Source organism: Leptodactylus fuscus, chromosome 2 (genome assembly GCF_031893055.1).
Source record: "Leptodactylus fuscus isolate aLepFus1 chromosome 2, aLepFus1.hap2, whole genome shotgun sequence".
Lineage (NCBI taxonomy): Eukaryota > Metazoa > Chordata > Amphibia > Anura > Leptodactylidae > Leptodactylus > Leptodactylus fuscus.
The window spans coordinates 89734875-89806963 of record NC_134266.1 but is presented as its reverse complement, the minus strand read 5'-3'; the positions used below and the strand labels follow the sequence as shown (position 1 = coordinate 89806963).

The window sequence follows — 72089 nt, the reverse complement described above, 5'->3', positions numbered from 1 at the left end:
TGTCACTAATACTCAAAGTGTACCTTTCAGGTCCTTGGGCACATGCGGATTTATATACCACTACAAAGCTGATAATGCAATGAATTCAGCGCAGTCGGCTTTCCCTTTATGTGCTCCGGGGCAAGAGATATTGGTGCCGTTATCAATATCTGCCCACTGTCAGAAGGGTGTTCCTGACAGTCTAGCTAGGCTGTGAGAAACGCCTTCCCCCTCACCCCCAATAATACTCATCCATAGCTCTGTACTGTCAGAAGGGGTGTTCCTTACCACCCTATGAGGAATGCCCGCCAGTACTAGTCTACAGATGACTACTGTTAGGAGGGTGTTCCTCACAGGTTAACGTCATCACTGGGCATTAATGAACGCCCCCTCTGACAGTAATTAGCTATAGACGAGTACTGTCAAGGGGAGTGTTCCTCACAGCCCCGCTAGACACTTAGGAACACCCTTCTGACAGTGGGCAGACATCAGTATTGCCACCGATATCTCTTGCCCTGGGGCAAATAACGGGAAAGCCAACAGTGCGCTGAATTCAGCGCACTGTCAGCTTTCTAGCGGTATATAAAACCACATGTGCCTGAGGACATGAAAGGTCCTCTTTAAAATAGTAGCAATTAAAACTGCACCTCATCCCACTAAAAGTTCTCACACAGCTCCTAATGCCAAGAGGTGCTCTTTACATTTCAAGCTCTGCTGTGTGTCTTATATAGCAGTATGGGGTATTGCTATTTTAAGGAGAAATTTTGTAACAAATATTTGGGTGCTTTTACTTCTTTTATGTTTTGAGGTGAAAGCAATGTAATTTTGGAAAGTATTACATCAATAGTTATAACGTCTATGAAACACCAGCGCATACATTTCTTCAGAGGTACAGTTTACAAAATGAAAGTCTTTAGGGGGCTTCTTTTGTTTCGCCACCTCAAGCCCTTTTACAAACCTGACATGGTGCCTAAAAAAAATCCTAACAAAATCAAGTCCTTAAAATCCATAAGATGCTCCTATATTTCTAAGGTCTGCCTTTCATTCAGTTAGCCACATATGAAATATTTCTACAAACAGCAAAATCATAGCAATAAATATAAAGGTATGCTTTGCTGTTGACCCTCAATGGAACAAAAAAATAGATTAAAATGGAAAATCTTTTTTTTTCTTTAAAAACAAAACACCTAAAACATGGACCGGGGGTCCTAAATATCCCTGTTGTAATGCTGTATTTGACTGCATTGAAAAAAAAAATCCTTAATCTTTTATATTTACCTAGAAATTACTGAATTGGATTCTGATGTTTCAGAGGCCTGTGCCCAGGGTCTTGTACATGCACACTCAAGAACTGCCCATGCATGGAGTACAGGCAGTAGGTGAGTATTAAACTTTTATATTCTGTACACGGTCACACACTGTGTTAGAACAGGGCTATTTAGGACACTAAACCACCCACAGGTCCTTATTGACTGGGGGTTTAGTGTCCCATATCACCCTGACAGGTTCCCTTAGGCCGGGCCCCATGTGGCGTAAACACCGTGATTTGTCTGTGGCTTAAACACGAAAAAAATCTCGGCATTTCACAGTCAGAGCAAAGTAGATGCGATTCTAATGAACCCCATGCCCACTTTGCAGTAAAAACCATGCTACAGACATGTGGCGATTTCCAAAACCGGCACAGTTCTGAGAATAGCAGCATGTCAATCATACATACGGAAATACCAGCAATTTCCCCATAGGTATAATTGAAACAGAAAGTCCACAGAGGAAACCTCCACGAGCTTTCTCTCTAAAGCACTGTGGGAAGAACCGCAATGAGTTGCCGCCACGAATTTTCCTGCTGTGCTTTTTTTGCTGTGGGGCCTTAGTCTGAAAGACCCACTTTGCACGGTACAAGTAGAGCCTACTAGACTAGTACTAACCTATTGTAGATATTGAACTACTGGAGCCCAGCGTAAGCGGTCCCTGACTTGGAAGACAGCTGCAGAAAGTCTGCAGAATTACATACGTGTATTACCACTTACTACAACAATGGCAGTGGCAGTCAGCACATAAAATGCAGCCTCAGGACCATAGATGAGGAGTTTTGGCAGACTGTCCGTCACCCCATCACTGAATTGAGTTATATGAAGTCTCTGTTCGCTCATCAGCAGATCATTCTACTTTCCTTGTTCAGCCACTTGTAACCATTATCAGATCACAAAGGTGCTCAGCGCTCCACATTCTGGGCTGGTTACTCACTAGGTTAATATGGCTTTTTCAGTCAGTATTAGCCGGGTGTGGAACCAGCCGAGCATTGAAATCCCACAGCCACCACCCCTCTGCACGTCCCCACACCCCTGCTAGCTACTCCTCTAGTTTTATTCATTTCAGAATTGATTTGGTGCCGTAAAAAAATGAAATCTTTTTGAAAATTTGCTACTAATTTGATATATCTTCTAACATGCAAAAAATAAAGGAAGAAAGAAAGGATGCCAATATAAAGCAGAGCTATGGTAAATATGAATTATTCACTTGGGTAGTCTGACTATCTCTTACAAGCAGAACACTTGTGAATATTCTTTATTATAATTGTAATTTTTATTTATATTTTGTTTTTAGAAATGTACAAAATACAGTAGAAAGTGGAATGGCAGAAACACAATGAACAATGCAATAAACAACAGTTCTATGCAATAATCAATACAATACAGAGACAAATAGGGGGTTGTCTAAGGACAAAGGGAAGAACAATTAGGGGAGGGGGAGAAGAGGTTCACTGTCATTAACCTTTCCGAATACAATACGTGTTCCAAGGTTCGCAGATAGCCTGGAAACCCTCAACCACATTGTTAAAGGGATTCTATCATTGGGATTTTACATTTTTAACTAAACCTATCTTCATGTAGCCTTTAGAAAGGCTATTGTAGACATACCTATTGTTTTGTGATCCATGCAGCCAATTTCAAGAAAAAACTGTTATCTTCTTATGCAAATCAGTCTACTCAGAGCACAGTGGGCGTTCCCCCAGTTCTGCAAGCAGCCCCAGCGTCATCATCCTGGACCTGCATTGCCGCCCCTTCTTGCTTGTTGTTCACTCTTTCTTTTCTTCTTTCGTCCTTGTCCCGTCAGTGCGAATGAAATCTCATGCATGCACTGTATACTTGACCACTTCAGCTTTGGGCTAGAGTGTACAGTACATGAGCGAGATTTCATTCACACGTGGGTGGGTTGTCCAGTTGTAGTGAAGAATATTTGAGAGTCAGCCCTCCCACTGTTCCTCCCCGCCAACATCACCAACCTAGGGTTACGATGACGCTTGACATTCTAAATGAAATGAAGAATATCCCTTTGAACCTTTCAAAATTTGGAGCACAGGAGAGCCACAGGCAGCATCTCAAAATAATACAGCAGCTTTGGAAGTATGGAAATCTTAAAGGGGCTCTATCAGCAAAATCATGCTGATAGAGCCCCACATATGCGAATAGCCTTTAAAAAGGCTATTCAGGCACCGTAAATGTTATATTAAACTACCCCCCCCCCCCTCCGTTTTAAAATAATACCCTAAAAAAGAATGTGATCTACTTACGCATCGTGCATGCTGGGCGTCTTCTTCATCCACGCCTCCTCTTCCTCCGATGTCCTCGGGTCCCGTCTTCCTCCGGCGCTCGCGAACTGACAGTGATAAAAAAAAAAATGGCCTAGGCACATGCGCAGTAGCATGCGGCTTCTACTACGGCTACTGCGCATGCGCCCAGGCCATTTGCAGAAATGCTGGAGCTTTTTGTATAGGAATAATAGGGGCAGAAAGTTCAGAGAGGAAAACTGCTAAAATGAAATGAAAAACATTATGGGGAAAAAAACATTATTATTGTTAATAACAGAATTAAGTATTTGGATTCTTCATTTTTTCCCCACAAACAGGATGATGCAGACAGAAAAATATGTATTTGGTGTCAAGGAGGCTGTCATGTACAATAGAAACACTGTTTTGGCTGACAAACATCAACTCTTTGCATCACATGAAATATTATTCCACTTGCCCTACAGGCAAAAAAAAAGAAAGCAGACACAAAAAATAAAATTGTTGATCCATGTTGATTATTCTACGATATATATGGGATTAGTTATGATATTATAGGGCAAAAATAATGAATACTTGGCCATTTTTTTAAAATCAAAATCATATCGTGCTGTGATAATTATATATAAGTTACAAATATGTCATATACACACAACCTGACATATTCACATCTTCTAGTTATATCATGCAGTTTAGCTTTTACTTTTGTGCTGCAAAAGTTGTGATAACTGTGATATAACAACACATGAAAACAACCTGCAAGTTACAAAAAAAAGTATTTTATTGAAGAGAAAAAAAATTGTAGAATCTTCACCAGAGCCAAAATTACTGCAAAAGTTTAACATATATATATATATATATATATATATATATATATATATATATATATATATATATATATATATATATTCTATCCTGCATCTGGGGGATGAGTTGAATACACTTACGAGTGAAGCTGGAGCTTACAGCTCAGCTCCTTCTTCACTGCTGCATTCTGGGCCCAGAAGCTATAGGCGCGATGTGATGACTTCACTCACATCGCGCCTACAACTCCGTGGCTGAGACTGCAGACAGAGCTGCGGGGGATCGAGGAAAGGTGAGTATAAGTGATTTTTTTATGTTAAACATTGAGAGGGAACATGATGAAGGGGAGGGACATGAAACTAGGGCAGATGAAGGGGGGGGGACATGAAACTGGGGGAAGAGATGGAGGGGGGACATGAAACTTGGGGCAGAGATGGAGGGGACTTGATACTGGGGGTAGATGAAGGGGGGCACTTAAACTGGGGGGGATATTAAGGGGGACATTAAACTTGGGACAACTGGAGGGGGACAATAAACCCTGGGAGTAGCTGGAGGGGGGTCTGTCTTCCTCTAGTTGTGCCCAGTTTAATGTGACCCTCCAGCTACACCTACAGTTTAATGTTCCCCTCTAGTTGCCCCCAGCTTAATGTCCCACATCAGCTGCCATTAATTTATTGTCCCCCTCCAACTACCCCCACTGTTTAATGTAACCCTCCAGCTGCCCCAGTTTCATATCCCCTTCTAGTTTTCCCCAGGAGAGGGACTTAATACTGTGGGGCAGTTGAAAGGGAACATTATATTGTGAGGACATATAATGTACGGGTGACTATAGGAGAATTATATTGTGTGGGGGCACATAAAAAATGAATGAGAATGGAGGAGTCAACGTAAAAGTGGACGGAGCCAAATTTGCTGCGGCACGCCGCACATTTTCTCCCTCTTTCAAGCCTTCAAAAGTTGGGATATATATAGTAAGCCGATGGCTGGTTAGGTAATGGAGGGGGTGTACATCTCACCCAGACTACTCAGGTGGTTGAGATGAGAAAACTCCAGGAATGTTTGTTCTCAGCAGACAACTTTCGTCTGCTGAGCATTTTGGTAAATGCTCAGTATTGGGCTGGATTTTTAGGAATGACAGGTAGGTTGTTAGTGGGACCTGTCGTTCCACTCCCCCTCCAATCCACACTTTTGTTCCGGCAGCGACTCAGCTGCAGAGAGTCTCCTCATCAAGGAGGTTTAAGAAGTTGCTCCAGCAGCAACACTTTGGCAGAGCTTGGCTGGAGAGCTAACAGAGAGGTCATATTTTTTGGAGCTGTGCCCTGAATGATTTTACTAGCTTTTGGATTACTGTTATTCTAGGTGAGGTAACCTATTCTATGTTTAGTTAGAGCCTAGTCGGGCAGGTATTTATTTTTGTATTGTTTCCTTTTGTTGCTGCACTACCTTTTTGAGTGAAAATAAACTCTACTTTTGTTTTAGACTAGAGAAACTGGACTTGTGTGTCTATGCCACCCCACCTAGCAACCCCAGACCCTGACAACATATATAGTTACATTACATAGTTATATATATAGTTTTAGTATACAGTATATATATACACAAAGACAAACATTTTCCATATATATATATATATATATATATATATTTATTTATTTATTTTCATTAAATTCCAGGCTTATGAGACAAGAACAGCTCTTGGAACTTATTTATCTAGCCATATTTTTGGTCCATACACTGCCTGAGTTTATAGCAGACTGCATACAGACAGCACAATGGCCCACAGTAGTACATGGTGCAAGACACGTACTTGGAAATTATTGAAAACAATTGTCTCCAACTGTCTTCAAGTCTCTCCCCACCATAGACATACAGACTAAGGCTATGTTCACAAATGTTATTACTTACAGTCATTTGCAGTCATTCGTCATAGACAGAGCCCCTCTCCTTCTGCATATGTTCCTATTGACTATAATGTAAAAAAACATGACTGACACTTACTTATGTCATGTTAATATACTTTTGTAATGGAAGGAAAAGTTCTGCATGCAAGGCATTTACATGTATAAAACATGACAAAAGCTTCCTCCCATCACGTTTTTACATGTGGGTGAGTGCAGACGGACACCTGACAGAGGAGGCGCTGTCTGCATCTATTGTGTAATGTCTTCTGCTCTAAGTACCACATGTATAAAAATCGTTCATAGGGTGTGACTTTGTACCAAAATGCTGCACGGTAACGCCTGGGGTCTGCTGTGGTAAATCCTCAATGGTAAAATGAGACAAATTTTGGTCTAATAGTATGTATTTCAGGCTCTGGTCACACTTGCATCATCACATCTGCCCATAATGAAGCAATGACAGCTAATTCAGATCCATTTTCTAATTGATCCCAGCTAATCTAAGCAGATACCATTGACTTATAATGGATTTACTGAGAGAGTTCCAATATTTATGGTTAGCAGGGATGGCAGTTCAGACTATGCTTTTCTTTTGTTCAAAGTTACTTGAACTGCTGACATATACTGTAGAGAATAACACAAAAATGTGAACAGACCTTATGATGTATTTACATCTCAACATATAAATAATCAGAAGAATATAAAATCCTACATGGGAAATAATTTCCTAGTTGGGAAACTGCAACTATTTACCAGTGGATGACTAAAACAAGAGCTATGTCTATATTTGAAAGAAAACTTTCCAGGAAGTGCAGCGCTAATCCAGCACACATAGTAATAGTGACACCATGGCCTAGATTAGATAAGGTATAACATGAAAGCAAAATTATTACAGGGGTTGTCCTGGATTTGGATAATCATATGGGGTGACAAGGGTGGGTATGAGGATATATTCACATAAAAGAGGTGCAAAATTGCTGTGATGCATTTTTCACGATCACCTAGCACCCAAGGGGCACCCACTTTCACAGATCCCCATCAGATCACTATATAGAAGGATGTGTAACAACACATAAAAATAGAACATGATCTATATTTTAAAATAATGGTCATGTGACTAGCCCCCATTCACTGACATTAAAATGAATGCTGCCATGTGACATCTGTAAAAAAAAAAAAAAAAAAGGAAATTACACGGCAATCATTCACTGTTGTGTGCGGCTAAGGTTAAAGCCCCACGTTGCGGAAACATAGCTTTTTCTTTGCAGATTTTGTTGCGTTTTTTTTTTTTAGCCAAAGTCAGGAGTGGATTGAACAAAGGTAGAAGTATAAATACTTCCTATGTATTTCCCATTCTTTTTGAAGCCATTCTTGACTTTCGCTCAAAAAATGCAACAAAATCTTCAACAAAAGAAGCTGCCTTTCCGCAACTTGGGGCCCTGGCCTGAATGTGAACTTAAGGGTCCATTCACACAGAGAAAAATGGGACTTTATTTGGTACAGAATTTTCTGCTAGCGGGAAAAAAAGCTAGCAGCCCCCATTGAAGTCAATGGGAGGCTTTTTTTTCAGCATTGAAAATTTAGCGTCAAATATAGCGCCATTTTCCTCCATGTGAATGGACGCTAAAGGGAAAAAAAGTGCATACTCATCTGTCTCCAGAGTTCTGTTCTCCTATCTCACATCCGTCACCAGTTCCTTAACAGCAATTGCTGAAGCCAATGGTTGGGCTCATGTGAGTCTCACATCTTCTGAATGGAAAGGGAGCTGGGAACGTACAGCGGAGCACTGGAGACAGGAGAGAATACCTTTTCCCTTATATCTCCCCCTGACTGCCCCATGGGCTGCTCCAAATCTGAATTATTCTTTTTAAATCAGAAAGAATATTCAAATATTAAAAACTGGGTAAGAAGTAATAATATTCACTACCTTAGGCTTGACTTATATTATCTACACATACTTGTTCATGGGTTCAGGTGTAATGTTTACACAGGCTACAAATATTTGCCCAAAGGAGTTGTATAATTGACAAGAACACAGGTGGAATAAAAAATCCTCAGGGCTTAACAGACATAAGAGTCACGGCAAGAAAATGGAAACCCTTTCTGCTCTCAGCCTCGTAGATTTATTTTCTATTATAACTGAAATTGTTCGGGTTTTGAATGAGAAACAGAGCTGCAAATAAAAATATATCAAAGACTAAATAAGATAAGAGATTTGAAAGAGTTGTCCAAGACAAACCATTTTTGGCAAGGAGGAAGGAGAACGAGAAAAAAACCCAAAAAACACATACTCACTTTACTCACATACGTCACCTGTGATGTCCTGTGTCCTTTGATCTCAGCAGTCACGTGAGGTGAGAACTTCTGCTCAGAAGAAGCACCAGGACACAGATGTTAAAGGGGCTCTATCACTGGGAAAAGTCTTTTTTAACTAATCACATCCTTGCATAGTTTTTAGTATGTAGATTGCCTCAGTGGTTTTTGAATAAGTCCGTTTTTATTCATATGCTAATTATCTTCCAGCCAAAACAGGAAGTTCCCAGCAGCACTCATCTCTGCTATTCTCTCCTATGGGTGTGTGCAAACAGTAAGCTGAGTCATCATCATCATTATCAGCAGCAACCTGTGCTGTATATACCCATAGGAAACAATAGCAAAGAGGGTGCACGATGCATCGTGCACCCAGTCTAATTAGCATATGAATAAAAACGACTTTTCCCAATGATAGAGCCCCTTTAATGTTATTCATGGTCACTTAATGTCACTTAGTCCATTCCCCCTTTGCGCCATACTATTACGTCACACTGTATACTACAATACTACAACATATACTTCATGCTCAGTCCTTCATGCTCAGTGTTACACAGTCGAGGGCCAGGACCAGCTGCCGGAGGTGGAAGATACTCTGAATTTGGTGGATTAACCCCTTGGATTCTGTGATCAATAGATGCTCCCCCTTGGATGCTATGGTCAATAGATGGAGATGCCATCCCCCTTCCTCCTTGTCACTCCTTAAATCCCCTGCGATAAGATTGTGGTGTTCAAGAGGTTGCCATGACAGCCAGGTGGCCTATGCAGAGTTCCCATATGGAGCCTATGTGTGGTGTCCTGGGGATTTGGGATCGTAGATTCATGTAAAAGGTAAAAAAAAATAAAAATCTAAATGTTTAACTACTTCAGTACCAGGCCAATTTCCCTGATTACCATATATGTATATTTAATATATAAATATACTGTATAAGAACATGTCACATTTTTTGTTGTTGGTTTTTTTTCTTAATAGCTACTAAAATAACTTTTTAAGCCTGAGGCTCCACGTTGCGGAAACACAGCTTTCTTTGTTAGAGATTTTGTTGTGTTTTTTTTTTTTTTAGCCAAAACCAAGAATGGTTACAAAAGTAATGGGAAATATATACAGTAGAAAATTCTTATACTTCTACCTCTTCACTATTGGCTTTAGTTCAAAACCCCACAACAAATACAAACTGCAATTCCGCAACATGGGGCCTTAGCCTTAGGACAAATTAGTTCTCCTTCTCCGTAGTAATCTTGTGTTGCCGAGGTAGGGATAGTACCTGTGATGTGCTTGTGGTAGTGACTTTAAAGGGGCTCTATCAGCAAAATTATGCTAATAGAGCCCCACATATGCGTGAATAGCCTTTAAAAAGGCTATTCAGGCACCGTAAATGTTACATTAAATCTTGGTCCCGTTTTTAAATAAAAGCATTAAAACATATATTCAAATCTTACCTATCATGCACCATGGGCGGGGATAAACGATGCGACGTCAGCTTCGGGCACGCCTGCCTCTTCTGTCTTCTTGTAGTAACGCCCTCTGGTTCCGTATCTTCTTCTGACTTCTTCTCTTCAAATCCCGCACCTGCGTAGTAGTGCTTCCCTCCGAAGTGCTACTGTGCAGGCTCACTCGCGAACTGCCATTAAGTAAAATGGCGAGTGAGCCTGCGCAGTAGAGCTCCGGAGGGAAGCGCAACTACGCAGGCGCGGGATTTGAAGAGAAGAAGCCGGTAGACATGGAACCAGAGGGCGTTACTACAAGAAGACAGAAGAGGCAGGCGTGCCCGAAGCTGACGTTGCATCGTTTATCCCCGCCCATGGTGCACAATAGGTAAGATTTTCATATATGTTTTAATGCTTTTATTTAAAAAAGGGGCCTGGGATTTAATGTAACATGTACGGTGCCTGAATAGCCTTTTTAAAGGCTATTCACGCATATGTGGGGCTCTATTAGCATAATTTTGCTGATAGAGCCCCTTTAATTTTTCTTTTTAACATTTATCATTTATTTATTTTACATTATGTCCCAAAAAGATCATAATAGACCTCAGTGGGCATTTCAACAGTAATTTTTAGGGTTGGAGGGGCTGATTTCCTCTTCAGCTGGGGCTGATTTATTTAGCCTCAGTTACAGGAGGAATACAGCCTTCTGACTATACCTGCTAAGCTGATCTTGGTCAAATAGGACGCAGCAGCTCTAACAGTTTCTGATCCCCAGCAGATCACGTGACCGCTAAGTTAGGGGAGAGCTGCATTATATCACCTCCCATAGCTGTGTATACAACGATTGGGAAGGCAGGGATGGTAATAAACTGTCCCTGCTTTCTCTTGAGGACCTGTACAGCCAGGTCCCCATTTCTGCAGCTGTAGGATTTTGTGCAGCTGCTTAAAACTGCAAAGACATATGGGTAAAAAAATAAAAAAAATAAAAAAATAAAAGTTCAAAAATAGACACCTTTACTTTTAAAAAACATAATGTATACAAAAAATACACAAACATATTAGGTATCTCCACGTGCGTATAAGTCCCCACTACCCAAAAATAGGATTATTTATCCATTATGGTGAAAGACGTTAAAAAAGTATATCACAATGTGCAAATTAATGTATATTGGTCACTTTTAGAGATGAGCGAGTACTGTTCGGATCAGCCGATCCGAACAGCACGCTCCATAGAAATGAATGGATGCACCTTGTACTTCAGCTTTGACGGCGGCCGGCCGCTTAAACCCCCGCGTGCCGGCTACGTCCATTCATTTCTATGCAAGCTTGCTGTTCAGATCGGCTGGTCCAAACAGTACTCGCTCATCTCTAGTGACTTTGCTTTCCTCATAAAAATGCAATAAAAAGTGACCAAAGTCATAGATACTAAACATTGGTACGAATAATAAGTACAACTTGTCCCGCAAATAAAGAGTCCTGACATATCTCCATCAACAAAACAAAAGATATAGGTTTCAGAATACGGTGACCCCTGGAAAACTACCGTATTAATTTTAAAGAACTGACGTTTTATTTGTAAAAGCGGTAAAACATAAATAGCACACAGGTAAATGAGAGATGGTCTTCAGACAAGCCAGGTCATACACTGGAGGTCACAAGGTACAGTCACAGGTAAATGAGAGATGGTCTTCAGACAAGCCAGGTCATACACTGGAGGTCACAAGGTACAGTCACAGGTAAATGAGAGATGGTCTTCAGACAAGCCAGGTCATACACTGGAGGTCATGTAGTTCAGAATCGCAGGACAAGGAAAGGAGGTCTGGAAGGAAAGCAAGGTCATACATGGGAGGCCAAATAGCAGGTACACAGTAGGAGGCAGGAGAGTACGTCAGGGAGAGACAGGAGCGCAAGGTGAGCTGATAACAGGAATATCTGAATATCCATTGGCGAGCCAGAGTCCGAGTCAGGCCTAAATAGCCTCCGGCTTGCCGCTTGACCCCGGAAGTCCAGGTTTCGATCCTAGGAGGAGACTGGCAACCCCCACAGACTATTGCTGAGGTTCTGTTCCTTCCCCTGAAGGATCCGGAAGCAGCGGACCTGGCGCAGTCAGTAGAGCAGGCCGGCAACGTCCATGCATCGCTGTGAAGGCTCCAGCCTGAGACCTGATACTTGGACAAGCAAAGTCAGCCATCTCAATTCCCGCTTGTACTCAAAGTAGAATAGGGTTGAGTATGTAGTGAACAGTTGAAACGTTGTCAGAGAAGTGAGAAATAACAGACTTCCAATCTCCCATCAGCACTATGAATAATCCCTGGTGGTTTAGGGTGATAATAGGGTACATTTGACATTTCTAATGTTCTAAGGCAGTGAAGCAATTAATATTACATTTCCTGGTTGTCTAGGTAGGTAAAGAGGTTAATTATAAATTCTGGTTGTTTCTAGATCTTCCTTCCATATGGGGCCTTAGAGAATATTGGTCCTAGGCAATCCTATTAATATTATAAAGGTGAAAGTTTGTGTGATTGGATGTTTGTTCCTCAATCACAGCCAAACGGCTGAATGGATTTTGGGGAAATTACACACACACACACACACACACACACACACACACACACATTGCCCAGGAAAAGGTAGTAGGCTACTTTAAATGTGGGTCACTCACCCCAAATTGCCACCGTGACCCTCCAAAGAATCCTCCAGCTCAGCTGTAGAAGCTGGCATTCTGCCAGCGCTGGTCTGTGCATGCACCTCCTATTGGTGCATGGCAGGCTGTGGGCGGGCTCTGGAGCCAGGGCTGCGGCACCATAGGTTGGGGGCTGAAGGTGGGTGTGCCGATTCAGCAGGGACACAGTGAGCAAGATGGCAGCAACCCACATGGTACCGGTGCCGCAGCTATCCCAGGCCACCTACACACTTCGTGGACGGCTAAGGAGGAGGCTGCTGCACCCGACACACCACATAACAGGTCAGTGCAGCGAGTACAGGGGGTTGGGGAGGGGGTGTCCCGGGGGGGGAAGGGGAATGTCCCTAGGTCGGTGTCCCCAGGGATCAACCACATTCCCCAGCTTCATGTCTCTCCCCCCCTACATCGTCCCCAGTGTAGTTGGACTCACCTTGCCACGCTCCCCCGCCGCTGTCTCCGCTCGCTCACTGCACATAGGTGTTGGGTGGCTGTCTGCGTATGGCTGGTAGACTGCAATAGAGGCGCCGGTATTCTGTAATGCACTGTATAATACCGGCAACTCTATTTCAGTCTACCTGCCTAGGCTGCAATAGAAGCAAAAGACTGACAGACCAGGGAGGCAGCGCAAGGCTCCCGGCTGTCATAGCAACCTGACGCCAGCCCCTGCTCTGCCTAATATATGCCACATGCAGCCAGCCGCCCAACAACTATGTGCAGTGAGCGAGCGGAGAGAGCGGTGGGGGAGCGTGGCAAGGTGAGACCAACTACACTGGGGCTGATGTAGGGGGGGGGACATGAAGCTGGGAGCAGAGATGGGCGGACAAGAAACTGGGGGCAGAGATGGGGGGACAAGAAACTAGGGGCAGAGATGGGGGGACAAGAAACTGGGGGCAGAGATGGGGGGACAAGAAACTGGGGGCACATGAAGGAGGGGGACAAGAAGCTGGGGGCAGAGATGGGGAGACAAGAAACTGGGGGCATAGATGGGGGGACAAGAAACTGGGGGCAGATGATGGGGGACAAGAAACTGGGGGAGAGATGGGGGACAAGAAACTGGAGGCAGATGGAGGGGGGGGACAAGAAACTGGGGGCAGAGATGGGGGGACAAGAAACTGGGGGCAGAGATGGGGGGACAAGAAACTGGAGGCAGAGATGGGGGGACAAGAAACTGGGGGCATAGATGGGGGACAAGAAACTGGAGGCAGAGATGGGGGGACAAGAAACTGGGGGCAGAGATGGGGGACAAGAAACTGGAGGCAGAGATGGGGGGACAAGAAACTGGGGGCATAGATGGGGGGACAAGAAATATAAGCGGTTCAGCGCCACCGCAAACCCGCAGACGAAGTCGCGTGTAACTGCTAGTATGATATATGGGGCACTGGACAGTGAGTGCTTGTCCCTGATAGAGTCTATCTACATCTCCAGAATGGGTAAGCTGTAATGTCATCGACTTACAAGGCTATTTATGGTATGGGTAATTACATCCCCACCTAGTGAGAGTCCCATGCTGTGTGTTTACTATAGAAGTGGTTACTAAATACTGAATACTTGTAATGTGTGCATAATACATGTTTTGTTGGTTGATACTCAGCCTTGGGCTGATTTGTACACCTTCAGCATTGTATATTTGTTGTTATGTGAGATAAAAGGACTCTATAGGGACAGTTTTCCATCTTTGCACGTCACTCGACCCAGTTTTCTTTGTATATGTAGATTTTTCCTTCTATGTCCAAACTTTTAAATACGGTTTGTAATTTAATAAAATATGATTTAATGTATTTAAATAATATGTGTGAAATAAAAAAAATTTTTTTACATACATATTAGGTGTCATACTTACCTTTTCTTTTTTGCTTGTTGATAGTATGATATATGGTATAGACCAATAAAACAGCTTTCTATTATTTAAATGGTTTTCCAGCACAATAAAATACAATGTTTGAGTAAAGGGGCAAAATGGTCTGAATTAAAAAAAAAATAATAATAAAAAAAAATAATAATAATAATCACCTTACCTATATCCTGTTGCTGCTGATATTACTCATACAGTGTCTCCACTGGTCTCTACTCCCTGATCCGAAATCAACAATGTAGGAAATATTACCCACCTTAGCCATTGATTGACTAACCTGGTATTTTCCAGCATATCAAAAAAGCCCAGGAAATAGACCAATGAGGACACTCTATGTGTTGAAACAACCCAACAACATAACTTGGTTTCAAGGGTTTCCTCACAAAGAACACTTATGCCCCCCATCCACAGGAGGAGGATCCAGTGTTATGACCAGTGGCGTAACTAGGAACAATGGGGCCCGTGGCGAACTTTTGACATGCCCCCCCACCCCAACTGACGCCCGCCGAAGACCCCGAACACCCCCCACACACACACACACATTCCTGCGCTCTCTATTATTCCCCTTAGTGACCCCTGTACACACTATTATGCCCCATAAAGGCCCCTGCACACCAATATTATAACCCAAAGTGGCCCCTGCACACAGTATTATGCCCCATAGTGGCCCCTGCACACAGTCTTATGCCCCATAGTGGCCCCAGCACACAGTATTATGCCCCATAGTGGCCCCTGCACACAGTATTATACCCCATAGTGGCCCCTGCATACAGTCTTATGCCCCATAGTGGCCCCTGCACACTGTATCACAACCCATAGTGGCTGCTGCACAAGGTATTATAACCCATAGTGGCCCCTGCACACAGTATTATGACCCACTGTGGACACCCATGAACAATTATTATACTCTGGGGTCTTTTCAGACCCCAGAGTATAATTATTGGAGACCAAGAGGGGATACAAACATAAAAAACAATGTTACTTACCTATCTCCAGCTCCGCTGCAGTCCTCGGTGGTGTCGGCCTTCTTCAATGACGTCCGGTACGTCACATGACCGGGACCTGCGTTCCCGGTCATGTAATGTCAGGGAGCGTCCAGAAGTAGGCCCAAACCTGCCCGGAGTGTGGAAAGGTAAGTAACATGTTTTTTATGTTATCTTACCTCCCCTGGACCTCCGATCATTATACTCGGGGGTCTGAAAAGACCCCTGAGTATAATAATGATGTTTGTGGGGCCCGTAGCGTCACTTATCGATCCTGGCCATTGCCAGGATCGGTAAGTAAATAGGGCCCCCCCAGTAGAGATGAGCAAGTAGTATTCGATCAAATACCTCCCCTGCATAGTTATTGGTTTAAAAAAGCGCCAGGGAAGGTGGGAGGGGCATTGAAGTTTACCACGTGATATTCAACCAAATACACCAATAACTAAGCAGGGGAGGTATTCGATCGAATACTACTCGCCCATCTCTACCCCCCGGTGATCAGACTATGTTCACACAACTAAGTTTCTTGGCCACATGGTATCCATCAAAATATAGGATACCTATTTCTTCACGGAATGGTAACACAGGTTAATTTTCACTGACTATAATCACCTATTTGTGTGAATAGGTCTATGAAAAAAAAACTAATGCTTTTCCTACACAGCATGCCATTCAGCTGTAAATAAAACATTTGAGAATAGTTATGGCTTATGTGAATATACTGTAGCCTTATCCTCTATTTTGTAAATAAGTGTGTATGTAGCCAGACTATGAGTAAACAGCACAGATGGCACAGGGAAAACATCAGTGTACTGCCTGTGTCTCCATGACCAAAGTCACTGCTGTCAGTGAGCCTGGACCGTAAAATGGACAAGTATAGACCTATCCTGAGATTTATTCCTGGTTACATGATAATACACGGACATGTTTACGTGGCCTTAGAAATTAATGGCTCAGTGTGCTATCTGTGACGATACATTCCCACATGCATTCGGTTTCCATTCGTGGGGTCCGCTTGAGGAACCCATGAACGGAAACCTTATGTGAGGACTTCATAGACTATAATGGGGTCTGCAGGACTTTTCTCTCTGCGTTTTTTAAGCGGAATGATGGATGGAACGAGCGCAGATGTGTATCCAGCCTGACAAAGCACACAGTCATGTGCACGGAGCCTTATTTGTAGAATAACCCATTTTAATCCAGAGACATGTACACATTCATCATGGAGACTTGGGGTGAATTGAATTCACTTTCTGTATAAGTATCTAAATTTAGTTTAGTGTGCCAATCTAAATCTAAATAATTGTAAGGCTGACGACCCCTATACTAAAGTCATATACCACAAAGCATAACACTGAAGTGCTGCCACAAGATGCTTTCTGGATGCATGTGTTTACTATTTACCATGACATACCTGTACCTTCCTATTAGAAGCAATGAAAGTACAGCCCTCAATTAGTGGTAAATGTGTGCGTCCAAGAGCACCGTGTGGCAGAAGCCTTAGGATGGTGACACACTATGTATCTGGCCACTGTGATCACAAAGCTGCGATTGCATGGTGCATTTTTGCACAAAAATGCATGCATTTTTATTGGAAAACTTTTTTGTGCAAAAATACACCATCATACAGAAAAATGTCCCATAGTGGCCCCTCCACACAGTATCATGATCCATATTGGCCCCTTCACACAGTGTAATGTCCAATATTGGCCCTCCACACAGTATTTGGTCTGAACTAAACTGCTGAACGAGTATGTCCCAGTACTGCCTCATCAGTAACTTGGGCTGTCGTGTCAGGGAAATATGCCTCTCTTTTCTCACGTGTTGGGGGTTCCCGATCCTGATCTATATAATATCTGGCTTGACTAGTAGTATAATAGGACAAATGATATGTGTGCAGAGGTGGAAATGGATATTCACACAATAAAAGGATAACTTCACTGACTTGATAACTGAATTTTGAATACGCTATTTCAGCCTACATGTTCAACAAAACATATCAAGAAATAACTTTAATTGATCGGACATCTTATTGCCCGGGAGAACCTAGTTTTTGTAATCACTGCTAAGGTATCAATGCAAAGATTTTTTTATTTTATTTTTTTTTTATGTAGCTTGTGAGACCCACATAGAATTCACAATGTACATTATTTCCCTATCAATATGTCTTTGGAATATGGGATGGAAATCCATGCAAACACGAGGTGAGCATACAAACTTCTTGCAGATGGTTTTTTTGCCCTTGGTGGGATTTGAGCACCAGAACTCCAGCGCTGCAAGGCTGCAGTGCTAACCACAGAGCCACCATGTTGCCCCCAATGCAAAGATTTGTGGTTGGTTTCCTATGTTAATGTTTAAACAAATAGAAGAAGATATGCTAGACATACCTGTACATGTGTACAATGTTATTTACACACCTATGCAGATACATTTTTGAAACAAAAGTTCAAAATACAGTGATTTGCAAAAGTTGTAGGCAGGCATGAAAAAAAGGATATAGCACATTTATTAGTTTTAGCTTTTGTAGCACCTATGAAAATTCCACAATAAACATGCACATACATGTAGTAGGGAATTGTCACATTATAAATGGTAATAGGGTCAGGATCGGTAAAAAAAAAACACTTTAGAAATAAGTAGCCCTCAAAGTCATTGATAGACTTCTCAGCAGTCATGTCATTGTCTATGTCTGATAAATGAATAGCTCAGGTTCAGCTATTGTAAAGAAAATAAGCTAGAGTAAACACGTGTAAGTGCGTACGTGGGGAGGGGAGCTCATTTGTACATTTCTTTCATCTGTTAAGATAGGAAAAATTTTGTTTGCTGCTCCAAGCACATGAACTGGTTATTGTACAAACATGGATAATGGTTAGAAGTTCTGTCTAATTCTATCTAATGCTAAACGAATTCTATTAGTTCTGAGCGGCTACTAACTGGGTTTTCCATGAGCTATTTTGCCACATATATTGATAGATTGTCAGAAATGTCCATTATGGAGGTCATATATAAAATGTCCTAATGGAGGGAAAAGACATAACTTAGTCATAGCTTATGTGACTAAAAAGGCCCTTTTAAAAAAACACATGAATTCTGACATAAATTTTAATGCATCCATTTTTAATCCATTAAATCAGTATACTGGACACTTCCCTCCCCCTTTCCCCTTTTTTCCTGTATTGTCTCCCCTGTCTCTTGTGTGATGCTTTCTGCATTTTTTTTTTTTTTTTTTTTTTTTTTTGGGGGGGGGGGGGGATTCCCATTGTTCCAGTATTTGTATAATATCTGTTGTGGGTTGTTTTTTTTTGCCTCCTGCTATGGCACAATATTACTTTGTTATTGTGTTTTTTTTTTATGATAAACTTTAATAAAAAATTACAGTTTAATAAAAAAAACCTGTGTACTGTACATCATATATATGTTCTATGTGACAATAGATTATTAATTATTTTACACCATCATCTACAATGCTTATATATACTTAAGCTGTCCATACACAGTGTCAGTGAGTATCGGACAGACCTGCCAGACAGATCTAGCCAGCTTATGCGTATGGAGATATTCTTCATGTCTCCAACCCACTGCATTCTCTATGTATCAGCTGTTGAGAACAGCTGATCAGAAGAAGTTATCTGGTCTTAGATCCCCATCAATCAGGTATTGATGATTTATCTTTAGAATATTTAATCAATATTGTTAGCCCAGAAAACCCCTTTAAGGCCGTTATAAAAATCGCAGCATGTCAATTATACATACGGAAACGCTGGCGGTTTCCCCATAGGTGTAATTGTAACAGAAAGTCTGAGGAGGAAAACTCCACAAATTTTCTGTCTAAAGTGCTGCAGGAAGAACTGTAATGCGTTGTCACCACGGTTTTTCCCGCAACCCTTTATTGCTGCGGGACGTTCCGTAGGGCCTTAGCCTATATGTGCCAAATTGTGCCAAATACTCCCTAAGTGTAAGAAGCTTCTCAAACAGGTCAAAAGAATAAAATTTTGGCTACAGGTTGTGGCACCCATTCCACTAGGCCGTGCTTATGATAATGAAGCATAATGAAAGAACATCTGCAGCAACTGTAATCAAGTCAGCAATTGTGATAAAAACACAAGAGAGGATCAGACCACAAAAGAGAGGCATCAATGTGTCCACCAAGACAGAAGATGGTAAACATGACCCTGACATGGCCAGAGAAAATCAGAGCTGTACAGAGAGAGTTAGAAGCGAGATACTTTTTGGCTAAGCAAAGAAAGAAACCACTGGAACAAATAGGCTGTCTACGGTATATCAGTTATCAGATACAGGGGACTTACTTTCATAGAACATTATTGGAAGCCCAACTTTTATAGACTCCTGATTTCAGGTAAAAGTCTGTACAGTATAAAACAATCTGATAAGTGTCTATTATGTAGACCACCTTTATCTGATAATTAAACAATGGACACTGTTATTCCATTTGCAAGATCAAGAGTCAATATGACTTGGAGGCAATGTATCTGAGGAGCTAGGCTTATCATCATCATTAGAATACCCTTTTTTAGCTAAATACACATAGGAATAGTCTTAAGAAAGGCTATTCTTCCCTTACCTTTATTATTCTGATCCGCACAGCCGTTCTTTCTTCCACATGTAAATGAATTTTCAGACAGCACTGGGGCCTTCCCCTGCGCTCAAACAGCACTGGGGGGTTTCCCATCGCTTCTTCAACCAAAAGTGCCGACTGCGCATGTTCGTCGGCCATTTTCCTGTGGATGGCAATAAGCAGAGTAACAGAATGAATATTGCATAACTTTTTATCATGGGGAAACTGAAACTATAACTTTTGTTTGCTAAAATCAGACAAACCCTTTAACTTTGTTAATTTTCTTCGTTAGGTTAAGCTGGAATTTGAACCCAAGATATGTAAAGAATATAAGGCTGCTACTACACTGACTGAGCCACAAGCTCTATTATTCTCATACGGTTTTCTCAAAGCTGTATTATGTATTGGTATGTGAAGAGATCTCTATATGCCAGTATATTGTCTAAGCATACAATGTACTGACTAATAGAGATATTTATCTATATCATACACATGCAGGGAAATAAAAAACTTGGTATGAGAAAAAAAAACACCTAATGAAAAAAAATTTACTAATTTCTTTTATTACTAAATGGCCATAAATGGCCATTTATATCTATTTATATATTCAGTATTGCCAAAAAATATTTGAAGTGATCACTAATCTTGTCATCTCCCAGGATGATGTTTGATATGGCAGCTCCTCAATGTGTAGACGCCTGATATCTGGGAGATAGTAAATAACACACCCACCCCTGCCTGCTTCTTATCACACATTGCCGGATGGACGCCGCGCGCTTCCAATACAAACTAAACTTTCCCTATGAAACTACATTTCCCTGCATGCCCCGCGCTGATTCCGGCGCATGCGTGTGCACTCCGCTCTGTCCGCCTCACCCCCGGGCGCTGATGATAAAGGTTCCATCCCATGGGCAGTGCGCTTTGGTTGTTGTTGTGTGGGTTCGAAGTGTGTGCGCAGACCGGGCACGGGCTGAACGGCCATGGAGGAAGGCGATCGCCGGAATGGCTCCTCTGGGGGCTCCGGGTCCTTCCAGCGGGAGCTAGGCCGAGGCTTCGCCTATTACAATAAGCACCTAGCCCGACTTCATCAAAACCTGCGGGACACTAAAAGGTTCTTCCGGGACATCAGACACACGTACGGCGGGGGACCCGGAGTGCTAGATCCGGACCTGAATGCTGGAGAGCTGGGTAAGTGCGGGCTAGTGTGCGCCCTTATCTGGGTGTCCATTGTATGATGGAGGAATGCCATGTATGGAGAAGTCATGCAGCAGAGGCAATGAGGGAACTACAAGTCCCAGAGAGCTGTGGCGGCCTCTGTACCGGTGCCATCCTGTGTATGGAGCATGTACTATGGAGGTGCCCATTGCCATAACTTTCTACTGTATCTTATACAGCCCTGGCATAGTAGCCCTCAGCCCTCTAGAGATTGGCATCACTCTGTGGTCACTCTAAGTTACTGACCACTGTGTCTCTGAAGCTTGGGAACCCACACAAACCTACATACAAGTGCCATACAGATCTTGTCTGCTGCTGATCTCTGGAAGACTAACCACATAGCTGACTTACTGCTGGCATTACCTTGTATTGGTTATTGCTTGGCATCACTTGTGATGTGGGCGTGCGAGTGCCATCATGTGAAGGGTGTTGTGTTCTTAAAATAATGTGACCTGATGGCTGAGCCTGTAGGCTTTCTATTTATTACTACTTTACACAATGACTTGACAGTGTTCACAAACATCACTGGAGCAAAAAAAATTCTGCGTGTGGTTTTTTTTTTTTTTTATATATATCCAGTGGTTTAAGTTAAAAACACACCCCATTATAATCTAAGGGGTCTATTGGGTCTGTCAGAATCAAGTGTGAATATAGCGTCACTACTTTTTCTGGCCTGATATGTTAAAGGGGATGTTCACCTAAGATGTGGGGCCCAGTAATCTGCAGGCCTCATGTATGACTGCTGCAGTGTTTACATACAGCCATGCCACATTGGGCCATGCTTGTCTGCGTTTTGGATTTTCCTCTTAAGCGGTCCATACATATCCGATAAGTCTGACCTGATGGTAAAATCCTTTCTATGTACAAATACACTTTCTCCTTTAAGATGAAGGCTGAAGCTGTAAGCAGCAACAACACGGCCTGTTCTATTATTGCAGATTTGTCATGTTTTGAGCCAAAGTCAGCAGTGACTTGAAAAGGAATGGGAAATATACGGGAAGAGCTTACACGTTTCCCTTCTGTTAAGTCCACTCCTGACTTTGGCTCAAAAAACACAGCAAAATCTGCAACAACAAAAAACAATGTATTTCTGTAATGTGGGGCTTTACCTTTTTGGTTTTTTTGTTCATTACCAGTTCAGGAGAATATAAGAAACTTTGTAATATGTCTCATCAGAGGAAAGTGCTCCTATCTGCTGCTGTTAGCTTCTCCACTGCCTGCTAAACTGCTCTATTCACTGACAGCTCTGTGTTCACTGTGCACTTACAAGATGCTACAGGAAACCATAAGATTGTTTATTAAATATACTAGAATAAAAAATATAAGTGGACAAATCCTGTGATGTGTATACGCGGTGCTGTTTATATTGCATCAAACTGTGCTGCTAGAGGATAGAATATCCCTATCTATTTCTATCTAGTACCTCAGAAATGCTCAGGATGGTATTTATTTAGGTTTACTTATTGTGGAAATATATAGTAAAATAAATAAACGTAACTTCCTTTCAAATGGAGCATTGTCTTCAAATGGCGAGGGAGGCAATGATATAATAAGAGAGTGCAGAAGTGGCAGACTTGGAAGGAATAACACTAACTGAGAATTTTCCTTAAAATAAAGGTTCCCCACTATATCAGGCTAGGAGTTAGGCCTATAGTGTTCTTTAGCGCTTAGATGGAACTTGGCCCTAAAATAGGGATCACCAACAGAGCTTCAAGCAGCGTAAGTGGAGGCTATTTATAAATAAGCGGTATCAAGACACCTCAGAGGATCTATAGCGTTCATAGCCTTTTTACTTGAGAAAAGGGGGTCTATCAACATATACACTTCAGAACGGTTTTTTTAGCAGGTCTTGGCGGGAGTGAGCAGTACATATGTGAATAAATCTCTGCTGAATGAGACTTCTTGCTGTAATCTGCTCCAGGATGCCGCTTTCTCTTTGCTTCCCATCCCCTACCTTCTCCATATACGTCTATGAACTGCAGCCTGTTTTCACTGTAGATGGTCTGAACTTTGGATTGAGTGGTTTAGCGTGCATGAGAGGATCTGAGAAGGTTAACCGGGACAGGAGATGAAGCATTTTCTTCTAATGTGTTATATTAAAAGGTGTCTTATATTCACCTGAACTGTACTGTGAAGTACTGTGTTGGACCCTCACTGTTTACAATTAGATGACTTATCCTAAGGGTAGGCCATTAATATGGAAAAGCCTTTTAATGTAGGTGTCATGATGTGGCACAGTCAAGAGAAGGAGATTGAGGGTGGTCTTTACCTGTGTGCGACTTGGTGGAACTGCAGCTTCAAAACAAGTTGACTAGTTCAGTCTGTCCGGTCTATTCAGTCTGAGAACCTTTAATCTTTTTAGTTCCTAGTTGTTTAACAAGAAATTTCCCATTAAAAGGTTGCTGGAGAGTTCCAAAAAAGACAAAAGCAGGGGCAAATGTCCTTTTAACCCTTTCCCTGCCAAAGACTCATGTCATGGTTCCTGCCAGGGAGGCACTTCAGTAGCCAAGAACCTGTTACATGTGTCCTTTTTACTAATGCCAATTTCTCAGCATCCACAAGGGCTATCAAAAATCTTTAAAATGATTCCAAGAAGACACTGTAACACACCATTTCTTAGGATCCACATGGAATCTTTAAAGGCTCCTTCACATGGGGCAAGAGGGGCAGATTCTGATGCCGAATCCACCTCAGAATGTGCCCCCTCACAATAGAGGTCTATGTAGACAGCTAGCTTCCTAAAATATGCGGTCCCGTGCTCCGTGTGAACAAGGCCTTCAAAGGTAATAATACTGAATAGAGATCTGTACATCTGAAACCTCCAACAGCAGTTGTAACAGCTAATGTCTCTGGTTCTGTAAGGGCTATCATAACGATCTTGGTATCAGTTTAAAGATGAGATTCCTTGTAGATCCTTACAAACTGGGCACGTATAACCTGTATTTGACCCCAGGTAGGTTAACATGGGCTTCTGTTCATGCTATCCCTTCTCTGATCAATCAGAGCATACTGTACTTTTGCTCCCTAATTGTCACATAGATGGATGATGTAATACCCCTCTGAGCGTAATCTGAGGGATATTCTTATGTGATACTTCTCTGAACATAATATTTATTGGTGACGTGACCCAGACATTTGGCCCTGCCATCTAAACACTGGTAAGAGTTGCACCAAACCCTTACAACATGCAGAATCTTTAATCCCAAAGTTTGCATTTGACACTGTACCTATCCTGTCCATACCTGATCTTTATAAAGTAAAATACGACGTTCACCTTGCTAGCGGTATCTGTTACCCGCTAAAATAATAGCTATAACGATTAGCACTAGAGATAGATGTATAAAATAGTTCCGAGGTGTTGAAGGTTCCTGCAGTCAGATAAGACACTGATTAATGCAACCCTTACCATAAAGATAAATCCCAGTTTTTATTATCTTTCAGATAGGCGTAATAACAGATGTTATAGTCTTGTGGAATATATTAACTCCTCACATCTTAGGCTACGTTTACATCTGTGCCAGAGACTCTGCTGCTAGAAATCTACAGGGCCAAAAGTCCTGCTCATAGGACTTCTCTCTGCTGGCTTCATTACAAAATCAGCTGACCCATTATAGTTTATGGGGTCTTCTGATGTCTGCATGTATCTGCTGTTTTTAGCAATCTGATGCCTTAGGGCTAGTTCACACTTGGTTATTTTTGCATCAAAATCCGGGTCAAAAAACTGCCTCCCATTGAATTCAATGGGAGCCGGTCAATTCCTTTTTCCGAGAGCGGTATTTTACTGGTCGCGGAAAAAAGAAGCAACCTTTCATATCTTGACGCGGATTCTGCAGCGGAAACCGCCGTGTTGTCCGCGTGAAGACAATCCCTCCAGACTAGGCACATTCATTTAGTCCTAATCCGGAGCAGAAAGCTGCGACTGTTGAAGTTGCAGCAAGCGCATTTTGGTCTGGATTTTGACGCGGCTTTCCACGTCAAAATCCAAACCAAATAACTACATGTGAACTAGCCCTTAGTTTTTTGAAAGGTACACTTTGTTTGCAGAAATGATTGATTCAGCATGCACTACAGGTGCAGGTGTGAACCTAGCCTGTATCAATGTCTTTGGCAGCCTGTAAACAAGGACCAGCAGGTAGCCTTTGGAGCATCTACTGTGGATCCAGTAGGTAACTGAAGAGATCAGGTGTGGTGTGTTCCCCCCCTTCCCCCTTGTGAAAACTTGTTTAATTATGAAGTTGATCTTTTATGGGGGGATGTCTGGTTTGGAAAATACCTCTTCAGTTCTTTCCTGTCAATGTAATTTGCAGGGGGAGGATATATATATATATATATATATATATATATATATATATATATATATATATATATATATTTACATTACATGTATTGTTTTCCTTATATTCTCGATCACCCTTCCTGTATCCCTCTGTATTAGTGTGAAAACTTTGCTCTCTTATACAGTTATGTCATCCATACACTTTAGATGGCTGTTAGCCAAACTATCATCTCTTAGCCAAGCATTACATATGTATTAACCTGGCAGAAGGAATGAAGCTTCTGCCATGTGCTTCAAGTAGTGGAAATGCCGGCATCTACCATCAGGGAAGAGTTGCGAGACCCCCATAAACATTTGATGGTTGATTGAACCCACTGAAATCTGTGGGTTTGGCTAATACAATCTGGAAAAAAAAACCTCTGCTTATACAAAAAAAAAGTTCTTAGCAGATCCTTAAAATTAGGGATTGTACTTAATAAAAGTAGAGGGTTTGTTTGGCTTGTCTGTAAGAAAGGTGATACGTGATTGGTGCGAATTTGTTGTCCCATTTAAATGGTGTGGCGGTGGACTATACACCCTACTGTTCCATTTAAAGGGGCTCTATCACTAGGAAAAGTCATTTTTAACTAATCACACCTTTGCATAGTCTTTAGAAAGTTTATTTCACACCTACCTATAGTATGTAAATTGCCTCAGTGGTTTCTGAATAAGTCCGTTTTTATTCATATGCTAATTAGACTAGTGCACGATAGATGGTGCACATCTCTCTCTGCTGTTTTCTATGGGAGGTTGCTGCTGATGACTCAGATTCCTGTTTGCTTCACACATATAGAAGATAATGGGAGAGAGGAGGCTGCTGGGAACTTCCTGAGCTGGCTGGAGGCGCATTAGCATATGAATAAAAACGGACTTATTCAGACACCACTGAGGCAATCTACATACTAAAGGTAGGTGTGAAATAGACTTTCTAAAGCCTATGCAAGCATGTGATTAGATAAAAATGACTTGCCCCTTTAAAGTCTGTTGGACTGTATATGGCCAAGTACTGCACTCCACTATCTGTCTCTTTCAGTGAATGTAGTGGTAATGTACAGGCTTGAGCAACAAATACAAGTTTTTATTATGAGAAAACTCTTATAATGTCCATAAGTTGTTGTACTAGTGTCTATGAATTCAAGTATGTGTGTATATAAATGTCTGGTAACTATTTACATGTAGTTATTAATATAGAACAGTTGTCAATCTCTAATAATCCACAGATTGGAAAGTTCCAGATAAATGACCAAGGCTAGACTCTCATCATATGGGATAAGCCTAGGTGAAGGCTCCCATTGTGTGTACAATACTATTATGGCGCTGCATAGATCCTTTGATTCTTTCATCTTGTGATTCAGGAGCACGTGACGAGAGCTGGGGTCCTGGGAGACTCTTAGGGATATTACTATGACCTAAAGGCCATTGCTGTTTCTATTCTTGCATCAGGGACAAGAAGCATCTTGCGTTGTAAGTGAATTAGTTGGATCTTGTTGAGAATCATGTGATACATTGCCGCTGTCAGACTGACTAGAAGAAAGGCTGTCTAATCCCACCAAGTAGTTGGAGGCCTAGATTAGCAGTGGCCTGAATTTATTCATGATAGATGGATCTGTATAATATTTATATCTGTGTCGTGGCCATAATTGTTGGTACCAATGAAATTTTTCGGAAATGGAAACAAAGCTCTGGAGAGTTCTGAAGTGACAGTATTGAATCCTGATCTAAATCCCATTGAACACCTGTGGAGAGATCATGAAATTGCTGTTGAAGGTGGCGTCCTCCAGATATGATTATAGAAAGCGATTGATCTATTTTTTGAAAGGGTGCGCAATAAAATATTAAGTTGAGGGTCCGGCCTGGTTTTGGAGTTTTGCGTTAAATTATATCGTTTTTTTGGTGTGTGTTTTCAAATACACACAGAGGAAGTAAACGTGCATAACAAAACGTGTAATTGCAATAATTTTCTGGGCAAATTACTTCATTGTCTGTAAAAACTGCATTTCCGCCAAGGTTTTTCTTGCAGCTTTTTTGGCTGCGGATCGCAACATGAAGCCTAAAGGGTTTTTTGAAACCATATAAAATTTATAGCCTATATTTAGCAAAGGTCAAAAACAACATATGAGTGAGAGTCTAATATTACCTCCCCCGCAAACAGATCCACTGTTTCAAGAGGCCATGGGACTTGCACAGTGACATCACATCTGTTAGTCACAAGGCCATGCTTAGATGTGTGTCCTATTGGAATAAATAAGGGTTGGTCCTCAATATCTGTTCTGGAAAACCCCTTTAATTAAAATTTTCATCTAATTATAATTAATATTTCTACCTTCTGCTCTATCCTCTCCTGGCTTTGTCTCAAAAAACTGCAGCAAAATCTGCAACAATAAGCTGCACTTCTGCAACATGGGTCCTCGGCCTTAATGGGGAATACAGTTATTTACGAAAACAGACTTGTTACTTTCCCTTTCCCACTTTAGTTTTACTTGACGTTTATCACCCGTGATCCTGTCTGATCATGGACACCCCTGCTGACCACTAGAACCAAACCCCCTGTTGCTCCTCACAGCAGTAAACTGGAGTTTGTATGCTTGACTGCTGCTCCATTCACGATCTGTAGAGTAGATGGAAACCACTCCATGATGGAGAAAGTTTAACACATGATTTATTTTTGAAAAAAATTTTTTTTGTTTGTTTGCAGTGTTCCCATAATGGATTGCAACTTAGTTGCTTGTTGGGAACCTCTGTTACGCCACAATTGTCATTCTACAGATATTTAGCTGTGGCAGGTGATGGGGTACCAATAGGATCTCCTGTTCCCACTATAGTAAATGATGGTATGTTTCTGGTACGGCTGCCTGCTTGGTTGGGGTCTGACTGCCAGATACCCCACAGCATGTTGCAGGGCCCCACTCCTACCCACTGCAGAAAAGTTCACGTCTCTTGTAATTCCCTGTGAAGTGTGCAGGAAGGCTTTTATTCTCCAGGTCTGTTGGATTGTAGAACCCCTACCAATCCGAGTGTTCTCTGATATCCTACGTCAAGTCTGTCTGTTGTTTTGTCTCTACTGTTGAATATATTAAGTATTTATGATGATCACATTTCCACCCTCCATCAGATAAGCTAGTGGAAAATCTCTCTCATTGGTTGCTATGACAGTTTAATGATTTCTTTGGTCTATTTATAGATCTCTTTATATTACAACGAGCTTTTTGTGGAGAAATATCATAAGCAAACTTGACCATGCAACATCAGATCTGCACAGAGATGCGAGTCAGAATGTTGTGATAACTTATGCACAGACTACATCAAACTGTGCATACACCACAACAAGGGGGTATACCATAGATGTGGTGTGACACAAGCTAGTGTCCACAACCAAAAATACTTCTAAACCATTTATGGACTCTTTTGTGGCCAGTTAGTGACATGGTGAACATGCCTTCCTTGTGTCAAAGTGTAGTCTGAAAAATTCATCCATTAATCTATATGCAAGTGATCTGTTCAAGGTAGGGCACACCTGCTGGAGCCCCATTTTTGTTACTGGTGGTGGTGGGGAATTGAACATGCATATCTGTCCCCGTTGCTTCTGGTGTTTGGGATAAGTTAATATTTTATAATAAGCCCCTCCCCCTTCAAAAGTTCTAAATAATATTTATTATACTTTTTTGTTTTACTGTAATATATGTAGGTCATGTGACCTACACACACACACACACACACACACACACACACACACACATATATATATATATATATATATATATATATATATATATATATATAAAATTAGCATTCTGCTGATGTTCCAGGATGTCACTGGAAAGCAGCCTGCCCCCTCAGCTCCATTATACTTACCTGTTCATCCTTTGGATATAGGGGCGTCCTCGCTGGAAGGCCGTCTCTTCATTGTGTCGGCCATCCACACGTGCAATACAGTGGGCGGCCAGCACACATCCCAAAGAGGAGGTGTCGGCCGCCGATGACGTCTCGGGTCCCGACTTGAAAGGGAAGCAAACGTAAGTTTAATTGGACTGGGCGGTGGGTCAAAGAGGAGGTACTGGCCCGTACACGTCACAGAGATTGTGCTGGTGAGCACCTCTAAAGAGTCAAGAAGTGCCATATAATATGGACTACTGTGTGGTATACATCATACTATGTAGTATGATATATGGAGGAGATTACAATATTACAGCCAAAGGAGAAGGTTGAGGGAGTAAGAACTAGGAGTCTAAAGATGGCTGCTGAAGGTGTAGTGGGAAAAGGAGGGGGGGGGGGGGTTTGGGGGGGGGGTTGGGGGGGGAGGGGGGGAGTGAGAGGGGGAGTGAGAGAGGGGGAGTGAGAGAGGGGGAGTGAGAGAGGGGGAGTGAGGGAGGGGGAGTGAGGGAGGGGGAGTGAGGGAGGGGGAGTGAGAGAGGGGGAGTGAGGGAGGGGGAGTGAGGGAGGGGGAGTGAGGGAGGGGGAGTGAGGGAGGGGGAGTGAGGGAGGGGGAGTGAGGGAGGGGGAGTGAGGGAGGGGGAGTGAGGGAGGGAGGGAGAGGGAGAGGGAGAGAGAGAGAGAACCTTTCATGTCCTCAGGCACATGCGGTTTTACATACAGCTAGAAAGCTGACATTGCGCTGAATTCAGTGCACTGTCTGCTTTCCTGTAATATGCCCTCGGGCTGGAAATATTGGTGCTGTTAGTATGGGCACCGATCTCTCCCCACTGTCAGAAGGGTGTTCCTGACAGTCTAGCATCATCACTAGACTGTCAATAGACTTGTACTGTCAGACGGGGGTGTTCCTCACAGCCCACCCAGCGAAGATGTTACACTGTAATGCCCTTCTGCCATTGGGGCAAAATTGGTGCCGAAACTAACAGCACCGATAACTCTAGCTCCGCCATACATAACAGGAAAGCATACAGTGCACTGAATTCAGCTCACTGTTGGCTTTCTAGTGGTATATAAACCCACATGTGCCCGAGGACATGAAAGGTCCTCTTTAAGGGCTTTGTTACGTTGTGATTGTACTCCCTTTCCACTTTCTGTGCTTTCTATTGTTTATAAGAGAATGTAGGTTTTTTTTGTCTTGTTTTGTTTTTTGTTTTGTTTTTTTTTTTTTGCTTTTTGTTGTACTTTATACATATAAATGTCACTATAAAGTATACAGAAAGGATGCAATTATTGGAAGAAGGAAAAAATAGCTTTGTGTGAACACAGCCTCAAGGTTTGCCAAGTAACCTGTAGTCTCCTGCTATAGAAGCTTCACATAGAAGTGTGTTGTTGCATTTCCTACATTGGTGTTAGTAGAAGCCTTTGCTGGAGTAAGAAGTCACAGCTTCATTTGGTGCTTCTTTCTTTGATCCATCTGCCAGGCAATCACATTTGTGGCATACACTTACACTATGATATACATCAGTTTCTGACATAAGTATAGTGTGTAAATTTCGGTCACACGAAGTGCTGCAATCTTAGGTAGGGTTCACACTACCGTTGGTGTCTGCTCAGAAGATGTCCATTGTATGAGCCGCATCGATAGTGTTTCTATTTCCTCAAAGTACAGGTGCTTCATGGCAGTTGGCATGTGGCCAAGACAGTGTATGGGCATTACAAAGGTTAAAAGTAATTAAAGGGGTTTTCCAGAACTGATATTGATGAAATGCCCTTACTCATTTCAGTGGGACATACCTGCAGCATGGCCATGTGACCAACAGATGTGATAGTCACTGGCTTGGGTGGGGGAGCACTGTTTAGTGGGGGGTGTATATCAGACCTTTTCTCATCTGATGTCTTTGACCTTTGCCAAGTGAAGGTCCTAAATTATTACAGTTCTTGAAAACCCTATTAGGTTGACGCCCCATGTTTCAGAAATGCTACTTTTTTTGTTGCAGAATTTGCTGTGGTTTTTTTGAGCCAAGCCAAGAATGGCTACAAGAGAAATGGGAAATACAAAGAATTTTTTTAATACTTCTTCCCTTCTGCTCAATCCACTCCTGGCCTTTGCTCAAAAAAACTGCAGCAAAATTTGCACAGCCTTAAAGTGGAGGCCAGGTAACCTGGACGTTGTCCACATCATGCATAGCGAAGACCAATAAGAATAGAGAAATGGCAGTATGCAGAGATCGCAGAAAACAATGCTCTGTATTTGTCATACCCTCCTCAACATTGGTGTTACAGTACGAAGAAGAAGAAAAAAAATAGAGGCTTTATGGAAACCGCAGGAGCAATAGACTTGTTAATGAAATTGAGTGAACAGAGGTTTTTTTTTTTCACTTGCATATCAAGTATAAGCATCACACTTATAAATACATGTATTTACATACCTTTGGCATGCTATCAGTGAGATTACTAATGGTTATTATGGAAAACAAATCCTCAAGATCGGCTGCTGTCCTTGCAGTTGCCTACCACATTTTCTCAGTGGATGACAAGCCATGGTAGGACTTTTAGGCCACACCAGCTGCTCACAATAGGATGAGCAACATGGGGCCTGGTGCTGTCCCAACAAAAAATGTTCCTTGCACACTTTGGAGACCTGGCTGTACAACTGGTTCCATGACCAAATCAATGTAACACTGAGCTATTATATATCTGAAATGAAAACTAGTGGTACCTGGTTACCTTACACTATGCCACCCCACTCTGTGAAACTGGGGTAGGCTATAAAGCACATAGTCCTAGATTTTACATGCTTTTACTGTACTATAATTTCTAAAAAATAAAATAAATTTTTTTTTTGGAACAAATTCCCCCCAAAAATATGGGTTGGACAGACCAGCCTGAAAATATGGTGGATAGGATCTGTGAACATGGTGTTTGGCCATAGGTTCTAATATTTCTATGCTAAAAATTGGGGCAGATTTCAGCATTTCTACCGCTCCAATCCTGCTGGCAGCTGGTAAAATGAAGGTTGGTTTAGTGTTAGTCTGATAGTGTAAGTGTTCTTCACACAAGTGGCTGGTGCTTAATAACTCAGATTGTTTCTCCAACATGTGTATAATTGTCAAGCCGTGCAGTTCCGAGACTTGGCTGCAGTTCTCACCATGGTGTGTGGAACTTGAGAGCTTGACGTAGAATCTTGTAAGTTGGTGACAGTCAGACATTTAGTAGTGGGTATGTGCACTTGTAGAAATGGATTTCTCCTTTCTGTGGAGCCAGGCCTGTATAAAGTAGAAATGTTTTGTAAAATGGGGAAAATCCCTTGAATTACTATATACTGTATACAGCGCATTAGTGGGAGATCAATAGTATGTGTCTTCTGGGCAATGGGGTTCTGGACAGAGTCCAAATGACAAGTTACTGTGAAAACCTAATCCTAAGGCTAGTTTTCGCATCCCCTTCCTAGCATCTTCGGGGGAGATTTATAATACCTTTTATGCTTGTTTTCTGGTGTGCATAGCATGAAAAAATTGCAAATGTTTGCAGAAATCATGTACAAATATTTACTACTGTTTTTTTGTTTGGACTCCCCAGCATTTTCCCTGGAAAGGGTTTGTGGCTTGTGAGGAGTCACTAGTCCTGCACGTTTAGCATAATTTACTAGGAGTGTACAGTTAGGCTGTGTTCACACGGGGATTTTTGGACCCGATTTTGACGTAGAATCCGCCTCAGAATCCGGTCCAAAAAAAACGCCTCCCATTGACTTCAATGTGAGCCTTTCACCTTTTATTTCCTGCTAGTGGTCTTGTGCCGTTTGTGGGGAAAAAACAAGCAACCTGCTCTTTCTCGGCGCACACCATGGTCCGGGCGCGTCACCTCCCTCCCGACTAAGCCCATTCATTTGGACCTAGTCTGGATACTGGTTGGACCTGATTGAGGTGGCCTCAGTGTCAAAATCCGGTCCAAAAATCCCAGTGTGAACCCAGCCTTAAGTGCAAACCTCCTCTGAGTGTGAGTGTTTTCTGACACATTTAGGGGGCATTCACACGGAGGAATTTGTCGCGGGTTCAGACGGGAAACTCTCGTCGGAATCCATGTGCAAAAAGAAGTCTCCCATTGACTTAAATGGGTTCTGTTTTCCAAGTGGAACTCATTGAACTCAATGGGGAAAAAAAAGCGCCTCCCATTGATTTCAGTGGGTTCTGCACGGAAAACAGAACCCATTTAAGTCAATGGGAGACTTTTGTGTGCGCGGATTCTGAGGTGAGTTTTGTGTCGGAGTCTGCGCAAAATTCCTCTGTGTGAATGCCCCCTTAGGGAATCCTCAAAGTTGACATAATGAAAATATATCTTTCCATTTCCAAAATATTGTTTTAACATAGTAAAAATAAACCTCCAGTTTTATTAAGTTACCCCTCAGATGTCTAGAACTGTTCTATTTTGCAATGTGGAAAACTGCATTTTAAAAAAAATAAATAATATAGATAGATTTTTTCCGTGACTGGTGCTGTTTTTAATGATACTTTTGGCATTCACCGTTGCGAAAAGAGTACTTTCCTGTTTCTGAGGAATTGTTTGCTTTTTTTTTTTTTCCCCCGCACACACTGGCACGGGAGACTATTTGGAAGAATATAGTATATATCTGAGAGGTTAACTAAGGCGTAGCTTCTGCAGAACCAAAGTGCCCTGGGAGCATTTATGGGGCAATGAGTAGTGATCACATGGAATATTTAAGAGCCATGCCTTATCTGATATAACAGGGTGTAGACAAAGAGGATTCTATCTGGATGTTTGGTTTTTCTGTAGAACAAATTCCTAGACTACTTTGTAATGTGACATTTTTAGCTTTAGGGTTTTTAATTCATAGAAGAGGTGTGGAATTTACACTCCTAACTACAGAAGCGGATAAGACCTTATATAACAACAATCTTTAATGGGTTCTTTGGATAAAAACTACAACTTGTCCGTGTACTTTTCCATTTGACTTGAGGACATTGATGGTTACCATTTTGTCCCATGAATGAGGTATAAACAATAAACTTGTCTGTCTTCCAGTTGTAGTTTCTGTGCTTTGGAAGAAATGTTAAATGGGGTAGTCCGGTCTCAAACATTGATGGCCTATCTTTGGTAAAGCTGCTGCCGTCTGGGAATAGTATCCTATCTGTAACCACACAAGCAGTTAGAAGTACATGCAAATCCACAGAAGACTTTTCTTACTTTGAAAGCAGTGAGATTTTCAGAATCCTCAGTCTTTTACACACAGCAACAGTTTGCAGACATTTGAAGCTGCAACAAAAAAAAGCTGCGTTTCCGCAACATGGGGCCTCAGCCTTAGGGAGCGTTCACACTCCCGTCATTGTCTGACAGGTAGTGTCCGCTGCTAGTGTCCGTTCAAAATCTTGCACGGACATTAGCAGCAGACACTAGCTGTGTCCGTGACACTTTTCATTCATTTAAATGGCGATCGGGTGCGTTCTTTTGCACTCCGTGCCTGACCTTAACTGTCCGTTTGTAGAGATGTCCGACTTTTCAAGCGGACAGAAAAACCCGACATTACACTATAGACTGAATGTGAACACGGTACTTGTATAGCACCAGCAGTGTCATTCACTGTCCCACATTGGGCTCACGACTGTTTACTACAATGTTATCTCTCGGTTGTGTTTCAATTTTTTTTTTTTTTTTCCTCCCCTCATTCTCACAAGCACACTGAATGCCTGTAGACATAGACACTTGGCTTAAATCCGTGTAATATAAAGCGTATAATGCTAAATCTTTGGGTCTGATGAATACGCTGCTGTCAGTAGCTCCCAATTGGGTCACATGTTTCATGTCTGGTTGCTGTGGCTATGGCACATTTTCTGCTAAAAGCAGTTCCTACAGAACGGACTGGAGAACATGACTTTTTTTGCTCTTAGCTCTGTTACGCGAGGTTAATCCGTATTAAAATAACAAGCATTCATAGTTTCATTATGAGCAGTTTTCCATTTTCACATTTTTCTTAATTGTTCCAATTCATGTTCAGGAACAAATTTGTTAGCCTAATTCTTCATACTGCTGGCTGGCATGTGACTCTAGTTAGGCCTTTGATGACCCTTTTCTAGGCTTTAACCCTGCCATTTTTATGTTTAATTTTTTTCTGTGGTGGCATACTGTGTTCCCATCACATTGCTGTGGCCCTTTTCGCTAAAGCTGCTTAAATCCTGTAGTGTGAACTGTGCATTAGGCTAAAGCCTCACACAGCGTCTCACAGCAAAAAAAAAAAGTGCTGCGGGGAAAACCGCCGCAGCAACGCATCGCAGTTCTTCCCACAGCGCTTTAGCCAAAGTTTGCAGAGCTTTCCTCTGCAGACTTTCTACTTCAGTTATACCTATGGGGAAACTGCTGGCATTTCCATAGGTATAATTGACATGATTTCCAAAACTGTCTGCTGCACCAACAGTGAACAGCTAGTCGTTTATGAACAAACCCAGCTAGAGTCAGGAAGATTGATCAAAAGAGAGGTGCTAGAATTCAAGGTGTAACGTGCGCCAAAAAACTGTCCAACATGCTGTCCGCCACGTTTATCAAATGTTTGATACTTTTCAGGCAAGTTTGACACTGCCCATCAAGAACCTTTAATCCGAGTTGTGTAAAGTTAGACTTGACAGCCTAACAATGCTCCAGATTTATCAAACTACATCACAGACTTTGCAAAATCTGGTGCAGTTTAAGACTGTGTAGTCTAAGTTGGACTCTCTCGCAATGACAGATGTGGCAGCGAGATCGGCCATGTTGGCATTTCACATGCCTGATGCTGAATTCAAATTGGGGATTGAACTTTAAGCTCAAAATTTGGGTTTACTCTAGCCAAATCATGTTACTTCTTGCAATATGTCATGCAGACTGTTTTTGTCTTTTGCATGTATCCCATGTCCTAAGCATGCCTTAAGGTTCTGTGCAGGTCCTTAATGTGTCACCTGGTTTCTGTTTTGCACTTTAAGTAATCACCATTTTGCATAATTGTGTGAACTTTCTCTGCTTCACTAACTTTTCTACATCACGTTGAGCAATTGTCTGTAAAAAGGGTTTTCCACTTCGAGGACTTTATATTCCAGTTTGTTTTTTTTTCTCCTATATTACATTAGGGATGAGTCAAAACCAAGTGATGATGGGCCGCCTCTGATCAAGAGCAGTGCTGAAGGTTCCCATTGTTTAAGTACTGGAATCTAGTAAATGGTTAGATGTAGTAGATTGAGAAATGAGAGGCTCAACAAAATACCAAGGTGGTATTTAGTCAAAAATCTAAATGTTGTGTAAGTTATTTTAGCAACTTGTCTTTCTCATTCACAGGTCAACTGAATTGCAGTTTTTCAAGACAAGAAGAAGATTACTTGAGGGTGATTGTTCACTGTCGGCCTTGTCTGTTTGTCCTGGGACAGAACTGTAGTGCTAGAAGCCGAGTGGTTAATGCACTTTTAGGGGATCATCTTCTACCAGTTGGTGTTTGTTGCGACCCAGAAACCTGCAAGAGAAGGCGAATCCGTTTTAGGCATGGCAGACAGACACTAGTAAGCTTGGCATTGCCAGAACAATATGAACTAGTTCATCAACTTGTAGCCCATCAGGGCAAATGGCATACCATTCCTGATGAGGACTTGGAGGTACCGGAGGATGAGGAGGATCCTGCGCACAGGATGGCGGAGCTAGAGGTTACACTACCCAATCATCTGCTTCAGGTGAGTGTTCACTCATTTCTCTCTATTAAAGAGCAACGTGGTGTTCCATGTACAAATGGTTCTCCTCCATGAGACTGCAATGATCACGTGCTGCAGGTATAGTGAATTCTATTCATGCTCAACACACTTTTTTTTGCACTATAGTTTGGAAGAAACTATGCATAGTTCTGTTTTGATCTGCTTGGCTGACTTAGGTTGTGTTCACATCTGCAGCAGTCTCCCTTAGACTCTCCCACAGTGAGAGCATTAGCTAAGATTGCAGGAAGCTACACCATGTAAACACATGCAGAGGATGCCAGGAGCGTGCAGAAATCACTCAAAGCACTTGGCTGCACCTCTTAATAGCACAAACCAAAAATGTATTTATTTTTTTTGGCGTATGGGAGGAAATCCATGCAAGCACAGGGAGAACATACAAACTGAACAAATACAAAAACAGTCCACAGCCAGCACCCAAAGATATATAATATAATGGAAACTCCAAATGCACCAATAAAGTCTTACGGGAAAGACGTAACAACAATGTATGCAAAACGAAAAATATATCCAGAATGTCAGAGAAATCCAATTAAAACGTAACTTTTAATTATGAAAAAGTGAAGTCCATATAAAAGTTATTTCCACAAGACACCGAGCGTAGATGCAGAATAAAAATCACAAAACATACCAAAATGACGAGACCGACAAAACATGATGAACCGCTGACACGTTTCAAGGCAAATGCCCCTTAGTCATGTAAGAATTTGGTGCTAAATTTGAGATGAAATTTGGCTGATCTCTGCCTCTCCTTCATTTCAATGGGAGGTGATAGCAGATTTTCTTTTAAAAGCTAACCTGTAAAGTAAGCCTCCTCTTCATGTGGGTTCTGCCTAAGAACTCCCATTGAAATTAATGGGATGCCGAAAATACACCTTTTCTGTTGGCGCAGAATTTATCAAAAATCCACTTATGGAATTTTGCCCTGCCCAATAAATTCTGCTTTAATTTTAGCATCAAAATCGGCGCTTGTTTTTGTCAAACAGAAAAAAAAATCTGCTTTGTTTTTCTGAAGCAGACGTTTTCTGCTTGACAAATTCAGCATCAAATTTGTACATGTGAATACCCCTTTAGAGAATACTCGCATGTCGTAGAAATTTCTGCAGGTCAAAATTTCCATTTCTTCTGCAGCAAATGTGACTCTTTGTTTCCTCTAGTATTGTAGTATCCTCCCCATCTTGTTACCCCTGAGGAAGCGAAATACCTCTTCTGTTAGTATGCGATCCATTCTTCGCTCTTTTTGCAGACTTTTTCTGCACATTTTCTTCTGTGTGCTGAGTTCTGTATGGATTAGGATGACTGGGTGGGTCCCGATCTGAGCAGCTATCGTTGGCGGAGTTATGCGCAGTGTTATTGTAATACAAGAAACTTGGTAATATCTTGTGTAAATTCTAGGCCACTTCTGATTCCTTTTTGGTCATGTGACCATGGCTATGACACTTTGTTTACAAGCACAGTACTCTTCCCATTGAGCGCTGCGGTTAGCAAACTAAACGTCAATATGTGCATGGCATCGGTCTGTTGATTCAGCCCATCATCTTCTATTCCTCCCACTCGCCTATTGTCAGTCTCTTCATCCCACCCCGAATGGGTGCAGAATGTAAACAATATACATTAGGAAGTTTTTTTTTATTGGTACATCCTGTTATTTGATGTGTGTTTTGGAATATTAGATAACCCCTTGCACACACAAGTCAATGCTATGATTTTTGTTTTTATTGCAACTTGGTGATCCATGGTTACTTCCATATGGGCTGCACTATTCACATTAATGGCTCTGTCTTAGAACTTCTATAGTCTACAAATTAAACATGCAAACAAAGATTTTCTACATGCTCCCCTCCCTGACTCCAGGTAAAGGATGCACAAACAGCCATCTTTCCTAATAATCTAACATTTGGGTTTCCCTGCCAGGTTTTTTGTCACTTACTGCAGTGTTACAAACTAAGGTTACTGTAATGGTGAATTAAAGTGGTGCTAAATGTGAGAAATGAGCATTCTAATGGAGGTCCAATAACCCGCTTGTTGGCATTGATATTTACTGCGTGGACCTTGTTATCCTGGCCCTCTCTCTCTACTTATCTTTTATTATTCCAGTAGAAGATCTTGCTGTTTCTCTCCCATGCTTGTGATTTGCCTCCTCCCTGCTGACAGACAGAGGGCTCTTTGTTCCCACAGGACTAATTCTATTCCCATAAAATAGTACTCAAATTTATTGCTGCTTATTTCTGGGAATAGTGTACAAATAAACATGCATAGGGTGAGAATACGTCAAAACGTTTTGGTCCGATATTAGATTGTTGGGAAAAGTATGCAACTACGGAGGCAGATAATGTGCAGCGAGAGTCATACTGAGGGAGGGTATGGCTCTTGTGCTCTTACAGGCTGTATGGACTATTCCCTAATACATGTGACTTTTTATTGCAATTTGCATTAATCTATTTTTCCGTATACAGTTTCCATTTTATAGCCATAGGTACCATTATTGAATAGGGTTGAAGAGATGGGTTGGCTGCAAGATGGATGAAATTGTTAAAAATGACAGAATGAGCCAGGACATTCTTTAAGTCTCTAGGCTTGTCTTTATTGTGCTCGATTTGCCTGAATGTGACTTGCAGCCTTCTAGCACCAGTAAACCGTCTTTGGCAGAAAGCTCTGATTTGAACAGGGCCAAAAATATATGTCAAGAGGACCGCTGTAAGGAATAAGTTCGTGTGGGCTACCGCCGCTGCATGGAATATTGTAGTGTGTGTGTGTGTGTGTGTGTGTGTGTGTGTGTGTGCACTCAAAGCCTCCAATGGGTAATTGAGGCCCAGTTAGTACATTTAGTTTATATGATGGGAACATATAATAAGTTGTATTTTATAAGGCCAACATGTAACTCAGCACTTTACAAGTTATGGGGTTCATATACAGACAAAGGAGTTTTCCCACAAACCTAGCCTTATTTAAAGAGGACCTTTCACTTCCTCCTGCACCAGCAGTGCACTGTCGGCTTTCCGGTTATACTCCCCCGGGCTGGAGATATTGGTGCCATTACTGAACTCTGCCTGCTCTCAGGAGGGCATTCCTGCCAGCCTTTGAGGAACACCCCTCCTGACAATACTCGTCTATAGCCTTGTCATGTCCTTACCACCCAGGAATGACACTGAGCCGTGAGGAATTTTTCGTGGGTGAAGCTCTCTTAAATTGTCTATCATACATGGTTTTATGTGTGGGTATTTTATTTCTTGTGAATGTGTTGGGTGGGCTTTGACTGTTTGAACAGGACACTGAAGTGTTTGCTGCCTCACCATGTAGCTCTTTATAGAAATCATAAAAAGAAAATGGAGGCTGAAAAATGCTAAAAAGGGGAAATAAATATTCCAAAATTTATATAAAAATAAGTACCATAAGACAAATGGTGACTGGCTTTGGCAGCAACTAGCCACCTTTCTCGGACTCTCAGCAGGTTTGGATTTTGACTTTTGTGCCTGCGTCAGGGCTCATTCACATCTGTGCCCGGTCTCCGTTCTGCAGGTTTCCGTTTCCTGCACAAAACTGAGCAGGAGATGGAAACCTGCAGGACTCTTTCAAACCCATTCAAATGAATGGGTTTGAAAGATGTGCGGCAGTGAGCGTTTATGCTCTCTGCCGCGAAACCGTGTTTTTTTTTTTTTTTTTTTTTTTTTTAATTGGACACAGAGTCTGACATGCAGTACTCTGTGTCCGATTTAAAAAAAAAAAAACAAAAAAAAAAAAAACGGTTTTGCGTAAAACGCTCACGGCCGGATCCGGTCTGACAGGTTTCCGTCTTCTGCCTGCAGAAGACGGAAACCACAGAACGGACTGCCGTGTGAACCTAGCGTCACCATGTCTGCAGTACTGTGGCCACATTCACAATTACTTTCAGTGTTCTAATATTACTTTGGTGTCATGGTGTAGTGCTAGTCTTACTGTATGTTTTAACCTGTAAACCAGTGCTGCTGGATGACCAAGCTTGCTTTGCAACATTTATATTCCTAGAGATTTTTTTAGCTGAGCATAGGAGATGTGTAGAAGAGCTGATGTTGTAGATTTCCAATAAACTACAAATTCAGATCTGTTTTATTTCTGTATTTATTCCTGATGCTTTTGATGCCTTTTACTTCTCTTTTTTTTTTCTTTTTTTTTTTTTTTCTCTCTCTCTTTAAATTTGGCTTCCTCCTTTTGTATAACGGTCCTGAGTCTGACTCATTTGTCCCATCTCTTGCTTTCATGCGATCCCCGCCCTTCCCATCCCCCGGCATAGAAGATATTTCCTTTTGGGAAGTTGTGAAGTGGCGCAATCACTATTTAACATTGCAGTGAGATTTGTGCTTCTTCTATACTAGGCTTGATCTGTAGGTATTGTTGTTGTATGGGGTTTTTTCCACATTTACACGCATTGTTGTTCATGGCAAATGCTATTCTGAATCCTTCATAAATATATTGCCAGACACTGAAGTGGTGAAGCAGTAAGGCTGGCGTCCCACAGGATGTGTACAGAGTAATCTCCTGCAATGTACTGTAGTAACTGTACAGTTATAAGACTATACAATAAAAGCCTACAGAGTAAAGAGTGCAGGCACTGGTTACAAAATAAATTATGCTGCAACAAGTTGTGGCATGTATTTTTATTTTTGTGATTGCAGAATTGAGACAAACCCACTGCTGACTTTTCTAGGTGGAAAGTCTGTAACAGATTGATCCTGTAGGAACCAGTCTGAAAGGCGAGAGAGGGAAATACTTGTGAATTTATTTACCACTCTGCAGCTTCGTGACGTTGACATTTTTGGCACTGGATTATGTCTAGCATCTTGGCATTTGATAGGTCAAATATAGACATTAAATTAGGTTTTAAGAGCTTGCTATATTATATATATTTTATATATTTATTTTATTAAGCTACATATAATTTTTTTTGTATCCACTTATAATTTCCAGTGGCATTCAGTACAAAGCATCTCAAAGATTTCCTCTTGCAGCAGATTTCAAGGCACATCTGTCCAGGCTTCATAGACTATGACCATTCACTGCCTTTTATTCCGGGTATTATCCTTTTTGGGTAGAGTGCTCTATGATGGCTCTACTTTATCTGTGACCAGAGTGCTCACCTGCTCTTATTTAGGGTTTACTTTTTAGTAGTACAATTGGGTGCTTTGGATAGCCAAAACTTCAGATATGGCTGTACGGAGTAATTTTAGCTTGCACTATAAGGTGTGTGTGTGTGTGTGTGTGTGTGTGTGTGTGTGTTGTCAGGCTGGCATTGCTTATACATCAAGCATGATGTAGAAAGCGGATAAGTTGATAGTTTTGATGGTATTCAGCTTAGTTTGCTGCTGACCTGCTAAATGAGGAAAGTTTTGCTTCCTTTTTTCTTTGCATCACTTTCTATCCGTTATTGTCTTTTAATCTTTAGGCTGTAGACTGGTTTTGGCCTGGAACAAGGGTAACACTAAGTTGCTTTAGGTAAGGTTTGGAAAACTGCAGGTAACCAGAAACCCAGTGCTGCTTATAAAAACTGTATGCAGTGAGCGCTGAAAAGGACAGAATGTGAGGTTTTTTTACAGATTTTGTTCACGTTTAAAATTCATAAAAATGCAGCGTTTAAACTTCTGCAAAAAAATGTAGCAAATTCTGAAAACAGGGCGTGGAACAAGCCTTGAAACTAAGGGTTACAATGCATGCAAAACCACATTGGTCAGGACATTTTTTGCACATCCCATTCACTTTGTTGCAACAATTGGTTGATCACCGTGACTGGGCTTCTCCTCTAGAGTCTTGGTACAGTCTTGTATGTCAGATGTGCCTTCCAGTTGGTGGTGTTCATTTGGGACTTGATCTAACTTGGAGACTGAGTCTTTCCATATCTCACCACCACCTCCTGATCTATGAAGGCAACAGGCCATTAGGGTGTCCCCTGCAATTCCATATTTCACACCAATTTTTCTTTTTCTTTTTTCCACAGGAAGTTGACATTGTGGTTTCTCCTTGTCGTGGATCTCAACCTGCCTCTACTACAATAGAAGATTATATTGACCATGTGCAGGCAGTGGTTGTTTATGCCATAGGTGAGGACCTCCTATCCACTCAGGATGATGAAGAGCTTACTGATATTAAGGCAAAGTACAAAGTTCCTGTATTCTTTATTCGAACAACTCCTAAGGACAAACTGATAAGTAGCTCAGATGGCGGTCGCTCGGCACTACACGAGCAGCTGACAGAACTTGGCTATCTAAAAAGAGGATTATGTAGCTGTGGAGCTGCAGGCTCTGGCAGTCCAGCCCCTAATGTTCTGGTCGAGCAGTTTGAGAAGTTGCGTCAGCTGGGTAGTTTCACCCGCCAAGTGCTGCAGATGCATCTAGTGGACGCAGCAATGGTCCTCAACATGGTGCACAGTCGTTATTTAGACTTATTCATCAATAAGGCTTTTGACATGAGGAGAGATCTTCAGATTACCCCTAAGAGACTTGAATACACTCGCCAGAAGGAGAGTGAGCTTTATGAATCCCTTATGCGGATATCTGACCGGAAACAAGAAGAGTTGAAGGACATGATTGTGGAAACTCTAAACAGCATGAGAGAGCAGCTCCTGGAAGATGCCGCCAATATGGAGTTTAAAGGTTGGTGTTCACTACCATATGCATGCACTGTTGTAGAAAGTGCTGATAATCTGTTGGTCCCATAGGAATTAATTCTGACCATGGGGCAAGCTGAATTTTTGGTCATGTTACATATAATATTGTGTCCATCCATATTCCTAGTGGTGTATGGTTTTTCTTTGGAAGATGGGCTATCCTCCCTAACACCCAGTTCTCCGATTGACTGTTCAAGAATGCTGCCAAGTCCAGTTCTATTCAGATATGGAGCCTGAAGCGGATGGGCCCCGAACTGGTATAGTGTCTGCGCTTTTACTGTGGTATTGTTCTCACTGAGGTGAAGTTGATACTAAGCTGTGACAGTGCGACTCTTCCATTATACAGTGAACATAGGCCATCCGCTTCTGGCTCCATCCACTGTAGAGAAGGGAGCTGGCAGCAGTACCATATGGTTGCCTGAAACAGGAATCAGATGTATGGATCTCTCCAGTCAGATATTGATGGCCCAGAAAGTCCCTCTTGGAAAACTAGGTGTGCGTTTGTTTTTGTTTCGTTTAGGAATTTAATTTTATCCTGCACAACCCCTTTAAAGAGGACCTTTCATGTCTGCTTTCCAGTCATATGCCCCTGGGCTGGAGATATTGATACTGTTCGTTTCGGCACAGATCTATACCCCACCTTCAGAAGGGTGTTCCTGACAGTCTAGCTGGGCTGTGAGGAACGCCCCTCCCTGACAGTATTCGTCCATAGTCTTGTCCCTTTTAAGAGGTCCTTTCATGTCTTCTGAGATGGGACAGTATTATATACTGCTAGAAAGCAGTTCAGTGCAGTTTTCTATCGGTATATAATAGTCACATCTCTGAGAAAATGAAAGATGCTACGTAAAGCCACAGGGTAGACTGTATGCTAATGCTCTGCAACTATTTTTTATATTTTCTTTACCAATTTTCCAAATTTCCTAATTTTATTTTTTTTTTCTCTTAAATCATGCACCATACAGGATGATGCTACTTTTTTCTATTTTTGGATAGTTCAGATTTATATGCCTGCCCATTGGGATACACACGTTAGTGTGAGTGTGTCGGAAGGGGCTGGGAGTTTATACTTTTACCTGTCCACTTTTTACCTGTTGCATGTAGGATTCCTACATGTAAATGGAGAGACAGTTGCTTGGATGCCATGGAAACCCCTCAGGCTCTGTGTTTTTAATTGTGGGGGATCAGAGGGGTGGCAGCGGGTGGGCAGTCTAGCCTCCCAGATGCCACGATTGCTATTTAACAGCATTCAAGAGGTTAATCTATCCAGTCAGTGTATTTTCCAACATCGCCCGTTAGTCCTTGGGCCTCATCTGTGTACTTCATCAGAGTACCTGAATTAATGCTGGAGGCATAGCTCCTCTGCCCACGTTATTACAGCGCCATACTATTACGGACGGCGCTAAACATTAAATATACGAGGTAGAATAGTAGGGAGCAGGAAGCGGTTATAAAGGTGATGCATTCCCTTTCAAATTCTATATGGCATATACTATAATAACTTGGTAAGACTGGAAAAACCCTTGAGCTTTGTGTTGGGAAACTTCTTTATATTATGGGGAAAGAAAGAGAACAAAGTCTAAGGGTGTTTTCCTAGCTGAGGGAAGGCCAAGGGTTTGAGTGCCAGCTGCTGCTTGGTACTTTACCTTGTAGTATATCTGTAGGATGTGCAGTGGACTAAGGACTACAACTGGTCAGAAGCAAACAATCTCATACAATGACGTCAAAGGCTATGTATATCTTTATGGTCATTTTTATTGCATGACATCATTTGGCTCTGCTCTTAAACAAATTCTTATTTCTGCAGCTTTCACTTGTTCTCATACAGTGCAAGTTTCTTGTCCTGTGGTGTCGTCTCCCCCCCCCCCCCCAAATATTAAATAAAGTTCTCAGACTATAAACCTGCCTGAGCTGTCGTTCTTTTAGTGTCCTCTCTGCTGAAAGAATTGCTCATAAACATCATTATTTTAGGCAAAATTCTTATCAGTTTGATAAATACTCATTTAAGCTGAGCTGTTGGGACAACAGAGATAACGGTAACCGAATGAGCCATCAGGCAGCTCTTTCAGTCAAAGCGCTGTTAAAAAAAAAAAATTAAATTAAATTAAAAAAATCTTGCATTGTATGAGAGCAAGTAAAGGCTTCAGAAGAAATCAAGGAAGAGTCTACATTAAGCTGAGAGATGTATTAATCCAGCAAGGGCAAGGGCCTGGGAATATGATTCATACTACCAGGGAAAGGGAGATTCCTAAAGCTGGCTGCACACTCTGAAGAAATTGCTGTTTGGTTATTCCTCCTAACCAACACCCTTTCTTACAAAATCCACCCCCTCCTCAAATTCACATGCATGCCTGACTTGGCCAAGCACCCTGCTGCATGCCTGATCCATCTTTTCTCAACTGCAGTCAGCTGAGAACAGGCACATTTCAGCAGACTTTAGATTTTTAGATCGTCCACCCAAAATTGACAGGCTTGGCCAACCTGAATATAATGTTAATAGCCCCCCTGAATGTCCAGCCCGAGGATTGGTCCAATGTCACAGACTAAAGGTGCAGAATTGTAGTCATAATGGTCCGGTGGGGTAGCAGTCCCCTGGGTTTGCCATTTGAAAGGAAGCCTTCCCACCTTTATAATGGTTAAGTTTTACACTTGCATTTTTGGGGGGTTTTATTAGGGTATCGCAGTTCACTTATTGCATTCTTTTAGGCGAGAAACGTTCAGGGTCGTCTTTAACATCAATACTTTTGTTCAGGTATCTGCATCCCACAGAATGGGGAGCCGATTGGTGCACAGGAAGTGAAAAACTGCATCTTTCAGATCAAGGAGCTGATCATTTCACGACTCAACCAAGCTGTAGTGAACAAACTCATCAACTCTGTAGATTATCTCCGTGAAAGCTTTGTAGGGACACTAGAAAGATGTCTCCGCAGTCTAGAAAAGTCCCAGCAAGAGTCCTCTTCACATGTGACAAGCAACCACCTGAAGCAGGTAAGAATCTGCGCCTTGTCATTGATATGTGAACCTCAATGAATCTTTCACCAAGTAGCTGCACACAAGGAAGCATAGACGTGCAGGTTAATCCTGGGGGTACATGTAGTGGGGGGTCTAGACACTACCTACACATGGTCTAGGTCTTCTTTATTGGATGATGGTATCTGAGGGGTATATAGTTGTGCAATCTCTATCCGTTAATGTGGATTAAAGCTGGCACAAGTGTATAATTCATCAACAATAGTTGACTGATGTACACTATAAAGGTTGAATTGGTTTTTTTGGGGGGGTTTTTTGTACTCTTTTGATGACTGAGACCAAGTTTACATAAACTTACTCTTTGCTCTGTATGTATAAACCTCTTTTATGTTTGTGTTCTGGGTTTATTTATCAAAACGCTGCTTTTTCATTAATTGGTCCTCCACCCAATAACATTATCTAAAGGTGCATTCACAGTGTAGTTGAGGTCCTAGTATGCAGTGTATTTTTGGTGTATACCGAACATGTAATCCTAAACTCAACTTCACCAGGACAAACTTTTTATATAATATATACATACATACACACATACATAAAGAATAGCCATGCTTGATAAGTTATCCAGGAAACAAAGAAAAAACAAACCCTCGCAATATCCTTTAATTGTATAGGCCGTGCTGCATAAGCTACAGAATATTTAAGGGCTAGTTCACACAGGGACATGGAGGAGGATTTTGACAGCGGAATCCACGTCATAATCCTCCTCCATACAATGTTAGTCTATGTAGACTGCTAGCTTTTTTTTTTTCAGGCGTTTTCCGCAAAAAAAGCAACTTTTTTTTTTCTTTTCTTTTTTTGCAATAAACGTGTGGAAAAAAGACGCTTTTTTTTTTTTTTTTTTTTTCCCCAGCCCATTCACTTTACAGGAGGGGAAAACAGCCTGGCTTTTTTTTTTTTTTTTTTTAAGCTGTTTTTACAAAAAAAAAAAGCTCCAAAAAAAAGCTTGGCAAGGTCCAAAAAAAGCTTCCTAATTAGGAAGATTTTTTTTTTCCGATGCCAAAATAAGCCACATGTTGTTTACGTGTGAACTAACCCTAATGTGGCTTAAGGATATGCGCGGTAGTGACTTCACCCCATGGCGATTGCCATTGCGTGCTGTATTAAAGTATAGATCAGATTTCTAACAATGTGTTTTTGGTTTTCTTTTTCTTGATGATAAACTTCTTTAAAGTCGTGCGAGCAGGGTTTTTTTGTTTTTTTTTTATTGCTCTTTCATGTTCCAGGAAAACTTCTAGCTTGTCAGATACTGTATTGTCAGCAAAATGTTACACAACTTATTTATGTAGGGATTATTTAGTGAGTGATTCATTTTACTGGGGCCGCACTAAACACTTCCTCTGATGAATGATCTGAAGAACTAACATTGCTGTTACATAATCAGTACAGACTGCTCGAACTCCTCTCTACACATGTCTAAAGACTGTTTGTTTGTCTTTCTAGATATTGAATGCTGCATATCATGTGGAGGTCACCTTTAATTCTGGATCCACAGTCACCAGAATGGTTTGGGAGCAAATTGTCCAGGTAAGGATAACTCATTTAGCTAGTATCCGAACTCTTAAAGGGGTTTTCTAGTGATGTTGAGCTTCACTGCCTCCTAAGGCCAGTAATATGACATCTGTGGATCTCTTAGCCGTTCCGCAGTTTAGTCCTGTTCAAATGTGTGGGGTTTAACTGCAGTGCAAAGCAGAGGTGTTACACACTGTATGGCATTGTGCCTGGTAAATAGGGAATAAGCCATATCAATCAATATCCTACAACCCCTTTAACTTATTGACATATTGAACTTCTCTAGTGTATTGTATAATGCTGTATTGAAAACATATGTAATGGATAGTGTATATACTGGCTGTAGTATTTGCTAGTATAAATACAAACCGCTCCTTGGCTTTCAATGTCTTAACATGACTATTTAATTATTCTACTGTCACCCCATACTGACTCCCAATAAATATGTGATATTTGCATATGTGAATGATCTGAAAATGCTAATTTTCTCTCTAGTCTTCGTTAAAGAGGACTTCTCTCCAACTCTTGTATCCTTCAACAAGTTCTGCCTTATGAATTCCATTGCAGTTGGAGGGGGAGGAATTGAAATAGGATTATAAAGTTATAATGGATTGTGTTAGATTGCCTCGTGTTCCGTGTATTGATATCCTTTTATTCCTTTTAGATAATACAACGTATAACATGGGTGAGTCCTCCATCCATAACCCCTGAATGGAAACGCAGGGTGGCTCAAGATGCTATAGAAAGCTTGAGTGCATCTAAACTTGCAAAGCGCATCTGCAGCCAGTTCTATAAGCGTCTCAAAAGCTCTCATGAAGCTTTTGCAGCATCTCTAAGGCAGGTGGGTATTAGAATAAGCTGCAATTAATGTGTGTGGTGTGTGTGATAGATGGGGATATATAATATATATATATATATATATCTATATCTCCCCATTTTTTTTTATTTTTTTTTATATATGTCTGGGCATATTCCTTTTAAATATAGTATGTGTCTGTATGAGGACACTTTTCTTTACATGAACTAATAGGTGTTGCTCCAATGCTGCTAGTTTTGGTTCTTGATATGCTATTCAGGCTCTGTATTGTCAAGAGGACAGTGTCAGGCAGCATCAGGGAAAGGGTGTGATTCTGAACTCTGACACTGGCTGTCTCTGGGAGTCCGCTTGGGGTTACCCATGAACCCCGTACACTATAATGGGGTCTGCCGGGTTTCCACCTGAATAGGACGGAAAAATGTGGAGAGGAGCGCTGTTTGCAGGACTTCTCTCTGCATTTTTAAAACTTTAATGGGGAACGGAATCCCCTAGCAGAGACCCAGTGATGGTGTGAAACCTAGCCTTAATGAAGAATTAAAGATGTACTACTCTCTAAAAGTGGTATATAAAACACTTTTCCAAGGTTTGCTTAATCGTTATTGGTTTTTACATTTTTTTTTTTTTTCCTAGCTTGAGGTTGGTCACTGTGGCAGACTTGAAAAAACTGAAGATCTTTGGCTAAAAGTTCGTAAAGATCATGCCCCACGCCTTGCACGACTATCACTAGAAAGCAGATCTCTGCAAGATGTTTTGTTACATGGTAAGTGGTACATGGTATACTTTATCTTTTGCAATGGCCTACTTTGTGTTCCTGTACAGGGAAATAAAATTCACTAGGGTTTGCAATCACTTTCTGGTTGGCTGGGGGTCTGACTAGGACCCCAAGAGATTCTGTTAAGGGACCACAGCACTAAACCAGCTTTCCCTTGCATAACAGCACTCCTGGTTTCTGGCTGTGCAGACAACTACAGTGCAGCCCCATTCACTTCAGTGCCAATTTCTGCACAGAAGGTGGCCGGGGAGAGAGGGCACTTTAATACTGGGGATGGTTTGTATAGAAATGACTTCAAATATCGATTGTGGATTGTCTTAAAAAGACATTTTGGCAGACTAGAAGCTCCTTCCCACCTTTTTGTCTGAGAACTACTTTTAGGGCAATCCTAGTTGAAATGTGGAGAAATCCTGCCCACTGGTATTCTTGCACATAGACAAGAAATCTATACCGTTCTGGAATCCATTTTTCTGGAATCTCTTGCATGGTATAAATGGTAATGAATGTGGATCGGGAGGTTGTCCTGCACTATTTTGGAAAAATGATGAGGCTGGCACATTAATACCACTTGCAACTACAATATCCAAATCACAAGTAGTGGTAAGTAGTCAGAGAGCGCGGATTTGCAATTATTTTTTGCCAGGAGTGGTATTACCATATTAATGAATCCACCATTGTATTTATAATGTATTTGGCTCTTTGTGACCGTCCAAAAGGTGTTGCTACCTCAGCATGCAGACTGTGGCAACACATGCTCGAACTCTATTACAGGCAGTCATCCTGCAGTTGTCCTTGGTGTACTACTGCTTGCATGGTTAAGGGTGTAGGTGTAGTTTGTGATTTGATACTTTATCTTGAGTCATGATCTAAAAATTTTCTTCCAAGTCTAAAAGTAATTTCTTTAACTTTGGTGAAAGGCGAATTTTTACATTTTATATTGAAAGTGTTTCCTCTTTTTATAGGCAAGCCTAGACTGGGCCGAGAGCTAGGAAGAGGGCAGTATGGCGTTGTCTACTTGTGTGATAGTTGGGGAGGCCACTTCCCTTGTGCTTTGAAGTCTGTTGTTCCTCCAGATGAGAAACACTGGAATGACTTGGCACTAGAATTTCACTACATGCGGTAAGTTACAGTTTATAAGCAGTTAATTCCTTGTAAATCTCATGTCTGCAGGTATAGCTAATATGTTATAGAATTGTGGAAACTTCCAGAATATATTCACCCCACTTCTTCACTTAGTTATTTCCTTCTTGCCATATGAAACCTAACTTTCAGTTGGCTGTGTCAAGGCGCAGTCCTAAATCCAATATAGAATAATGGTAGCGATAACCTTTGTGATATTGGAGATCATGGTCTTCAAACATCCTGAACTGACCAATATTGTCCCGGATCTATTATATTTATTGTATACATGAATGTTTGGATTACGAAATAAATCTCATGTGCCCGAGCTGATAGCTATTACTGAGTTAGGTAATGTTGGATAAGAATGATAATGGTAGAAAGACTGAATCCTAAATGTTTGTTGCACAAAAAAATAAATAAATTGAAAGCACACAATCTGTGGCCTTAAAAAGACAAAGTAGTTTCTTCTTTAATTAAAATGGTACAAAATGAAACCTTATGCAAACCTGCTTGCGATGTGTTTTATCATTGGTGATCCTTATCTGCCCTCCTAGGTCACTACCAAAACATGAGCGTCTAGTAGATTTGCATGGGTCTGTGATTGACTACAGCTATGGAGGTGGCTCCAGTATTGCAGTTCTACTGATCACAGAACGTCTTCACAGAGACCTCTACGCAGGTCTAAAGGTGAGTGCAGTGTTGGTGCCCTACACTTTCATGAAGACTTCTACTAAATAAAAAAAAAAAAAAAAAAACACTTTTAGATTTTAGACATCTTTGTGGTGCTTGGAGACGTAAATATATTTGTATGTAGACATAAGTGCCTTGTAAAAAAAAAAAAATTCTCTACCTATGCATCTCAATAAATTGGAATATCAATTTTTTTTTTAAAAATAATTCCATTGGAAAAGTGAACCCCATATATTATATTGAGTCATTACAAACAGAGTGAACTTTTCCAAGTGTTTATGTCTATTAATGTTGAGGATTATGGCTTACAGCCAAGGAAAACCCAAAAGTCATTATCTAAGAAAATAAGAATATTATATAAGACCAACTGTTAAAAGATTATTTAACACAGAAATGTTGGCCAAATGTAAAGTCTGTCCAGTAAATGCCCTCAATACTTGGTGGGGGCTCCTTTTACATGAATGACGGCATCAATGCGGCAATGTGGCAAGGAAGGATCAGCCTGTGGCACTGCAGAGGGGTTATGGAAGCCCAGGTTGTATTATAGTAGCCTTCAGCTCATCTGCATTGTTGGCTCTGGTGTCACTCATCTTCCTCTTGCCAACACCCCATACATTCTCTATGGGGTTACGTTCTGGCGAGTTTGCTGGCCAATCAAGCGCAGTGATATTTTGGTCTTAATAAAACACAGCGGACCTACACCAGCAGATGAGCCATCACTGATTGTGGAATCTTCACACTAGACCTCAAGCAGCTTGGATTGTGTACAGCGGCACAAAACACCTTTGACCACTGAGCAACAGTCCATAACTTTTTGATACTCCAACTTATTGAGGTGTGTGTGTATACATATTTGTAAGTTTGGATGCTGTTTTTTAAGTACTTGTCACATTGCTAGATAAGTGATCTTAAACTTGCACATATTCTCCAGGCAGGAAAATTTAGTGTATTGGGGCACATAATCTATTTTTGTAGAATCCCTTTTGAAGTTTCCATCTAAGGTTGAGTTAACATCTGTGCCAGTTGTCCATGCAATACAGATCTGCCTAAAATTGCCAATGAAAAACAGCGGTTTCTGTTTAGAAGGGTATATTGGGTGTCTATTTTTGTTTATTTATTTAATTTTTTTTTTAAGTTAATGAGGTCCCTCAGGCTTTACTGGTGTCCACTGTTTTTGCAGTCCATTTGTCCATTGTTCTGGTTCTTTGAGTGACCTGAAAAGGGACACCCAGAGATAATGTGGACCTTGTGTAAGCATTAATGCAGTATTTTTAATATTTGTATTTTTTACAGAGGTATTTTCGCTATGTAGTGTGTTTTTTGTTGTGTTTTTTTTTTTTTGTTTGTTTTCAGTCTGTAGTCTACTATAGAGGTTTTCTTTTTTTTTTTTTTTTTTTTTTTTTTTTTCTCCCGTCTCAGGCTGGGCTTTCTCTGGAAACACGGCTGCAGGTTGCCTTAGATGTGGTGGAAGGCATTCGTTTTCTACACAGCCAGGGCCTGGTCCACAGGGATATTAAGCTGAAGAATGTCCTGGTAAGAGACTAGAAATTTAAAGCTGATAGTACTTTTGGTCCTCCTAAAGATTCTCTAAAAAGCGTTTTTTCCTTTTTTGCATACCTTGAGCCCACTTTCCTTTTTTACCCTATTCATGATCACTGAGACTCCCAGTAGTCAGACACTTTGTGTAAGGACTGGTCGTGGTGGTGGGAAAACTCCTCTTAAGGCTTATACTTCGCCCTTCTGCTCAATCCAATCTGCAACAAAAAAGCTGCCTTTCTGCAATGTGGGTCCTCGCCTAAAGTGGTATTCCTGTCTGTCATTTGTGGCCTATCTATATAATATGTAGTAAGATATCTTATACGTCCAAGTGGAGAATGAAAGGCAAAGTTTTCCCCACTCCCTTCTATGGGAGCGATCTGGTCACTTCTCCTCTCTTTACCTTACTGGATGGGACTGTTACAAAGAGGTGTGGCACCTACATCAATCAGAGCTTTATGGCATATCTCAGGGATATACCATATTCATCTGCAATGGGAAAATCACTTTAACCCCTTCCCGACATGCGCCGTAATAGTACGGCACTGCAGGGAAGGGCTTCCCGCAAACCGCCGTACTATTACTGCGGATGCATGGTGCGCACACAGAAACTGTGTGCTCACCATGCACAGCGGGTGTCAGCCGTAATACAAGGCTGACAATGCCCTGTAACACCCGCGGTCGGAACCGGGTCCGATCGCGGGTGTTAACCCCTGAGATGCCGGCGGTCAACATGACCACCGGCACCTCCGGGGTTTCAACACATACGGTGGCGGTTTCGGGGGGTGCCGGTGTTAGTAGGGGGCAGCCCGGGGTCTGATCAGTGACCCAGGTCTGCCCCTTCACTTACCCCCTCCTCGCGCCTGGCTGATCCTGCCGTAAATGAAGCTGTCAGCCTGTGCGTCCACACAGGCTGACAGCTTCCTGTGCTCTGCAATACACGTGTAACACGTGTATTGCAGTGTATATGTAGTGAAGCGGTGATCAGCCGATCACTGCTTCAATCCCCCATGGGGACAGAAAAAAAAGTGGAAAAAAAGTAAAAATAAAAAAGTTTAAAATAAATTAGAACTAAATAAAGCCCCAAAAATCCTTTTTTTTCCCCATATAAAATGTTTTATTATGTAAAATAAAGAAAAAGAAAAAAACATTACATATTTGGTATCGCCGTGTCCGTAATAACCTGAACAATAAAATTAAAACATTATTTAACCCGAACGGCGTAAAAAAACGTAGAAAACCGCACAAAATAATGATTATTCACCACCTTTCCCTTACAAAATGTTCAATAAAAAGTAATCAAATGGTTAGATGAAAACCAAAATGGTACCAATAAAAAGCAGAGGTCTTCCCGCAAAAAATAAGCCCTCAACCAGCTCTGTCTAGCGAAAAATAAAAATGTTATGCCTTTCAGAAGATGGCGATGCAAAAATAGTAGATTTTTTTTCCCTAAATTGAATCTTATTCTGCACAAATAGCAACGCATTAAAAAATCATATAAATGAGGTATCGCCGTAACCGTACCGACCCGCAGAATAAAGGTAACACGTTACTTATGCTGTACGCTGCACGGGAAAAAAAAAAAAATGCTAAAAAGTAATGCCAGAATTGATGTTTCCTTTTACATCCCACCCAGAAAGAGTTAATAAAATGTAGTCAATAAGTTACAGGCCCCAAAATGGTGGCATTGAGAAGCTTATCTAATACCGCAAACACCAAGCCCTCATATGGCCACTTTGCCAGAAGATGATAAAAATAAAAATCTAGCTTGTACAATGTGAAGACAAAAACCCCAAAAGTCGCCAAATCATTAGGACATAAGTGGCTGTGACTAGAAGGAAATGTGTAAGTGGTGCGAGTGTTTTCAGGGGACACCCCATATTTAGAGCTTATGAGAGAAAATACACCAGCGCTGACCCCCCAGAATGCCCCTCTTCCCCATCCGTGTCATAGGAGCTAGTGGGAAAATAGAATGGGATTTGGTGTACCCAATTTACTCCGCACAGCTTACACATTCACTTCGGGGTTACTAATGCTCACTACATCACTTGATAAATTCTTTGAGGGGTGCGGTTTTCAAAATGGGGTCACTTTCTAGAGGTTTCCACTGTTTTGACACCTCAAGGGCTTTGTAAAAGCGACATGGTGCCTGAAACTGATCACAGCCAGATCTGCCCTCTAAAAGCTCTTTGGCGCACCTTCCCTTCTTCGTCTCGCTGTGCATCCATATATTAGTTTACACCCACAAGTGGGGTACTATGGTAGTCGGGAGAACTTGCATAACAAATTGTGGGACGCGTTTTCTCCTTTAACCCCTTGTGAATGTGCAAATTCTAGGGCTAAACGAAAATATTAGTAAAATAAAATCAAATTTGAAAATTTCACCTCCATTTTGTATTAATTCCTGTTAAGCACTTATAGGGTTAAATTACTAGGTATATGTTGTTTTGGCTTATTTAAGGGGTACAGTTTTGAAAATGGGGTGATTTATGGGGGGTTTTAATACAAGGGTCTTTCAAAACCCCTTCATAACTGGATTAGGCCCTTAAAAAATGGGTTTTGGAAATTTCTTGAAAATTTTGAATATTGTTGTTTCACTTGTAAATCTTATAATGTCCGTAAAAAATAAAAGGGCGACTAAAGTTTGATGCCGACATAAAGCAGAGATCTGGGACATGAGATTTATGATATAATTTTGGCGGTCTGACTTTCTGTATGTAAAGTACATCATTTCAAACTTTATAAAATGAATATTTTTCAAAATTTCCACCAAATTTCCTATTTTTCATAATTAAACACAAAACATATCAACCAAAATTTACCACTAACATGAAGTACATTGTGTTACGAAAAAACAATCTCAAAATTACTTTGGTAAGTTAAAGCGTTCCAAAGTTATTGCCACATAAAGTGACACATGTCTGTTTTGAAAAATCGAGCTTGGTCAGGAACTCAAAAAGTGCCATCGGCGGGAAGGGGTTAAAGTTAAAGACTCAACTTTAGAGTCCATCCTTTATATTTTCCATTCCTCTTCAAGTTACTCACGACTTTAGCACAAAAAACTGCACTGCACTTTCGCAGCCCCCCCACCCCCCAATTTTGCTTTTTTGTTTGTTTTTTTTGGTGTGTGTGTGTGTGTGTGTGTGTGTGTGTGTTTTTTTTTGTTTTTTTTAGCCAAAGGCAGAAATTGATTGAGCAGAAGGTATAAGTAGAAGTAATTCTTATATATTTCCTATTAATTTTATAACCACTGGCATTGTCATGAAACTGTTTTTCCACAATGTGGGGTTTCTTCTAGGTTTACCTCCGTTCTAGTAAACACAGGATTTTAAAACTTGAAAAGGGTATTCTTCACACTTAAATTGTAAAATAAAATTTTTTCACTATCTGACAACTACAACAGTGTGAATTGCAACAAAAAGTTAACAAACCAAAAGAATTCCTTATAATCTGACCAAGCCAAATACTGAGTTTTCTTGTGGGATCAGTAGTCCCTATTTGCAGGGGTGTAACCTGAGGGGGTGCAGTTGCACCAGGGCCCAGGAACCTTAGGGGCCCCATAAGTACTGGCATCAGTATTTAGTTTGCAGCTTCCGCCTAGCCCATAGACCAAAGAGACCCACAGATTGCCCAAACCACACTAAGGTTCATTAAACTCCTTAGACACCATAGCTATCACTATCAAGAATTCGCTATAGGGCTCCGGACAAAAGATTATATTGGGGCTTTATTTATGCTACTGCCTATTTGTACTCCGTTTTATGTTGGATTAAAGAATGCACGGACTAAGTCTTGTAGATGTGAATCTGAGGATTGTTTTACTGCTAGTGGACATATGTATATCGTTGTGTTTTAATACTTTTACAGTTGGATAAGACAAACAGAGCAAAAATAACGGATCTGGGTTTCTGCAAGCCAGAGGCTATGATGTCTGGCAGCATTGTAGGAACTCCTATACACATGGCACCAGAGCTCTTCTCAGGTAAACCTTATATTCATTTGTATGTTCAAAAAAATATTATTTTCTAACTTGTCATGATTGTGTAGTCCTATTTAAAGTTAGTGGCAAAATGTAGCTGACTACAGCCTCAGCAATGGTATATAGAATGTAAATGAATCTGATCCTATGGATCACCTCTAGAGGGCAGTATCCACTTCACAACAAATGATCTCTGGTTCACTGCAGCTTAGTTTGCTTCTAAAACTTGGTAGAAGTAATACTCTTTCCGATGGAGGGTTTCCTGTCAGACTCTATACATTACCAGCTGATCTTCTACAAGTAGATCTTTGGCTCCCTTGTGAGATATATATATATATATATATATATATATATATATATATATATATATATATATATATACACATATATATATATATATATATATATATATATATATATATATATATATATATATATACATACACACTCACTGTTTAGCTTGGTTTTACTTTCACCACTGGAACTAATGATGGAATCCCTCCAGTTGTGTATTTCTTACCTTGCCTGTAATGTATTGTAGTGGAAGTTGTATTCTTTGCATAGAAGGTCTTGATGGGTTTTTTTTTCTTTTTTTTTTTTTTTCCCTGAATGATCCTCATTTGAGTCTCCAAAAAATAATTTCCTAATCTGATATGGCTTATTTGTTGATACAGTCAAGTGATTATAAAAATTACTCTTCCAGTCCTATTGAAATTTCCTAGTTGATTGTACCAGCTCACAAAGAAGAGATATAACCTGATATTGATGTATTCTATTTCTCCTTTAGGAAAATATGACAATTCCGTGGATGTTTATGCGTTTGGGATCCTGTTTTGGTATATCTGCTCAGGGTCCGTGAAACTTCCAGAGGCTTTTGAGAGATGCGCAAGTAAAGACCATCTATGGAATAATGTCAGAAAAGGTAAACTATTGCTTGGATGATGATCGTTAATATTACTACTACTACTACCACCACCACTTGAGAATGGGGCACTGGTTTATTAAAAGTCATGCCAGTTTCCTGGTGTGAGTTAGAATGGAAATCTACACCACTTCCTCATTCTTGTGCCAGGACGTTGCAGATTTTTGAAGAGGCCATAGCCTCTTTATAAATCTGTCCTTGTGTCAGTCGGGGATTTATTTATTATCCATTTATTAAGCCTGGTGTACGATACAGGAGTCTTAATAACTATGCCCCATTGTTTGAGGTTGGAGTGTCATACCCTCACTGATACAATAAGCTCAAACAATGGGGCAAATTTAGCACTCTCCTGTACTCCTACAGTGTTATTGATCACAGTTTGCTGTTTCTACATATGTGTGAGCCAATCAATCGCTTTAAGAAGAGTGGGATGGAAGTCCCCTTTTTATGAATACAGTAGACTTAATAAAGTTGCCCCATAGTTTAGAAGATTGGAGATTTATACAGTCTCAATCTTTGATTGCCTGATGCTTGTTATGGCACAATTTAGTATGGACTTCTTTAGTAGATCTCGGGTATTACTTACACCACTTGGAAATGGTAGAATTCCTGAGAAACGGATAAAACGATGCAATGCCTGACAGAAATCAGCAGATGAATGTCTTGCATGCACAGCTTTTTCATCTGCCGTATTCAGTTCAAAAACGATGGACACCCAACAGACCCTATTATATTTAATGGAGTCCACTGGGTACTGTATGAAACTGCTATTCGAGCAGTCTGCCCATCCATTGTTCTGGTTCTCCAGCAGACCATAACAGATGGACAATACTAGCATGACCCTATGTTGCTACAGTTTAATGCATGGAGGGAGACAGTCCTTTAAGCATCAGTATGTTTCTGAAAGATTGAGCCTCTAACCTATGGGATGAACATATGTCTTTGCTCACAGGTGCACGTCCTGAGAGGCTTCCGGTCTTTGATGAAGAGTGCTGGAAGATAATGGAGGCCTGCTGGAATGGAGACCCCTCTCAACGACCCCTCCTGGGTATTGTGCAGCCTATGTTACAGGGTATAATGGACAGACTTTGCAGCAGCCAGGAATCTAATAAAAACCTGGAAGATTCAACCTGAAGACAAAGCGCACCTTTAGTATTTGTGGATGTTTAGATGCTGCCTTTTGACTCCTTGTACAGCAAGAAGGTGAAACTCCTTGTATGATGTGGCATTCCTAGCCCTGTGCATGCTGTCATGCAATAGTATCCGCTATTCCGTTTGCACACATATATTCACCTTCTAACCATATTCACTTCAACAAAGGCTGGTGACGTCTGTGCAGTCTTGAACACATCAGTCAGACTCCCGACTTGAAGAGGTCTTTGCTCATAGGATATTGCATGAGTTTACATTGGGTGCTTTAATGCTGTGTGAACCATCTCCTGAGCAGATTATTGTGATGGATTCTTGTAGCTGCCATGAAAAGTCAGTGTATGTGGCTTAAGTGGGAAAGCATTTTATTTTCTGAAAGGAATCCATTGCCGAAATGAACACTATTGGGCTATAGCCAGAAGGTTTCCTTTAAAATGCATATTTCCTCCACTTTTAAAGAGAACTTCTTCCAATTTTCAGTTCACTCACTCCACCTCGTGTCTTCCCAGAATGGTTCAATGCAGTCGTGTCCTCTGGTATTGCAGAGAGTTGTCATTTACAGCACACTGCATTTAACCCATGGTGTAAAAGACATGATAGGATTTTCTAACTCACTGTGTTTATATGCATGGTTTTTCAGGTGCTGCACATTTTAAATGCACTCTTGCTTTTTAATGTTTATCCGTATATTTTCATTTTAATTCTGTTAATGTTTTGTATCTACAGAGAGGGAGGGAGACAGGAATTTCCTCTAGCAGGTCATATAGTAAACTTTATACCATTATGAATGGGTGAACTTATGTCAACAAAGCTTTATCGTTGTATAACTAAAAGTTTTATGCAACTTTCTGCTTTTATTCCAAAAAGTTTTCTGCTAGCTGTCACTGAATGGAAATCTGTCGCCACCTAATCCTGCTGAGACAGGTACATTACATATTACGGCGCTCCACTGTGCAGAACATATGGCCAGGACAGGGTTTGTGTCTGTAAACTAAGAATGTTTTCGATTTAGTGACATCAAGCAGAGATTTTGATAACTGAGGAGTTAATGCACGAATATATAGAAAGTTATAAAACCGTTTTATTATATAAAAGCAACCTTTATTTTCATGTAATCCCTTCAACCACAATATTAAACGAAGAAAAGAGAAAAGCTGGCGCTCACCGGAACACTCCAATAACTTATTTAATGAGTGCAGGCATAAGATACACACCAGCTACAAGTGCCATCTCTTCACTTTATTAATGTTCTTGGATTTAGCATCCCGGAAACATGGGTTGCATTGTGCAGTGGATTATATGGGAAGTGTCCTAAAAGAGTTACCATCAGGTTTGTTGTTTTTTTTTTTTGGTTTTTTTTTATATCTAAAAATTCTAAATTTCATATGGAAATGTTACTGGTACCAGCAGTATATATCTCAAGTACTCCTTCCAATGACCTTTCTCTCATAATGGTTTTAAGCATTTTGCTCTGCATCCAGGACCAATGTTCTAATGTCTTTTTGTTGTGCATTTGTTTACCTAGTAATGAAACACTATCAACCTTGAGCAGTAACCATTGCTTACTGTCCTGTAATGTTCCCACTTGTATTACTTTTTTTTTTTGTACTGTTGCGTGACTGTTTGTTTTCCTAAGATAAACCGACACAAAGGACTTGTCAAATATGGCTAATATGGGCTCTTAGTTTTAAAAAGTTTATCAGCCTATAAACTCAATTTATTAATTATTTTATTAAAAGCTAAAATAATAAACCATGCCTTCCTAATGTGTTGTGGTGTTTCACATTCTATCGTGTGCAGTAACCTATTGGTGTTAATGATAAATGGTGAGCAGTCAAGCAGAGGCTGGTATCTATCTTAAGATGGCCATACATATAAGATTTTGATCAGCCACAGTGTAGTGTATTATTCATTCTTGGGACCGTTCATATGTCCGCCATGTTCAAATGATGATCAGCTGAAATTGTCAAAATTGGTCATCTTAGCCGACCTTTAGTTCGGCATAAAGGGAACCTGTCTCCATGAAAATGCAGAGTAATCTGAAGGTAGACCTGAGCAGGCTGCTATGCGGTTTTGCAAGAAAGGGCATCATATAACTTGTTGCTCATCTGTTAATTTCTCTGCTCTTTCCACATTTAGGAATAGAGTCCAGTTGGCTTTCCTAACCGTGACTTACCGCCTAGCCTCTATGATTATATAGATGATATAGAGATGGCTGTCAATTATTATTAGGACCATACTCTGGATTTCATTATTCCTAAGCGTAGAAAGAGAACAGAGAAAGGAAAAAATTAATGACAAGTTCTGCTGAAATTTTTCCCTACAACTGTATATTAATTTGTTCAGCTCCTTCCGCTCTATAACATGCTGCCTGTAAACTGGAATGCTTTTTTGTAGTGACAGGTTCCTTTTAACCATACAAGATTTGCTTAAACCAATATGGTTTTTGGTGCAAGCAAAAATTATTAAAGGGTTTGTCCAGTTTCAGCAAATAAATGTTATTTGTATAATGAAAAATTTACAATTTTCCAATCTACTTCCTATAGATAAGTCTTTGGTCATGTGATGGAAACACATGTGCACCGCTCGGTACAAGTGTCAGATTATGGAGCTGTGACTGTAACAAGCCGTGCACCTCTGTGTCCATCACATGACCATGGACTTGATTGATCCAATGGAAGTAAAAAATAAATGACCGCAAGTAGAGAGCTAGAGAACTGTGAGGAATTGATGTAGAAAAAATATTGGAAAATTGTATAATCTTTAACATAACATTTATTTGTTGAAACTGGACAACCCCTTTAACTTGGCACAGCTTGCTCTTTAAACAGCCTTAAGTGTATTAGGCATTTTAAAAAAAATTATTTTTGCATATCACAAACTATAAAGGGGGTGAAGTACAAAATCCTGCCATTTTCACTCTGGCGACTATGCCAGAGACTGATGGACTAACTTCCAGGGTTTGTTTTTTTTGTTTTGTTTTTTTTTTTGCAGCAGTCACCTCCTTTACATCAGGTGGGGTTACAGTAAAAGATACCACCCCAAACCATCATTGCATCCACTACTGACAATGTCACAGTTTATATATTCCCCCTCCCTGCATAAAGCAGGTCTAGAAAAACTCTACCATAGATCTTGATAAGTGCATTCCAATCTATTGCTGCCTACTACCATGAGACTGCTGTAAAGGCACACTGTTAACAGAGCAGAAACTCTGGCAAGATGGCAGAAAATTAGAATAAAAAAAATCTACAATGAGAAAATAATCTCACTTCAATAAACTTCCTATGATACATTCCCTTTAAGACAATGAGACTGGTAACCAAGTTCTTAAAATCAAATGGTACAGATACATGTACAGGTATCATACAAAATAGCTGTGCTTATATGATGCCATTCATTATACATGTTTTGTACATGCCTGGGCATATTGCGATTCCACCACTTTTTGACCTGATAAATACTTTAACAAACTTTTCCTAACAGGTATTTGACAGTCAAGTGTAAACCAAGGCAGCTGTAAGATTCCTATAGGGATTGACAGACTCCTCCTGAGGATGTCCAGCTATCTCCTGTAAAGAGATTTCTGAACGTGTGCTGATCTGCTATAAAGTGTGTCCTTGGTTGTTCATTCTGCACAGGCCTGAATGCAAAGGCAGAACTAAAATAACTTCATGGTCTTTCAGCAGCACTGCACTTCTAGCAATGGCCATATGCTGACAAAGGTGTGGGTGTTCTTGTTTTTTTTTGTTTTTTTTTTTTTATCCTGACGACTATCAAATCCCCAAACGAGCAAACTCTTATTAATCAGATTGCCAACTGTTAGACTGACTGGGAATGATCGCCTGTGCCAGCTTTTGTTCCTGGTAAAGGCCTGCAACCCCCTCCCCTCCTGCATAGGCCTAATAGGGAATCAAGTGGTATGAGAACAAATTAATGGGCTTGTACAGGGGAGTATAGGTTTACTTCAGAGATGTATTCAAGCTGGACATTGGGGTTCTGGGCTGGTTCTGACCCAGAGTCATTAGGAACAGCACCTGGACCCCGGGTTGCTCTGCCTATTCCCTCCTCTCCCGCTTTCCCAGGTAGTCACAAGTGCTATTGGGGTTGACAGACTAGAGTAATGCCAGCCCCCAAAGCACAGGTAACCATGGAACTGGGACCAATTTTGGCTGGAGTTAGAAAAAAAAAAAAAAAGTTAACCATTCTGACTCCAAAATGAAAATTTTTAATTCTACAATTTTTATGGTTTAGTGTTTTCTTCATGAGCTGTTTGTGGAATTTCCTGTAAAGTATCTTGAATTATGACTCTGTATTACGTACCGTAATATTTTAGTATGAGCTACCTGTGCCAGTAGTTACCTGTACATATTAAACTGGATAACCTGCACATACCGTAGGGATGTTGCAGCTTCACTGTTACATTAGCATTTACCAGACAGTGACTTGATGTACCGGTGGCAGAATGGAGAACATGGAGCCATCCATCCTTTCTTTTGGAATAAAACAAATTGTTATTGGCTGTTTACCATGTGATCAATCTGGTAGGCCGCACATAGATCTCAATAAAGTTAGGTGAGCGCCATTCTGCAGCTATGCCAGGTGACAGAAAATGGTTTATGGACTATTAAATTAACCCAAATTAATTTACGTCTTTAGAACCTATAAAAGTATATTGGACACCGGTTGGTGGTCAGACTCTTCATAAAGTCTATAACCTGAAGGCTATAGCAAAGCCACCAATGGTCCTTGTGTTCATATGGGCTGACCAAGAACAATTCACTTGCGTGAAGAATTATTAATTATTATTTTTTTTTTCTTTCCTTTTGTTTGCTTGTGTTAACCCCTTAAAGTGCAATTACACATACAGACCCTATTTATAAGGCTCATCTGCTCTGGTGGATACATTTACTCAACTAGCCATTTTTGTTCACTCCACTGAACCCTCTGTAAATACTGAAGCTCCTCTTACAGGAATAAGCACATCCATATTGTGTTATGACACTCTCTAGACCTGGGAACTGCATATATGGCAAATCCTTAACGTATATTAGAATTGCTTCTTCTACCAGCAGTACACCTGGTTCATAGGTAGAATACAGGTTACTATAATTCCTGCACAGCTCTAAAACCTCATTATTATATCGCTCCAGCATTTAAAGGGTGTGCGTTCCCTTTAATATTAGAGAATTGCTTTTTATGCAATTGCCGTGGATTAGTTTGCAAATCCACACTCCATAATTAGAGCTACATGGCAGAAACGGCCTGACCGAACCATTTATAGAAGTGCAATGAGAGGCGGCCATTGGTCACTCGTCTCAGTAGGAATTTACGTTGAGACAAGTTTGTGTATTGTCAGTTTGGTCACCATGTATTCCCAGTCAGACATCGGGATGGTTGAAAATGTAGTGTTTGCCATGTTTAGGTTTTTTTAAGGTTTAAAATAAAATGCATAGCAATAATGTATATTTGTTCCAATTTGAACTCTTGTATGGAAAATTCTGGGAATCTTTTAGAAGTTGCTCCTATTTTTAGACTCTTCCAGCAAGCACGGGGTCTCATTTATCCAAACTAATAGTATAATATTAGTGTTGCCCATTACAACCAATCACAGTGCAGACGTCACTTTTAGAGAGGCCTAAGAAATCAAAGCCTGAGCCCTGATTGGTTGCTATGGGCAACGGGACTAGATTTACTTAAATGAGGCCTGTAAGTGTCTGCTTACACCTAGGTTGTGCTGTACAGTGTACTCTGCATTGCCTTGTCCCTCAAAACTCTTCTCTAAACACTAAATACAATTTGACTGTAAATGTGGATTTTATGAGAATCTGTCACTGTAGCTTTTATATACTGTATGTACTACATGTAAAATATTAAACACTGTATTGTGCAATTTACCAATAAACTTCTTAATTAGGCTAATAGGTCGGTTTCTGTTTTTTAGAGGATGGGGTTGCATGTATTTATCTATTACTTATATCTGTACTTGTGTACAGTCATGGCCAAAAGTTTTGAGAATGACACAAATATTATATTTTCACATGATCTGCTGCCCTCTGGTTTTTATGTGTGTTTGTCAGATGTTTTTATCACATACAGAAATATAATTGCAATCATATTATGAGTAACAAAAGCTTATATTGACAGAATGAGTTAATGCAGCAAGTCAATATTTGCAGTGTTGACTCTTCTTCTTCAGGACCTCTGCAATTCTCCCTGGCATGCTCTCAATCAACTTCTGGACCAAATCCTGACTGATAGCAGTCCATTCTTGCACAAACAATTTGTCAGAACTTGTAGGTTTTTGTTTGTCCACCCGTCTCTTGATGATTGACCACAAGTTCTCAATGGGCTTAAGATCTGGGGAGTTTCCAGGCCATGGACCCAAAATCTCTGTTTTGTTCCCTGAGCCATTTAGTTATCACCTTTGCTTTATGGCAAGGTGCTCCAACATGCTGGAAAAGGCATTGTTGATCGCCAAACTGCTCTTGGACGGTTGGGAGAAGTTGATCTTGGAGGACATTCTGCTACCATTCCTTATTCATGGCTGTGTTTTTAGGCAAGACTGTGTGAGAGCCGATTCCCTTGGCTGAGAAGCAACCCCACACATGAATGGTTTCAGGATGCTTTACAGTTGGCATGAGACAAGACTGGTGGTAGCGCTCACCTCGTCTTCTCCGAATAAGCTGTTTTCCAGATGTCCCAAACAATCAAAGGGGATTCATCAGAGAAAATGGTTAACAGAAAAGTAACAATGATGCCAAGCACCAGCCTCCTTTTAAAGTGTCCAGTGGTGTCATTCTTACTTAATCATTAGAGATGAGCGAGTACTGTTCGGATCAGCTGATCCGAACAGCACGCTCGCATAGAAATGAATGGACGTAGCCGGCACGCGGGGGGTTAAGCGGCCGGCCGACGTCAAAGCGGAAGTACCAGGTGCATCCATTCATTTCTATGAAGTGTGCTGTTCGGATCGGCTGATCCGAACAGTACTCTCTCATCTCTATTAATCATGACAGATTGATCTCCAGCCCTGTCCTCATCAACACCCACACCTGTGTTAATGGAGCAATCACTGAAATGATGTTAGCTGGTCCTTTTAAGGCAGGGCTGCAATGATGTTGAAATGTGTTTTAGGGGATAAAGTTCATTTTCTAGGCAAATATTGACTTTGCAAGTAATTGCTGTTAAGCTGATTAGTCTTTATAACATTCTGGAGTATATGTAAATTGCCATTAGAACAACTGAAGCAGTAGACTTTGTAAAAATTCATATTTGTATCATTCTCAAAACTTTTGGCCATGACTGTAATCTGGTCAAGGACATTTAGTCTGTTCATTCCCTAAAAGGGTTTTCCCACAATCCAGGTCTCCTTTGGATGGGTGATGTATATATTGTATGTATGAGACTAGGTTCACATCTGTGTTGCAGACTCCACTGAAGTCCTGAAAAAAGGACCCAGTGAACCCATTATAGTCTTTGGGATCCATGGGCCAATCACTTTTAGCGGACTCCTACAACATAGAGGTCATGCTAGTGTGTACCTAGTGTCAGCTATCCTGTGGCTAGGTGATGAATGTTGCACAACCCAATATACTTTTTACTGACTGGTTTCTGGGCACCTTGCATCAAATCTGACAGTCTGCGCAACTTTCACTTTTCTGACACATGCAAATAAAGAATATACATTCTGGTTTTACCTGTGTGTACACATATGATAACCAGATTGCCAAAACTGAGAAGATCAAAACTTCATTTTAATCTGTAAGTTTAAATGAGATAAAACTGGCTATACACTTTATATTTATATTTATGATGTATCTTTAGGATAGGTTTTCAAAATTAGTCTTATAGGGCAGCACTGCAATACCCAAAACAGCTGCTTACAGATTGTATGGTGAGTGATGCTGGGTTCACACCAGGGTTCAGCAATCCGTTCTCAGGTTTGTTTGTTTTTAAACTGGACCCAGAGTACTGCATGTCCGACTCTGTGTCCGGTTTAAAAAAAAACAAAACCCGGTTTTGCCGCGGAGAGCCTAAAACGCTCACGGCTGGACACTTTTCAATCCCATTCAAATGAATGGGTTTCCGTCTCCATCCCAGTTTTGGGGCAGGAAACTGAAACCTGCAGAACGGATTCCCGGGCGCAGATGTGAACGAGCCCTGAGCAGTGCAACTCCTGGCATGTATACCGTACCTGGAGCTTTAATCTACCTGAACAGTTGATCTGTATTGGACCCTCGCAGATCTAGTATTGGTCTTTCTTATATTAGTAGTGCATAACTCCTTTTATTAACACCTTGAAGTCTCAAGGTATGCAGGTACTCTGTATGTATTTTAATGACCAAACTGCCAAATAATTGACTCTGACTGTGCTAACTAGTATGGTCAACTTTTCTTACATTGTGACAGTGATGATGGGCTAGTTACGCAAACACAACATGGAACACAACATGGAATTAGATGCAGTAGAAGTTAGAGAGAAATTCATCAGCGCTAAATATCACCTAAAAATGATGACTGCATTTTAAGAATGGATGACGAATATCACCGTAATGGGTAATCCACAATAATATCAGTCCTTGACGGGAGTTGTAATCAAAGTAGCGGAAATACCACAGAAATTATAGATACATGGAATGTGGAATCTGTCGCCATGGATTTCGCTCTGTATTGCAAAGGGTGAAATCTGTGGAGAAAATCTTCCAACACAATGAACATGCTGCTAAAGTTTCGGCAAGGTGGTTTTTTGTTTTGTTTTGTTTTGTTTTTCTGGCACATATTTTGGGGTTGAACTTGGTATACATGCAAAGCCAGATGGTTATGGCTGCTGAAGAGAGAATTTAGTCTAAAATATATAAATATTTATATGTAGTGAGAAAAAAAATATATAAATTATATATATATATATATATATATATATATATATAATGTGTAGTGAAAAAAAAAAAATTTTCCTTGCAAAAGTATAAGGATGCATTCACATAGACAAAAATGGCGCTGAATTTGTTGTGGAATCCATGTCCGATTCAGTGCTGAGAAAAAAAAAAAAGGCCTCCCATTGACTTCAGTGGGTTCCTTTTTCAGCAGAATAAGGAACCCATTGAAGTCAAATGGAGGCTTTTTTTTTTTTTCAGCGCTGAATCGGTTGCGGATTCCACACCCAATTCAACGCCATTTTCCTCCATGTGAATGCACCCTAAGGCTGAAGCGATCAAGACTGGTGTTTTATATGCCGGTCTTTATCATTCTCGAGCTGACACAGGATTTGCCTGGTTTATGATGAGGTTCATAAATCTGGTGCATCCTCTTGTGGACCTTGAGATTTCCGGCATCATGTCCGCTCAGACACTGGTATAAGGGCCCCTTCAAATGGCGTAAGAGCGCCACTCATTTAGACACGTATTCACGTGTCCGAGCGCGGCACTTCAAAACAGAGCCTACTGATTTCAATGGTAAGCGCACGTGTATGCCGATATATGCGCGCTTCCCATTGAAATCAATGTGCTCTGTTTTGAAGCGCAACGCTCGGACACGTGTATATGTGTCTAAATGAGTGGTGAGCTTACGCCATGTGAAGGGGCCCTAAATGTGGTGAGGCTGATGGCCCCCACCCACAGCATGTCCTAGCCACATCCCCTTTTCAGAAAGTACTGGGGGTGGCAGAAATATCAATGGTGACAAAAAAGAAAAAAAAAAAAAAAGTTGCAAATCTGAGGTAGGTTGGTGTGGGAGAATAAGCCTTCACACAGGGTTACTGTACGCTCATTCTGATCGCAAAACACGTTCAGAATGAGCACGTAAAAAGCAGCTCCCATTGACTTGAATGGGAGCCGGCATACGTGCGTCCCCCCTCTATTTCTTTCAATGTATTACGCGCGTAATACATTGAAAGCAATAGAGGGGGGACGCACGTATGCCGGCTCCCATTCAAGTCAATGGGAGCTGCTTTTTACGCGCTCATTCTGAGGGAGCCTTCACACGGAGTAAACGCGCATGTATTTTTGCAAAATACACGTGTAAAAATAAGACTCCCATTGCCTTCAATGATATTTTTTTACACGTGTAAAATGTCATTGAAGTCAATGGGAGTCTTATTTTTACACGTGTAATTTGCAAAAATACATGCGCGTTTACTCCGTGTGAAGGCTCCCTGAACGTGTTTTATGATCAGACTGAGCGCACCGTAACTCCGTGTGAAGGCTCCCCAAAAATTCTCTCCAGTTAGATTTTTGCTTTGATTTCCGTGCAATAGGGCCTTCTACTTCCTGCTGAATCTCCTTATGTTTGTGGCTTCAAAATAAAACAAACGCAAAATCTGCACCAAAAACGCAATGTGGCAGATTATTTATGAAACTGTCTGAGATATCAAACGGCTAAAAAAAAAAAATGCAATAAAAACACACTTTTCTCCATTTTTTTTTTAAGTAACTTTATATAATTTTAGATATAAATATTATATTGAAATCACCTGCAATTCTGCAAGTAAAATTAATTTTCTTCAATGCATGGATGAAATTAATCAAAATCTTCTTCACATTACTTGTACCATAACAACACAGTGCTGGTGAAGGCCAAATTTGAACATGATGCAGGCTGGTAAACGCCATAGCAGAATGTTATATGCTGGTGAATGCTGCAATAGTAAGCAGCAGGTCAGACTATGAGATACTGAACTGGTAAAAGCCACAGCTACAACCTGTCTGTGACAGATACTGCACCGGAAAACGCCAAATCTGAATGTGACCCACATATCTGATGAGTGTCACCGTGACACGCTATGGTAAATCACACTGTTATCTGCAGCACTGTTAGCCACATGATAAGGTGTCCATGCTGCACAAGTAAAGCAGAATGTGATGCACGCTGCGATGGTAAACGCTACGTCTGAATAGGATGCATACTGTGTAGTGAAAGAGACTTGCGAACAACTTGCACTAGTGTGAGTCTCCTTGGTGTATAGATGCACAGATGTGTCGTTCCTTATAGTCGTACAGCGATACAGACGATATCAGGAGAATTTTCTGAAATGGTTCGGTCCCGTTGAGAGTATTTAGTGTAGTCTCCTGCCCCCCTATCTCGCGCGGCATGTGGTTTGGCCCTGGGGTCTCCACTATATAAGCGCGGAGCTTTGGCTACATCGCGATTCTGAGGAGATATGTCGGAGTAGCTCGTAGGCGGCTCTTCACAAGTGGCGGCGCAGTGCGGTACCTGCAGTAGTCCAGTTCTTCGGTAGTACAGAAGGATGTGGGGTGAGTATGTCTCTGGCCGGGCTGGTACTGTACAGACTGAGTAATAAAGTACATTAGATATTGCGGTTATTTACTGAAGTGTGTGCTTATGTATAAAACATTAGAGCTGTATCATGTAGTCACACAATGGAGGCAGGCCCAGCTATTGTATAGTGTGTACAGAGTAGACTGTGATAGTCATTGTGTCTGTGACAAGTCCACCAGGTAAACACAGGCAAGGACAAGGCTACCACTGGATGGGCAGATTTAGCTAAAAATAAAATCTAGTGTTTTTCAAGTTTTCAGATGTTTCTGGAACTTAATTTTGATTTTTCATTTTTTTTCTTAAATGCTTAACTTGTTAAAGATCAGGCCACAGAAACTGAGCGGGGTCATCTGTAAGGAACAGCTGACTCCTAATAGTAAGACCCAATCATGACCGCGACATCTAATGTGTCCTCCCAGCAAGCCGCTGTCTGATCGGCCCATCCATATTATACACTTGAGTACCTTTGTATTGGAGTGTATAATACTGAGCCAGCAATCAGAAGGTTGTAATAGAAACAAAAATCCTTACTACTAAAAAATAAATAATGCTTCTGTTTCCATTATAAAACCTAAAAAAAAATATAAAAATACACATTTGCATCCTACATGTGTGACGAACTGTACAATAAGACTAAAATTTTACTTAACCTGCACAGTAAACCCCATAAAAAAAAAAAGTAAATATTATTTGCCATCTTTTGTCACAAAATACGGAATACAAAGTGATCAAAAAGTCATACAGATATATAAGAAGTTACACATCTCAGAATACGGTGATGCAAAAACGATTTATTTATTTTTTTACCAATTGGATTTTTATTCTACAATGGTGAAGGGCAAAAAAATTTGAATGTTAAAAAGCAATGCCAGAATCCTGCAAAAAAAAAAAAAAAAAATGAATGTTAAAAAGCAATGCCAGAATCCTGAAACAAAAAAAAAAAATTATAGCTCGTACAATGCAAAAAAAAATAAAAATCATCCAGTCTTTAGGACAAAACTGTTAAAAACACAAGTGTCATACATGTTTGGCACACAGCAGGGCACAGATGTGGAGGAGCGCTATGTGGCTTTTAAGAGAGCAGATTTAGATACCTTGGCTTTTGGATGCCATGTCATATTTGCAGATCCTCTAAGGCTGGGTTCACACGGGGTTTTTTGGACTGGATTTTGACACTGGAATCTGCTTCAGAATCCAGTCCATAAAACACCTCCATCGGCTAGCGCGACTGTTGTGGCATTTCGCTCTGGATTAGGCCCAAATGAATGGCCCTACTCGGTAGTAGGGAGGGATTGTTGTGCCACGGATCTCCGCGGCTAGAAAGGTCAGCTCCGCATCAAAATGTGTTTTTTTTGCTCCAGCACAGTGTATGGACCTGGAAACTTTTCTTTGAAAAAAGCTAGTTTTTAGTTGGGTTTTTTTTGCAAAAACTGCG

At 41.0% G+C, this 72089-nt stretch overlaps 1 protein-coding gene across 1 annotated transcript; it reads left to right on the top strand.

The window, feature by feature from the left end:
• Positions 1-20930: 20930 nt before the first annotated feature.
• On the top strand, positions 20931-65288 carry DSTYK (dual serine/threonine and tyrosine protein kinase). Its single transcript, XM_075264138.1, has 13 exons — positions 20931-21266; positions 36796-37181; positions 43186-43840; positions 46604-46839; positions 48322-48405; positions 49055-49231; positions 49838-49967; positions 50942-51098; positions 51656-51788; positions 53211-53324; positions 57195-57309; positions 58094-58228; positions 59181-65288. The coding sequence occupies exons 1-13, from the start codon at positions 21059-21061 to the stop codon at positions 59360-59362; spliced, it is 2712 nt and encodes a 903-aa protein (XP_075120239.1). The 5' UTR covers positions 20931-21058; the 3' UTR covers positions 59363-65288.
• The last annotated feature ends 6801 nt before the right edge of the window (positions 65289-72089 follow it).

Coding starts and splice junctions, on each gene's coding strand:
- DSTYK (XM_075264138.1), top strand. CDS start 21,059: ATGGAGGAAGGCGATCGCCGGAATGGCTCCTCTGGGGGCTCCGGGTCC. Junction 43,841..46,603: donor CGCCAATATGGAGTTTAAAG/GTTGGTGTTCAC, acceptor ACTTTTGTTCAG/GTATCTGCATCCCACAGAAT. Junction 58,229..59,180: donor ATGGAATAATGTCAGAAAAG/GTAAACTATTGC, acceptor CTTTGCTCACAG/GTGCACGTCCTGAGAGGCTT.